Source organism: Scomber scombrus, chromosome 11 (assembly GCF_963691925.1).
Source record: "Scomber scombrus chromosome 11, fScoSco1.1, whole genome shotgun sequence".
NCBI lineage: Eukaryota > Metazoa > Chordata > Actinopteri > Scombriformes > Scombridae > Scomber > Scomber scombrus.
In genome coordinates this window covers 29,690,550-29,761,915 of record NC_084980.1, presented here as the reverse complement: position 1 = coordinate 29,761,915, position 71,366 = coordinate 29,690,550, and the positions used below count along the sequence as shown (strand labels likewise).

At 39.2% G+C, this 71,366-nt stretch overlaps 5 protein-coding genes and 1 pseudogene across 5 annotated transcripts in view; 4 read left to right on the top strand and 2 right to left on the bottom strand.

Annotated features, from left to right (window-relative positions):
* crfb16 (cytokine receptor family member B16) overlaps positions 1-7,156 on the top strand; it is a 7,334-nt gene extending 178 nt beyond the window's left edge. The window contains exons 2-7 of the mRNA XM_062428307.1: positions 670-796; positions 2,986-3,176; positions 4,119-4,243; positions 4,725-4,872; positions 5,959-6,104; positions 7,028-7,156. Coding sequence (XP_062284291.1) covers positions 670-796; positions 2,986-3,176; positions 4,119-4,243; positions 4,725-4,872; positions 5,959-6,104; positions 7,028-7,156 — 866 coding nt within the window. The remainder of the gene's footprint in view (positions 1-669; positions 797-2,985; positions 3,177-4,118; positions 4,244-4,724; positions 4,873-5,958; positions 6,105-7,027) is intronic.
* Positions 7,157-11,554: 4,398 nt separating this feature from the next.
* Positions 11,555-13,173, bottom strand: LOC133990132 (uncharacterized; annotated as a pseudogene).
* Positions 13,174-27,557: 14,384 nt separating this feature from the next.
* Positions 27,558-32,587, bottom strand: LOC133990131 (uncharacterized). Its single transcript, XM_062428305.1, has 2 exons — positions 32,415-32,587; positions 27,558-29,295 (listed from the first exon to the last, which is right to left on the bottom strand). The coding sequence occupies exons 1-2, from the start codon at positions 32,585-32,587 to the stop codon at positions 27,558-27,560; spliced, it is 1,911 nt and encodes a 636-aa protein (XP_062284289.1).
* Positions 32,588-48,199: 15,612 nt separating this feature from the next.
* Positions 48,200-51,734, top strand: LOC133990130 (cytolytic toxin-alpha-like). Its single transcript, XM_062428304.1, has 3 exons — positions 48,200-48,299; positions 50,193-51,653; positions 51,700-51,734. The coding sequence occupies exons 1-3, from the start codon at positions 48,200-48,202 to the stop codon at positions 51,732-51,734; spliced, it is 1,596 nt and encodes a 531-aa protein (XP_062284288.1).
* Positions 51,735-51,798: 64 nt separating this feature from the next.
* LOC133990128 (uncharacterized) lies at positions 51,799-53,899 on the top strand. Its single transcript, XM_062428303.1, has one exon. The coding sequence runs from the start codon at positions 51,824-51,826 to the stop codon at positions 53,897-53,899; it is 2,076 nt and encodes a 691-aa protein (XP_062284287.1). The 5' UTR covers positions 51,799-51,823.
* Positions 53,900-57,017: 3,118 nt separating this feature from the next.
* znf622 (zinc finger protein 622) lies at positions 57,018-64,918 on the top strand. Its single transcript, XM_062429593.1, has 7 exons — positions 57,018-57,122; positions 58,425-59,007; positions 60,896-61,189; positions 62,556-62,718; positions 62,822-62,940; positions 63,463-63,606; positions 64,347-64,918. Exons 2-7 carry the CDS (start codon positions 58,431-58,433, stop codon positions 64,478-64,480), a joined length of 1,431 nt encoding a protein of 476 aa, XP_062285577.1. The 5' UTR covers positions 57,018-57,122; positions 58,425-58,430; the 3' UTR covers positions 64,481-64,918.
* The last annotated feature ends 6,448 nt before the right edge of the window (positions 64,919-71,366 follow it).

The following is a 71,366-nucleotide window of genomic DNA, read 5'->3' as shown; positions in this document are numbered from 1 at the left end:
ATAACTGAACTTCAAGATGAGATATCTTGGTGGAAAACTACATTTAAAACATTGTCACTGAACTTTATTTCACTCGTACGTTTACAGTATCAACAGTTTGCCAGATAATTAACAACATTTTCTCACCATGTTGACAGAAAACTGATTTGTAAAACTGGTTTGAACTGCTGTATTATCTCCTTGCATATAGGTGAAACGTGTTAGCAACAGATATGAATCAGATCTAGGATTACGTATGATAAATTCCTAGATCTGATATGGGAAAAAATCAGGTTTGGTTTGTTCACGCTTCTGTGACGAAATCTGATCTAAAGCAAAACAGAAAATCAGATATGGACCACTTCAGCATGTAATGTGAATGTAGCTATAGCTAGTTTTAACCCAAACATTACAGAATATTATTACTTAAAATAAGCAAACCACAAATCATCTTTAAAGAAAACTGCTCTCTTTTGCACCTAACTAAGTAGCTTCTTTCCCTGATGTTGATTGTATTAGGTCATGGTTTTCAAATGTTACTAGTAAAGCAGAAGATGGTCAAAACATCATAATATCAGAGAAATGTTGAGCACAAGCCATTAAAATCTAATAAAATCAGATGCAAACACAAACAAACACACAACCTCGGCTCTGTCTGTCAGTTGATGTTTGACCTCACTGTGTCAACAGATGTTTGGATGCTGCCGGCGCCCAGCAGAGTTTCCATTGAGTCTGTTGACATGAGACACACACTGAGGTGGCTTCCCCTGCAGCCTCACTGCAACTCCACAGTCCTCTACTCCGTCCAGTTCCAGGGGTGAGTTAGACTGCTGGTCGTTCTCCAAACCATCCATCAGGTTTTACATTTCTTTACTTTCTTCCTGCTGTTAGAGAGACTCACCAAGGCGCCGAATGTGGATTCATGCACAGCTAAAAGAAATGTCCTCCAGTTTGTTTGCTATAGAGTTTTTACAAGTGAAACTACACATCTGTGAGGTCTTGTGTGTCTTCAGCAAGTATGGTGGTTGTTTTACCAGGTTCCTACCCCACTTGGGCAATGTTCATGTGACAGACCTTATGCTCAATTAAGATTTATTTAGTCAGATTCACCTTTGTGTGTTGATGATTCATTCACACTTCCCTAGGTCCCTAAACTGCCACACATGAGCAGATTTGACTGAAATGTGAGCTGCATGCGTACAAGAATAACACCCATAAAGTCTCATCATACTCATGGATGATGTCACTCTACAGCATAAGGTTATGATAAGTTGCTTCCTGTTTGTATGGAATAGCTTCTCTATAGAAGTCCAACAAATGTGAAACTTCCTCGTCTCTTCGTACATTATTTACTCTATTTCTATAATAAACTGGCAACTAAGTGTACTTAAAAGCAGCTTTAAAAAAGTTTTGAGAGCAATATAAAGTTTGAACAGGCACAGATTGACAGTGCAGAGAAATATGTGAACTATGCAGCTGATAATTGTGTAATGACACTCAGAGCTGCAGGTGTTTCTAGACTAAAACTGTGTCATAGCAGCTGTCAATCAGAGCAGAAGACATCAGCCACTTTCCTGCGGCTGTTGTGAAGTCTGAACAGTGTGCAGAGTTCAACTCATGGTGTTTTTTCAAAGCTCGTATTTGTATCTTTAACCTCTTAAAGTTGTTGCTTTTTACACCTGAAAGCGACTATAATGGATATGTTTGGTACCTTTGAGAACTAGAATTTAAAGTAAAGTTTGGGTTTGAACAAAAACCTGCAATAAGCTGTTTGATCTGTCTTGTTTACATAACGTCTGATAAATGTAACCTAACAGGTATACAGGCTTCCTCTGTCATTTAATTTTCACTGAGCTTCAGTAAACAGACCTCGAGTGGCATGCATGGCAGGCATGGACTTACCTGTCCACATCTGTGCTACCAAACTCTACGCCAACTATGTCAGTGGTAAGGGTTACGCAGTGATGGCAAGTGTTGCAGCCTTCCTCAATTAACTTAGTTACTACTTTTTTCTCATTGAAACATACATGGCAAAGTAAATACAGCTTCTGCAAACAGTTTATACAGTATTTGTCACAAATCCCTAAACAGTAAACCCTGTTGCATAACATCTTGTTGTTGCAATGCAAAATTCAGAAAGATCCTTATTGGCTGCCTCACACAGTTTGTTGTACCCAGACATCCAGACAATGTGCACATCAATGATTAACTTATCATAGGAGAAAGTGTACAGGAGCCCAGGATGGATCTTACTCTGTTTAGTGAAGCTTGGCCAAGGAGAATGGAGGAATTATCAGTACACTCTTTGGTGTTTGATACCATCTTTTTACAGATAGTGTCACAAATACTCGATGCACGTAAATGGTCAAACTCAATGCATCTACAGCAAATGGAAGTACCCTATTGGTTTGTTATTCTACAAACAAGGAAATTTAGTTATCCATCTTAGTTTATGTCATATTAAATGGTGTTTACAATCAGCACACTCTACTGCTATCTGATTCCCGTCAATGGCTTCAACACAGTCACTGATTTCTGGTCTATAGAGCCAGACAGCCAGTGTCTCTCTCTGCCCCTTAATGTGACCTCAAGGCTCATGATTGATGCTGTATATCCCAGCATGTGGTATATGGAAAATTCCCAAACAGTAAGGAGTGGATGTAAGTTAGTTTTGGAGTCTCACTTGAGCCTCTAGCAGTGTTAGAAGTTGGGTATAGTTGCTTTAAATCATAGACCTGAACGCTTGGATACACTGACATCTACTGGCAGTTAGGTGGCTACTGCAGGACACAACTGTTATTTTCTTCTTTTATCTATATGTATTTTCTTTATATTGGCTTGATAAATGATAGCTAAAAAAAAACATGCCAAGAAAACAATGTAAACAATGTTCGAGACACACTGGTGAGAAAGCAGATGGTCTCCTGCAGCTGCAACACCAACAGATGCTGCCGCGATAATTTCTGCCTCAACATGAAGCTCTCTGTGTGTCTCTGTGTTCTTCAGGGAGTTTGAGCTGATGTTTCTGAACGGCAGCTGGGTGGACGCTCTTGAGTGCCAGATGATCCACCACACTTACTGCGACTTAACCTTTGACTTGGGCTCCGACTCCGACTACAACCTGCGCGTCAGAGGGCAATGCAGCTCGCAGCCGTCGCACTGGACCCAACTCAGCCGACCCTTCAACCGCAGAGAGAGTAAGGCCCAAATATTTTATCGGATGTGCCTTTCGTTTAAACGGTGCCGCCGTTTTTGAGGCTTAAAAACGCAAAAAAGTGAAACCACCCTGCAGAGTGGAAATCTTAAAAACACTCCACCGCCTAACCTTAAATGTAGAGGAGTTTTTGCTGCGGTCTGAAGCTGTAACCTAGGTGACAGACGCTCTTCCATGTGACGTACCTATCCTTCTGCTGATACCTGTCTGCTGCAGCGGGGCCGACAATGACCGAGGAGAGAGGGAGAGAAGTGTAGTCCGAGTTCATCTCGTGAATCGCCATGGCCGTATCTTGACAAGTTTCTGTTTCTAATCAAGTCCGCAGAGGACAATCACACGTTCCGATGCTTAGACTCTGCAACCCAAAAACGTAGTTAAGCTCCTCTCAACGAGCAATAACTCCACCTCCTCCTCTGTCCAGACAAAATGGTCAGTTTTTGTTCGCTTCTTAGCCATGTTTTGGTTTCGGTTTTCCATTTTGCGCTACTAGGGAGAGAAGTAGAGGGAAGGTTCTACACAGGCGCGCAGACTTTGTGGTGTTGTGTGCATACAACATTGAATTCCACAAACGTTTGCGTCACCGTATGCACGCAGATTTCCCCCAAAAAACGCTCATCTAAATAAAAAGTGAGAACGCAATGTCACTTTTGCGTTTTCTGTTCAGATCGATCCCGTGTAAACATAGCCTTAGACAAGTGCTCAGATATTATATTGTTACTGTTGTAGCAGCTGGAGGTGGAGTTTTAACTACTTTATAGAAGGGAGTTTAGTCCAGTGGTTCCCAACCAAAGGGTTTAGCAGAGATACAGAGAACTAACATTTACATTAGTTGATGTAGAGGAGACATGTTGCATCTAATCTAGTCGTCTCCTCGTGGTCTTTCTGAGCAGTTTTTGTAAAAGATAATTGAATATTGTGCTTGCAGCGGTCCTGACAGTGCCAAAGATGTCGGTGAAAGTAGTGGGCGATGCTCTTCAGGTGTCTGTTGAGAAGCTTCCTCTCACCGCCGTCGTCAAGGTGATGGTGTGGAAGAAAGGCGAAGAGCTTCAGGTCAGAGTTTAACTTTTACTGTCTTCAGAGACTTTAATATTTACTGTTCTTCCTTTCTCTATGTCTCTTCTTATATTTGGATTTCCTTGTTTTTTTCTTTTTCCATGTTTCTTTCCTTCTTTCTTCACTTTTTTATTGAGTTCAATCCTTTCTTTTGTTATTTCTTTGCCATATGTTTCTTCTTATCTTTCTTTGTGTGCATTACGCCCCTTTTTTTGTTAGTCTCTCAACCTTTCTTTCTGTCCTTTTCCCTTCATTCATGTCCTTTTATTTCTCCCCAATGTATGTTATTTCTCCTTTTACAATCTGCCATTTGTAAATTTTACATTTTGTCTTGCATGACCTGTTTTTATTAGTTAACCCATCATGACATGAAACTTTCTAAGCTGTAGATATTTCGCAGAATATATTTATTTTCTTGTCTTATTATAAAAACTTGTTGGGACGTAGTTGAATGTTTCCTCCTCTCTCTGTTCATCAGCCTGATGTCTACATGACACCAGCTGAGCAGATGCCGCTGGTTGTCGCCGCCCTGCAGGAGGGAGCTGAGTACTGCGTCAGAGCTCAGACTGTCCTGGGCACGCAGCTCCACAGCAGCAGCACTGACCCTCACTGTGTGTTAATCGCAGGTACAACGCAGGCAAACACACACTAAGATGTTCTCACTGTCCATGTTCAGACTTCTACATTCACACAATGTTCAAAACTTTTCCATAATGCTCCCACAAGTTATCCTTAAATGTAATTTTAGTTCATCTTATTAAGAAAATAGAAGAGAGAGAAAGATGGGAATCAACATGCAACAGATTCCCAGGTGGATGTTGCTGTTTATGATCAGGCTCCAAAGTTTGTAAAATGTCCCGTTTACAAAATAACTTCACACTGGAAAATGTCCTCACTATCTCACTCTACAAAAATGCCCTTATTTTCCAAGAATGTCCATGGTGTTTTATGGTGTTTCCATAAAAAACCCTTGACTTTCCATAGTCTGACTTGGCAAAAATCTCCATAAATTGTCCCATCCTGTGTTAGTTTGTGTTTTATTTTGGAAAGTTGTTCTACCCTTGTGTATTTTGTTAGTTTTACTTCCTGTGTTTCCCCTTCCTTGGTTGATTGCCTCATGTGTTTCACTTGTCTTGTTTCTCGCACCTGTGTCCTGTTAGTTATTTTCCCCATGTCTATATAGGTTTTGGTTTCTTGTTCAGTCTTTGTCTGAGTCTCTGTGTTTGTACTGTGGAGTTTTTGCCAGTGTTCATTCGGCCTGTGTTTTTCTGTGAAGTGTTTATTCCTGGTTTGGCCGATAAAGTGCCTGTTAACCGAGACTGTCTGCATTTTTGGGTCCATCTGCGCTACACTCCGTGACATAAATGTCCCTTTTTAATATTCATACTTTCAATTTACACACTTTTACTTCTCTCGTACATTTCCAAAGACATCCCCACTTTTTAAAATGTTTTGGGAGCATGTAATGATTGTATTGGAGAGCTGATAGTAGAAAGGTGACAGGAAATGAGGAGAGAAGGAGAAAGATGAGGCTAGATGGACACAAACAGATGTTATTCATGATCAGGCTGCAGGGGCGCTACAAAACATCCTCACGTCAATGTGTGGAAATTGAAAAAAAGCAGTTCAGTGAACAAATAAACCAGAGAGAGAGAGAAGGATGCTGCGCTGCTGGCACTCAGATTTAACATAAGATCTCTCTGCAGGTCCAGATGCTTTGTGGAAGCAGCCAATCACTGTGGCCGTCACTGTCATCATCATGGCTGGTCTCCTGTTTGCTGTGTTCTGGTCCATCATTCACTGCCGGCCAGACGCCTGCCAGACATACTTCCAAAAAGAGCCGCTGCCTCTCTCCCTGGTCAGTCCCACACCCTGTAAATACATCAGTACAAAGTCAATCAGATCTGTAGAAGTAGAAATGCAAATGTGTCATAAGTAAAGGAAATATAAATACAGTATAACACAACAGCTTTTGACCAGTTTGAAAACTTTTTTAAACTTGGAAGCAAGAATCAGTTAGAATTTATTTTTGGTTTTATATCATTTTTTACCAAAAGTAAGACTGAATGCTCCTGAAAATGTCAAATGGTGTAACCACAAAAGAATGATAAATATTACATATTGTATCACCTACAGTGTATTTAAGTGGACTTATACTAATAATGACTTCATTTAAAACATGTAAATGTTTCCTGATCTCCATGGTTACCAGAGTAAATGTAATATTTAGAACACTTGTATTCCATTACCTTTATTTAATATAAAGTTATAATGTAAGATCATGCCAAACTAGTTGATATGGTGTTTTATTGACAATTTACTGTTTTTAAGCAAGTTGAATTATTTGGTACAAAGTTTTTATGGTTACACCACTTAGACATTTTTGCCATAATCCTCTAATATATTCTCTCAAAATGGATTAAAAGCAGAAATTTGATGCTGGGTCCACAAAAAAAGAATGTGTGCAAGTTATTCATACGTTTATTTTCACATTTTAACCCCTTTAAATTTAAACTAAACCACATGGACTCAAAGAAAAACATCATATTCATAATTTTGAGATCCTAAATCTGAAATACCACACCTTACTTAATGAACCTTTGTATATTTTAGGATTTAAATATAGTAAAACAATAATATAAACACACATACTGTACATATTTCAGGACATTTTTAACATAACATAACCATCATAACAGTATGTGTGATGCAACCTTCAGTTTTAATTTGAAAAAGTAAATCTACTGTCCAGTTGAATCAGCTCTTCTGTTTCCTCTGCAGCGATCTGATTGGGACGTTCAGATCCAGATCAGCGTTGAGGAGGAGGAGCTTTGTAAGCAGATCCACGTGGTTCCAGCACATCTGGAAGACCAAAGTAATGAACTGAACATTGTGAATTTTGTGGAATAAATGTTTCTCTCCTTGGAGTTTTGGTTCAAATCTGAAGTCAACGAGAGAAAAGGAAACAGCAGAAACACATAGTGAGATGACTGAGCTGCTTAGTTTGAGGGTCAGATCAGAATTTGTGGCACGTTTATAAAGAAGCTTGGAAACATAGCGAGTTGTGACGTTGCCCATCAGATTAATTGGAGCCGGTTTGAACCATGGATGTATGAAGGAAGACTGAATACAGACATCCGTCCACAGCATTTTTAGCTCATTACTGCAAATACCTGTTAACATTTAAAATCAGGAGCAGTTGATTTGTTTCTCCTACTGGGCATGTGTGGAGAACAGATGAGCAAGTCAACCACAGAAAAACAGGTGAAGCAGAAATTGTACACTGTCTAAGGAGACAATAAAGAAAACAATAACAACTCACACGAAGCCATCCACGTGTTTATTCCTCTTCTTCTTCCAATTAAACACCACACTGCTGCCACCATCTGTTTTCTCAGTGACATGACAGCGTTTCTATGAAGCTCCTTTCCCCCCGAACACACTACAACAGTAGACAGCTGGGGTTTTCACTTTAACCTTTGTGTCATCCTCCCGGGTCAAATTGACCCTGTCTGTTCCTTCCTTCTTTCCTTTCCTCCCTCCCTCCTTCTGTTTCTTTCCTCCCCCCTACCTTCCTACATTCCTCCCTTCCTTTCTTCTTTCCTTCCTTCATACCTTCCTTACTTCCTTCCTTCCCTCCTTCCTCTCTCCCTCCTTTTCCTTCCTTCTTCCTCCCTTCCATCATTCCTTCCTTCTTCCTCCCTTCCATCCTTCCTTCTTCCTTCCTTCCTAACTTCCTTACTTCCTTCCCTCCTTCCTCTCTCCCTCCTTTTCCTTCCTCCTTTCCTCCCTTCCTTCCTCATTTCCTTCCTCCCTTCCTTCCTACCTTCCTCCCTTCCTTCCGTCCCTCCTTCCTCTCTCCCTCCTTTCCTTCCTTCCTTCCTTCCTTCCTTCCTTCCTTCCTTCCTTGACTCGAGGACAACAGAAGGGTTAACACACTCTGGAGGATGTTCTGTAAAAACACTGTTTTAGTGTTGACTGAGGGACTAAACAGAGGGAAGAAGAGAAGAGTGTTTAGAAACGCATCCAGCTTAGAGTGGACATGGTTTAGTCCAGTGGTTGTTTCTTGTTTCTTCTCTCATTTAACACTCCTGTTTTCTTCGACTCAAGGAAGGAAGGGAGGATGAAGGAAGGTAGGAAGGAAAGATGGAAGGGAGGAAGAAGGAAGGAGGGAAGAAAGAAGGAAGGAGGGAGGGAGGAAGGAAGGAAAGAAGGACAGAGGAAAGAAGGAAGGACAGAAAGAAGGAAGAAAGGGGGATGGAGGAAGGAATGAAGGAAGGGAGGAAGGAAAGAAAGGGAGAATGAGGGAGGGAGGAAGGACAGATGGAAGGAAGGAAGGAAGGAAAGAAGAAGGAAGGAAGGACAGAAGGAAGGAAGAAAGGGGATGGAGGAATGAAAGAAGGAAGGGAGGAAGAAAAAGAAAGAGAGAATGAGGGAGGGAGGAAGGACAGATGAAAGGAAGGAAGGAAGGAGGGAGGGAGGAAGGAAGGAAGAAAGGGGGATTGAGGGATGAAAGAAGGAAGGGAGGAAAGAGGTAGAAGGGAGAAAGGCAGGACAGAAGGAGGGAAGAAAGGGGATTGAGGAATGAAAGAAGGAATGGAAGAAAGAGAGAGGAAGGGAGGAAAGCACGAAGGTTAATTGAATAGTTGTTTCAATGACGAAGTGTTTGTTTGTTTGTTTGTTTATGCTGTATTCATGTTGTACTGTTGTGTGTGTGTGTGTGTGTGTGTGTGTGTGTGTGTGTGTGTGTGTGTGTGTGTGTGTGTGTGTGTGTGTATCATCTTGTTTTTCTATCCTGGTGGGGTCCATGACTTGACGCTTATGACCAAGCTTTGTATGTATATAAAATATATATTCAAATTAAAAATGAAATACTCTAAATGTTCAGGATTAATGGTTCAAACCTAAATACTGAAGATAAGCGTCATACTGGCCTCAATCAAACTGCTGTCTTATTATGTTCGGTCAGTCACATGATGCAAGATTAAGCCTGAATTAAATTAATATAATTGGTGACTGTGTTATAAAGTGAGTAATTTGAATGGGTTGTACCAGCTGATATGCTCATGTCTGTAGGTTGAAGTTGCTAAATGGCTTTAAACACACCACCAATAGGAATTTCAGTTTGTCAAAGTTGAAACAATTTACTGTGTTTTACCTTAAAAAGAGATTTGAAATTTGAATATTTAATTCTTTGTTGGAGATTTTTAAAAATCATTTATAGGTTGAGCCTTGTAAGATAATAGTTTTTCTTTCATGACCAACAGATTTAGAAATTCCATAGTTTTACAGTCCAGCTCAGTCTGATTAAAGCCAATGCTGTGCTGCCATCTAGTGGACAAAGTTTGAACTGTGAGGACTCTTGTAGTGGATTCAAATAGATGCTAATAATCATAACAAGTAGTAACAAGTAGTGACATTCATAGGATAAAACTGATCACTCACAACAGCTTTGTATTGATTTGCAGTGACTCTTCCCTCTAAGGGGACAAGTGGACCCAAACTATGCCATTAAAATTATTAAATATATTGTGTACATATGGTCAACTCCATTGTTTACCTCTTTGTTTTAACTTGTAATAATTAATTTACTGCTTGGTCTAAAATTGCAGCCTAAATGATTTTGGACTATTTCTGAAAAACAAACAATGACAACAGACAACACTTAAGGCGGTATATGAAGTTTTATTTATTGTTTATAATGTAATCATTTCTCCCTTATTTAGTAGGGCCCAATATATAACTAAAGACAACAAAAGCAATTCAATACACATCAATGTCATAAGTCATTAACAGCAGAGTCATGTTTTTCAAATTTCAGAGAAAACTAAAATGAAAAATATAGAGGAAAAAATTATGCAAACTGTGTTCACAGTAAGATATAAACTATCTAAAATAATAATAATAATCAAACAAAAAATAATGAAAAAACTTAATATTCTTAGGTTTCTGGAGTTATTAGAGCTGCTGACTTACTTTGACATTATTTTTCAGTTTTTGGCTCCAGCACTAAATGGTCACATTCAGACATCTGTCACCAGACACGACTGCTTTGTCTTTACCATCAAATGACCTTTTAGTAAACAGCACATGCAATTAACTCCTCTTTGAATACATTTGTAAAAATAATAATTGTAAGCAGTTTCAGTATGAATTTTGTGCATATTTGTGCTTGAGCTTCCATAGTAATTTAAGTCTTGGTCTCTCAGTATTGAGACTTTCTGATTTCATCATTCTTGTTCCGGTTTGATTCTTTGTTTACTATCTGAGACAAGACAAAGCACAACTTAAACATTAAACATAAAAAAACATTAAAAAGCATCTGCTCACAGTGTCGACACATTAGGCATGATTACAATTAAGAGAATAGAAAAATAAACATGAGTTAAAAATGAATAAGATAAATCAAATACATGAACAAAAGTTAAATTAATTCAAACCAAAACAAGTCTTCAGCCTTGATTTATAGAACTGAGAGATGTTCTCTGGGAGTTGTAAGCATCAAAACAAAAACATTCATCATAAAAATAATCTTGATATGACAAAAAAATATAACTGTCCAAAAGAAATTATGTTTCGAATTTAGCTTGAAATAAATGATCATTTCTATTTTTTAATAATAATGTCCTGACTGCTTTGATGGAGATAAGGACTCCAATGATTACACCATATGAACTTAGAATTGGTGTGAGCAGAAAAGCTCAGAATGTTAGGGACCTTCCTTACATCTTGATGCCATTTTAAAAAGATATAAACAATCACAGAAGTTACAGGTGCAGTGCCATTTATCTGTAAATTATTCACAGGGTTAGGATTAGGTATTTAACTAATAAAAAGGATCCTTACATTCTAAAAGGAGAACATCAGCTATTATTTTCCGGCAAAATGTTCAGACATGTGGATGACTTGATTGTATTAGTAAGTTGATAACCAACATAGTCTTTGCACTTTCATTCGTGATAAAAAAAGAAAAGAAAATCTTGCTCAGTATACCCGCCAATGTAGAAGCAGGGTCGTTCAGAGCCTCATAACCCCCCAAAAGAGTGCAACTCCCAAAAAAAGAAAACACAAAATCTGCATTGTACTTTTGTCTCTGGAACAAAAGTAGCACCTTAGGTCTTGTTCTTGGCAGGTTTTAGTCTTGCCTTGTTTGGTCTTGTTTTGGTCTTTGTTGGTATAGGTCTCTTTATTCATTATAGAATCTCTGTCAGAACCAGGTTTAGCCTTGTCTCGGTAGGTGTCAGTGTCCACTGTAGCCATGGTCTCTGCTTTTTCTCTCATGTCAATCAGGGCCTGAACTCGTTTATATCATCCCTCTTTGCCCTCAGATTTCTCTCCCTCAATAAGCATGTCAATGTACTCTGGAGTGGAGAGAGGATTTGGCTTCAGTGCTATCTCTCTGAGTCTGTTTAGACACTTTGCAGACCTCTCCATCAATTTCTTCACCTCGACCTGACCGTCATCATATTCAGCCTTCAGTTTTTCAATCAAATCCCTAACAGTCATCTTAGCCTTTGAGGCTTTTTGGTACTTTTCTTGCAGCTCTTTCACTGTTCGCTTTTCTTTAACCTCCTTATAGTCCCATCTGTACTTCTGATTAAAATGTAGAGACCAAATACATTTGCCAGGACACTGTTTACAGCGTCCACCTGGTCCCATTGCAACACAGCGTATTTTATCTGCATCTGGAAGGCCACAAGGATAGTGGCAGGTATTGTGACACTGCTGACAGTTGGTGATGTAGTTTCCAGAACCAGAAATGTCTTCTTGAACAGGCTTTGTGACGGTGACTTCAAACTCAAAATTCTCATTCCTGCTGATCTCTGCCTCATGCTCTTTCAGTAATTCAGACGTCTCTTTTATCTCCTCAAGCTTGGCTAACCCAACTTTAACCTGCTTCTGCAAATTTTCAACTGAAACCTCGAGCTGCTGTCTTTCTCTGAGGACTTCCTTCGTCATTGTCAAGCTTTTTGTTTTTATCTCATTCACAGCAACAAAAAACTTCTTCATACTTTTTGTCCCCGTGTTCCAAAACATCTCATCAAAGCCTTCATCTTCATCATCATCATCTGTGCTGTTTGCTGCAGATGATTTGTTGTCTGCAGATGATTTGTTGTGTGCAAATAACGCTGAGTTATTGAATTTGAAGTGAACTGGCAGCCCAGCTGTTTTAGGACATGGGACACCTGAAGCGTTGATTGCCTCTAGAACTGGTGGACGTTTACCGTCGGCAAATGTCACCAGAACTCTGATGTTTTCTGCCACATCTTTACCAAAGATTGAAAGCACAGAATCAAACACGTACTTCTGTGTTGGTGTGAGTCGTGCTAATGAAGCTTGAGCTATAAAACATACAGTATAGCATCAATTTCACTGACACCAAGCTTAGCAGTGAAGAGCTTATGTATCTGCTCTGTGATCATTCTGTCTCTTTCTATTCCTCTTGTATCTCCAAAGCCTGGAGTGTCCACAATAGTCAGAGAGTGCTCGATGTTAAAGCCTTTCTGGTGGTTGATTTTGTATGCTGTGACTTCAGCAGTCTGACTGTGAACTTGTGATTTCGACTCACCCTCATCAACTAACTTAAACCGAAATGAATCCTCCCATTCAACACCTAAAATGTAATTGATCATTCCATTGATCAGAGTTGACTTCCCAGCGCCAGTTGCTCCGAGAACCATGATGGTACGATTAAGTTTAGTGGAGTCTTTCCCAAAACTGAATCGCTTGCACCCAGGAACATTGATTTGTTTCTCTTTGAGGGGAATTGCATAAACAGTCAGAGTCCCTGTCTGTGGGAGCAGTGTGCTTTTATCTCTAATTGCATCAGCGAGCCGTTTATTTTGTGGTTTTGGTCTGAATAAAGATGAAACTTTGTCCTTAAGTTCTTTTCCTTTCCCCAAAAAATCACCAAAAATATTTGCCATCATGGTGAAAGAAAGCAATTATGCTTTTAGCATCAGATAAATATTTACAATATTTTGTTGGTAACAGGATCAGCCCTTTGGAGAGGTAAGTTACTTCATATGAGAAAATGGAAATACACTGTTGTCAGTTCCTCCATCTTGTTGGTAAGTATTGCCTCTGTTTTTGTGATGTTCTCTTTTCTCTGAATCTGTATAAAATGAAATATAAAATAAACAATATTAACAATATCAATAAAAACCCACAATAGCTTTTCTGCTAAATTGTCCTTCTGATCTATCTTACAAACATGAACACACACATTTCTTCTATTTTAATGAGAAAAAGAAAATTACTAACACTAAAATAAATATGTAATGACATTACTCGGGATGTCTAAGTGGGAGTTTAGTTGAACATTTGGAGACAATTTAGCCAAGAGTCTCAGAGAGCACTGCAGTAATAAATATGCTAGATTTTCATGCAAAGTTTTCTGATAGGATCAGATTTGGATCAGTTTAGCAGCTAGAGTGAAGAATTGTGTTCCTGATTACAGCTGCTAATCATTCTAGTAAAAATACTAATATCACATCATCTAAACAGCTGCTGGAGATGAATTAAAACAACAAACCTCTGCTGGCTGTTCTCAGTCCAGTCGTCTGGCTCAGGATCCAACAGCTGTTGGGATTTCAAAATGCTGCTCAGGTTTTAAACTGTTATCTCCAAAACTCCTACAAAGAAAATGAATGAAGTGTTTTAGAAAAACAATACTGATGGTCAGTAATTCTATTTCAAAACTTTAGTTGTCTTTATGACTATTATACAGATCATGAATATATAGAAAACATGAAACCATTTGTCATTTACCTTATATGTGATGTGTCATAGTCACTGCAGAGGAACGAAGATTCATTCTATTTGGTGTAAACAGCAAAAACCTACAAACACAGCAGAGGATCATATCATCTCTCATTTACATGTTTTTTGTAAATTAATTCTTTGATAAAAACATTAATGTATCATAGAGTTAAGATGCCTTTTAATCAGAGCTGGTTTTAAATTGTCAAAAATTGAGATGTCTTTTTTGTCTGCCTCTGCTTAAAATTGTCTCAAAAGTTACCAATGATGATTTAATGATCTAGTGTTACATTTCCTGTTATGATCAGTGAACACTACACATGTGCTGTGCTGGAATGGAAAGCTTGACATGAAATAGCATCAGTAACAAAGAGGAGTGGAAAACCTGCCTGATGATATGAAGAGCTGCATCTCTATCGGCCTTTAACATGACAGGTTTGTTAAAAGCTGCTCAGCTCTGTACTCACTGACTCTGACACAACTTTTCGTACATAATCCTACAAATATATACAGTAACTCAAGCGACCAGTGCAACTGCGCACCCATTCTCACAGCAGTTCATAAAATAGCCACAAAATTTAATCCATTGATAAGCTGACCTGTAGAGAATTGACAGTTGTTAAAAATCTTGTAAGATGAAAATGATTTATATTATTTTTTAATATTACTGTCGTTATATGTGTGGATTACAGAATTTGACAAAAATTCTATAAAATGTAACTGGTACAAAATTGTTTTATCCTAGATAAAAACATGTGAAATACAAATTTATATTGGATGTAGAAACAACATCGTAGAAAAGCGGGTCAAAACTTGTTATGTAGCTGGATTTTATCCATTTTGTGAGATAAAAAAATATTTAAACAAAACTCAAATTGGGAGCGATATTCAATGGCTGAATGTGACAAGACTATATCTGTTAAACAAGTCTGACACAGACTACACAAACTACTAGAATTTTCTGGAAAGGCAATGTGTGTCTCTTTCTATTTTATAAATGTTTGCTCACTCACTCTGTCTGTGCATCTTTCCCAAATTAGGTTGCAATTGGATGGATTTGGATTGGATTTATTCAAGACTTATGTCAGTTATACAACCATATACTGTATATGAAGCTTCTTTGAGATTTTTGAAAAGCTATTATTATTATTGTTATTATTATTATTATTAGTAGTAGTTGTAGTAGTATTATGTCATGCCTACAGATGCTATGGTAACCAGTATAGAAAAATAGGAGATATTCAAAAACTAGTACTTGCAGCAATCAGATGAATAAACAAAAACAAAAATTCTAAAACTAAATCATGCCATTATGTTCATGTAATTAATATCATCTTAACAGTGAAACAATATAAAATATATTATTATTATTATTATTATTATTATTATTATTATATATTATTATTATAATATATTATATTATTATTATTATTATTATTATTATTATTATTATTATTAATATAAAATATACACAGAGTGGACCAATAGTTCAGTGTGTTCAGAAACTCATCGCTCAGATGAGTTTCAGGGGCACCCTGATCAGGAAGGATGAGTTTGGCTCCAGTTCTCTCTGCTGCACCTGTATTTATACACACACACACACACACACACACACACACACACACACACACTCACTCACTCACTCACTCACTCACTCACTCACTCACTCACTCACTCACTCACTCACTCACTCACTCACTCACTCACTCTCTCTAGTGACCATGACACAACGATAAACATACAGTATGTAAGTTGTAAGCATGTTATGCACAGCTCTGTAATGAACTAATGCTTAGTTGATGTTGAAAATTGTTAACAGAAAGTTAACAGAAAATCCAAAATTTGAATAGTTGATGTTGTTCTGCTCCCTCTTTTTGCTTCAGAAATACAAGAGGAAGAAACCAGACCCTGCAAGCCTCAAAGTGAAAGTAAAAATAACTATGACACAAGATAAAAGTGATAAGATGAGATAAAACTGCATTGTCTGTTCACACGCAAATATGTCTGGCATCACAACTTTTATCAATCATCAGTGTAAGATAATACAGCATAAAAGAACAACATGACCTTTAGCATGTGGTTAGGGTTAGGACAGAAATACAATGTGTATTTTCCAACCAGTTTACTATGATGTGAACACACTGTGGTAAAGGTCTGGTTAGATTGAGGCCAGGCGGGGAGTTCTGGTCCTCTGAAATGATGCGAACACGGAAGTAACTTAAAACTGCATTCTATCAAAAGGCCACCAGGGGGCGACCGTTTTGGTGTCAAAAGGACTTCCGTCTCTATACAAGTCAATGGAGAATTCACCAACTTCTCACTTGATTTCTAACCTCAGTAAACGTTTTCAAAATGTGTTTATGGTCTCAATCGCTAGTTTAAAGCCTTCTTCAATGCAGTATGATGTTCATTTGGGACATTTTGGCCTCCCTGATTTTATATGTGACGATAAAGCAGGGTATGCATTAGGGCGTGGCTACGTCGTGATTGACAGGTTGATTGGTTCACAGGTTCAGGAGGGCGCCTCATGCTCCTCCTGATGCCCATATAAGTAGAATCCCTGTTTTTATTTTACCCGGCATGCACCGGAAATTTTTGAAGATGGCGCTGCTCAGATCCGATACTATTCGCTTCCAAGCAGCAGTCCACAAACCAATGGGTGACGTCACGGATGTTACGTCCATTTTATATACAGTCTATGATTGAGGCACAAAACCCCTCTTTTATGGTGAGCGTAAGATCATGGTTTGTGTTAAAATCAGGTGAAACGTGGTTAGTACTTCTTTAAAGTTAGGCAGCCGTTGTTGTCATGGTAACAGTACACCAGATTGTAGTCCCCTGTTCCTTTTTCACTTTTTGTCCAGTTTCTGTCGTTATCAAGGAAGCTACCTTATACTGACATCATCTGAAATGCATCACTTCTAAATTATTATGGCTGCTACATGGGTTTTGTCACTAAAACATAACTATAGGTGATTTTTAGCTATTGACCTTACAACCTATGGTGTCATTTTTCTTGAGTGGACAGGCTCCAACTAACATGTTGTTTCCCCTAGATAAGATTTGGAGATAGATCCTAAGGCCAGCAGTAGAAAAGAGTTGGCAGCCTTGTAGCCTCTATACATATTATTCTCTATCAGCTGCTCCTCTGCTTTAAAATCACATAATTTTCCATCATAAGTTAAGTTTTGTGTAATGGTTTTGCATAGCATTAAATCATATTAATGATGTTGTGAAAATCTGAACTGACCAAGTCATTACAAGAAGCTCCAACAATCATCAAAGAGACATAATACAAAAAAACAAAAAAAACATGACCTTTATTTTATGTTAATATGCGATTCCAACACAGACTGAGACTGGGTTTATAATTTTACCAGAGACCAAATTTCCCAGGAACCAGACCCTGCAAACCTGAAAGTGAAAGTCAAAATAACTATGACACAAGATAAAAGTGATAAGATGAGATAAAACCTGCATTGTCTTTTCACACGCAAATATGTCTGGCATCACAACTTTTATCAATCATCAGTGTAAGATAATACAGCATAAAAGAACAACATGACCTTTAGCATGTGCTTAGGGTTAGGACAGAAATACAATGTGTATATACCCAAACTGTTTACTATACAAAGAAACGTTTTCCTTTATTTTAATCCAGCTTCCTGTTAAACAGTTCAGGAAGTTATTCTGGATAAATCGCAGAAAACATTGTGAAGAATTTTTTTTTTATATTATCTGTTTTTATTGTGATCCGTTCAAATCATATTCGAACATTTTTAAGTGAAAACTGTTGATTAGAAATTTGAGAATTTGAATTTTCTGTTTGTTTAAACTGGTTTGTTGCAGCACTAAAGAAAACAATAATTCATAGAAAAGATTTAAAGATAACATTCAAAAGTTTACTTTCCATAACAAAGAAAATTTGTTTTGATAGTATGTCATTGGGTTTGGCAACAAGAGATGAATTAGTCCTCAAACTTGAAGAATACAAACAACTTAAATCAGCATTATTAGGTTTTCACATTTTATTTTACTCCTGACTTCAGTGGAGCTTGTCTTTGTTGCAGAAACAAAATGTGACAGATGTCATATGTTCCTGTCACACATCACTGTTAAAAACAATGATGTTATATGATGTGAACACACTGTGGTAAAGGTCTGGTTAGATTGAGGCACAAAACCCCTCTTTTATGGTGAAGGTAAGATCATGGTTTGTGTTAAAATCAAGTGAAACGTGGTTAGTACTTCTTTAAAGTAAGGCAGCCTTTGTCGTCATGTTAACAGTACACACCAGATTATGGTCCCCTGTTCCTTTTTCACTTTTTGTCCAGTTTTTGTCGTTATCAAGGAAGCTACCTTATACTGACATCATCTGAAATGCATCACTTCTAAATTATTATGGCTGCTACATGGGTTTTGTCACTAAAACATAACTATAGGTGATTTTTAGCTATTGACCTTACAACCTAAGGTGTCATTTTTCTTGACTGGACAGGCTCCAACTAACATATTGTTTCCACTAGTTAAGATAATAGCGATACGATGAGATAAAACCTTCATTGTCCGGTCACACGAAAATATGTCCGGCATCACATTTTTGATCTATCAAGGACATGATCATGTTTTTCTGTGTTGCTGAATGATAAATATCATTCAAAGAAAACCTCAAATGGAAGAAAGTTGACAACATTTGGGCAGTGAGTCTTCTGGTCTGCTCACAGGAATTAGGAATCGTGACACCCCTACCACCAGACCATTTGGTATAGTTAGCATGAGCATTCCTCAGGACACACAGACCTATAGGATCAAAGCTGTGGTCACATATTCACCCATGCATCTTGCTTAACATAGACCAGGGAAAGGAAGTAGCAATACACTTCTTAACAATAGCAATGAACACATTCCACAAAACAGCACAGTTAATCAAGCATTACAAATGAAAAACTCTTGTTGCTTCTTTACTTTTACAACTGGATTTCCTAAAGACGATATAATTGCGAATGTGTTCGAATGAACTCGAGTATGAATCTGAATTGGGGGAAGATGGGTTGAGGATTGCCAAATTAATTGGTCTCGCTCCTTCTAAGGAAGAAGATGAGTGTTGTGATAGTCAGAGATGTTGGAAGAGGTAGTGTTACGTGATGGATCGTAGATGGAAAAGAAGTTGTGCATTAAGAGCCGAAAAGGTCAGGCGTACTGCAAAACAGTAAGCGCCCTTTCAGAAAACGCCAGAGAGACGCGCTAGTGATTTAAGTTATACATAATCAGGCTCCTTGGCATAATACAGCTTGATGAGATTATGAGGATGATCTTCCAGGCGTGAGCCCTGCCGCTGATGGAGCAGGTGTGGAGGAAACGACAACTTGAAGTGCTGCAGCACAGGTTACTGCAGTTATTGCTGACCATTCTCCCATCCTGGTAGAGCACTGATCTACCTCTTTTGTCCATACCTTTAAGAAAGGGGCAGGGTGTGGTCAGCTGGGTGTTAGCTAGTGTAGGGGGAACAGATGCAGGGGGCTGTAGGCAAGCTATAAAAATAAAAACAATAAAAAATGGTGGGCCTTTGTCTCTGTGAAGCTAGAGTGCGAGGCAAAGGAGTGGCAAGTGTGCATGCTGTAGCAGAAAGCCCTGTTCAAGTCCAGCCAAGTCCAATTTTTGATTGGATTGATTGGTCTGGGCTTTGACTCGGCCACTGCAGAACATTCACCTTGTAGTCACAGATGTCTTGGTGGCCTCCCTCACCAGTGTCTTTCTTGCACTGTCACTCAGTTTGTGAGGATGGCTCTAGGCAGACTGACACACGTGCCATACTCCTTCCATTTCTTAATGATGGATTTAACTGAACTCTAGGTGATGTTCAGTGACTTAGAATTTTTTTGTATCCACCCCCTCACTTATACTTTTCAATAACCTTTTCTTGGAGTTGTGGTGTAAGAGTGGTGTAATTGTAGCCAGGAATACTGATTAACCAGTGAGTGGGCCTTCCAGACATAGGTGTCTTTATAATACAATAACTTGTGACACATTCACTGCACTCAGGTGACCTCCATTTCACTATTTGTGAAAATACTAGCACCAATTTGTTGGACCTCTACTGAATTAGGTCTTTAAGGGGGGTAAATATTTATGTAATCACCTATTGTACATTTTTTATTTTTCATTAATTGCCATTACTTTGTAGAAATCTGTTTTCACATTAAAGAGTTGTTTTTTGTAAATATTTTTTTTAAATGGTCAAATTATATTGACCATGATTCAATTTATAAAAGCAATAAAAGGGGAAAACATCCAAGGGGTGAATACTTTTTATAGGCACTGTACATGGAGCAGGGAAAAATGACAACAGAAAGACATGTACAGCATGTGAGGAGGAGCTGAGGTGGATGTGGGAAGCGGCTTGTGAAGGAAGCAGAGGTGTAGGTAGACTGAAGCAGCTTAAATAAGGCCCCCTGTATGAGATTTGCCATTTGAATGCATAGAAGGCGATCAGCTGAGCCGTCAGGTGATGTGATCTGGGTTTGTGAGCTGAGCTTGACTTTGTGACCTACCTGAACTAACACTGAGCTCAGATTGTATCTAAAAGACTTTATCAAATCTTACTGTCATGCAATAAAAAACAGTTTAACTTATTCTCTTCTTTTTTGCAGGCACGACACTCTGGGACCACAATGATCTGGAAAAAAGTATTAGAGAAAGACCAAAACACAACAGTGAGTTTGATATAGTTGCATTTGATTCAATTGAGAACAAATCTTCAGTGCTAAAGGTTGAAGCATCTCTAAAAACAAGTTTCTTGGTTGGACTGGTAGAGGTTGAAGGATCGGCTAATTACCTGAATGATCATAAGACATCCAAATATCAGGCCAGACTAACACTGAATTACAAAACAACCACAAAGTTCCTAGAATTGTCAATGAGACATCTTGGAAGAGGTAATGTGAAGCATCCAGATGTCTTTGATAAAGGAATAGCAACACATGTAGTCACAGGAATCCTTCATGGAGCACAAGCCTTCTTTGTCTTTGACCGTGAGGTTTCTGATGAAGAAAGTCATCAAGACATTCAGGGAAACATGAAGGTGATGATCAAAAAAATCCCTCTTATCACAATAGAGGGGGAAGGTTCCTTGAAAATGGAAGATGTGTTTTGTTTTCACCTCACTGGAACGTGCTGAACCGTACCTCTCAGCTTTATCAAACTACTTAAAACAAAAATTAAAACCAGGCGACCCTCAAGATCCACGTTGTCATGACATAGAGAAGGAACAATGGTACGCCTCTAAAGAAGTATCAGAAGCAATGAGGAACAAAGCAAAGCTGTTCAGTGATTTTGCAGAGGCCAATAAAGAGAATAAGAACATAAAGTTCCTGACAGTGGGTTTAACAAATGAGACACAGAAAGGTTCAAGCATCTACGTTTATAAAGACGGCTTTCCTGTCAGTGAGAACTTTGTGCCGCCTTCAAAGCCTGAAACAGTGACAGCAGGTGATGTAACCCACAACAGTGTGACACTGAAGATCTCTACACCAAGATTTGGAGCGGAGAACATCACCTCCTACTGTGTAGAGTACTGTGTCAGTGGAGAGGATGGATGGAAACAAACAACAGCAGCAAAAGCTGAAGAAGTCACAGTGAGTGGTCTGACTCCTAACACAGAGTATATGTTCAGATGCAGAGCAGTGACCTCAGTAGGTGTTGGACCAGCTGGTGAAGTCAGTGGTCCCATTAAAACTTTACCTTGCAGCCCTCCTGGAAAACCTCAAGTTGGTACAAACTCAGGTGAGATATCAGTTAGCTGGGAGAAACCTGCAGAGATTGGACAAGATGCCCACATTGTGAGCTACATCGTGGAGTACGCCCAAACAGAGAAAGAGGTGAAAGAAGAAGATCTCCAGTGGAACCAAACGGTGTCAAGAGCTGAAAAGGGGATCATTTCAGAGCTTCAGTCAGGGACTGAATATGCTGTCAGGGTCAGGTGTGATTGTGGTGAAGCTGGTAGAAGCAAAGAAAGCATCACTGTGAATGTCTGCACAACAAAGATGAATTTGCACATCTCGCTGAATACCTAAAACATATTAGCAAGAGAATAAATTCTGGATCTCCCTCAATTTACAAACTGCCTCTGAAAGAATAAGACATGGACATAGATGGTTGCCAGAGGTATAACTTTGGCAACGAAACAGGAGACAAAATCGTACCATAATGCTTCTTGGAGCAACCGGATCAGGAAAGTCCACTCTCATCAATGGAATGATCAACTACATTGTTGGTGTAGAGTGGAAGGATGATTTCAGATTTAAATTAGTTGATGAGGATCAGTCCAAATCACAAGCTGAAAGCCAGACCCCTGAAGTCACTGTGTACAAAATCAACCACCAAGACGGGTTTCAAACCCCCTTCTCTCTGACCATTGTGGACACTCCAGGGTTTGGAGATACAAGAGGAGTTGGAAGAGACAAAGAAATCACAGAGCAAATCGAGATTGTGAGATTGATGCAGTGTGTTTTGTTACTCAGGCCTCTCTTGCACGACTAACAGCAACACAGCGATATGTGTTCGACTCAGTGCTCTCCATTTTTGGCAAAGATGTGACAGAGAACATTCAGATGCACGTGACTTTCGCAGATGGTAAGCAGCCACCGGTTCTTGAGGCAATAAACGTCTCTGCGGTTCCATGCCCAAAAAATGACATAGGGCTTCCAGTTCACTTCAAATTCAACAACTCTGCATTGTTTGCAGACAACAGATGCAGCATTGACAAGACCTGTGATGAAGATTATGATGAGGATGATGACAAGTTTGATGAAATGTTTTGGAACATAGGTGCCAAAAGTATGGAGAAGTTCTTCACTGCTTTGGGTCAAATAAAAACCAAAAGCTTGCTGACGACCCAGGAGGTTCTGAAAGAACGAAAGCACCTTGAAACAGCTGTTGAAGGTTTGCAACCGCAAGTTAAAGCTGGATAAGCAAAGCTTCAAGAAATTAAGACAACAAAAGAAAAAATTAAAGAGCGTGAAATAGTCATGACCTCAAATGAAAACTTCGAGATTGAGGTAGATGTTATTAAGGCAGTCCAAAATACAGCTCACAAAGAAAGGAGAGTTCATCACCAACTGCCAGAAATGTTCAGTGACATGCCACTACCCATGTGCAATAGCAAATGATCATGAAAAACATGGCTGTGCATCAATGGATGGAACAGAGAAGTGCACTGTCTGCCCTGGAAAATGCCTTTGGAGTGTGCATTTCAACCAGACATACAGGTGGGAGTATGTTTCAGCAAAAGAGAAGAGGACAGTGAAGGAGTTAAAAGACAGGTATGAAAATGCTATGAAAGAAAAGCTGACGATTCAAGAACTGATTGAGAGGCAAGAAGAAGAGGTGGTTCACCTTCAACAGATGATTGTGTCCCTCATAGATCAGTCAGCTCACTCTATAACTCGTCTACAAGAGATCGCCCTCAGGCCTAACCCTCTGACCACTCCAGAGTACATTGACATGCTGATTGAAGGAGAAAAGTCAGAGGCCAAAGAGGGTTACAAGGCCCAAATTCAGTCTTTGGAGGCCATGAAGGACAAAGCTAAAATCATCTCCAAAATACCCAAACGAGATAAGCTTACAAAAACAGAGGAGGAATAGTCTGAAGAAAAAACAGAAGAAACAAGAAAAGAAAACTTTCCTGACTAAAGTTGGAATTTTTTTGGGATATTAAGAAAGAACAACACAACAGGTCTGCAACCATTCTGGCAGCATTGTGAGGTTGTACTTCCTGTTACAACCAGCACAACACTGATGGGTGGATGAAAAAATCAAGTCAAATCAAGTTATCATGCAAAAGTTAGCATGATATCTTACACGTTGATGATAGGTTTATCATTTAAGACATTGTTTTGGTTAAAAAAAGGTTAGAGATGTCAATAAAGTGGTATATTTACAGAGTTAGAGCTAAAATTAAATCAGCTTCAGCCTGCTGATTTCAGCTCGGGTAGGAACGAAATGCATTGTGGGTTATTGTGTAGTTTACTACAGTGTAAACGGTCCACTTACTATCTGGGGGGTTTTCCAGAAAGCGGGTTATGTGAAAACTCAGAGTAAGTTAACCCTGAGATGAGGGAAACTCTGAGTTATCCGTTCCAGAAAGAGAGGTAACTGAAACTTTGAGTCAGTCACCATGGTAACTGGAACTCTGAGTCAGTCACCATGGTAACTGGAACTCTGAGTCAGTCACCATGGTAACTGACTCTGTGAACATAACCTGCTCGCTGGCAGGTTTTCTTTAGGAAACCCGGAGTTTCTACCTGTCTCCTCCCACCTGAAGCAAGCTGCCACACATGGATGGTCCGTTTCTCGCAATCCGATTTCGAGGCAGAATTAATTCGCAATGCCTTATGTCGGGAGATGTATTCAGGGCTCACTTGGATGTGCTTTCATTCAGAGATGAATATCTGTTAAAATGGTTTCACTGTTCATTACACTCAATCATTTCTTAACATTCTCCGGCCATATCTGCCTTCTTGTACACATCGACACATTTTATTCTTAAAATCAATGACTCCAATATGTATAATAAGTAAAATTGTGTTAAATATTAGTGTTAAAATAGTGTAAAATGTTAATCTACTAAGCAGGATATTAGATGAGAGGACAGTGTGTTAAACAGCTTTCTGTTGGGGGTTTAAATTACTACATGTTGAAATAGCCACTGAATTACTATTGACTTTGTTTAATAGCCTACATCTATTATGAATAAAATCAAAGCGAGGTACAATCATAGCCCAGAAAAATGTGCCTTACTTTTCTGAATTATGTTTTTTTATTTCATTTTTAGCTGCTTCCAAATACGTTACACCACTTTTTCACCTGTATGCAACAATTTTAAGTGAGGTAAGTTAAGTCAGTGGAGTGGTGCATTGAGTCAGGCAGCAGTTTTCTCCCATGCCGCTTCTCTCTCCTTAGCGTCTGCAGCGGTGTTACTTTTTGCGAAATATATGATCATATTCGACACAGGCCTGCAGGGGGAGCTCCAGTTACAGTGAGGTGACGTAACTCGGGGGCTCCATTGATGATGACTTTTTATAGCGGTCGCGCACACGCCAAACTCAAGGTTAACATACTCAGAGTTGATTTACCTAATTCAGATCAGCTGTTCTGGAACCGGATACTCAGAGTTTCCCATCTCAGAGTAAGTCAACTCAGAGTTCAGGGTTAGACTCAGAGTTTGTTGAACCTCCTACCTGGAATACCCCCCTGGTTGTTTAGTGTGTAGGATGGAAGTATGTAGTATGCGGTTTCGAACACAGCCAAGGTTAATACTCCTAAAGAATCCGAAAGCAACCACATTATGATCAGTGGTCATTTGTTATGATATTTTATGGCATTTTATTTCTAACAGATCTGTCTCTTCTCTTGCTCAGTTTGTACATTCAGTGTTTATATGTATGATGAGCTGCAGGTGGTGTCCTGTGATTGGATCATTTGAAGGAACAGCTGACATTAACTTTTCCTTCCACTCTTCCACTTCAACAATGAAGGCTGTTCCTCTGCTGTTTGGATTTGTGTGTTTATTGATTGATTGTAAGTAGAACCAGCATGTGTTCATACTATCAGAGCTTCTTGTAGATTTATGTCTTCTTTTCATATAAAATATGAAAATAATAAATGTCATGGACACATTCATTTTAAAATGTAAATATTTAAAACTAGTAGTAGCAGTTGGTGGGAGTGAGAAGCCCTTTTATTTTATAATCGTTTTCTCCTGTTTTCAGTTAGGAGGTTAGTTCAGAGCTTTGTCATTTATTTCAGTTTTGGTTTTTGTAAGGAAGTTTAAGGTTTGGGCTTAGTAATGTTTTGTTTGTTGTTTTGAGCGTTTCTCATCTCTGAAGTTTTGTTAAAATACATAAACTGCTACTATGCTATGAAAGATTTTATGATTGTATTTTAACCCATGACATATTTTGCAGTATTTGTCTCCTTTTATTGCCTTTTGTCTCCCAAATGAACCTTCAATACAAGAGATGACATACAAATAATCATATTGAAATTTGACTTTCTTTTTTTTTGCCTGGCCCTAATACTCCATCATACTTTCCTGTATAGTTTATTTTAAACGACTCTGCATTCAGTTATATGTTTGTAAGATTCATTTTATAAGCTGTAAAATGAAAAAAGATAAAAAAGACAACAAATTATTCATACTCAGACTTGACAAATCCTATTTAAAGTGTTTTTTTTTTAAGAAAACAGGGTCTGTAGAGACAGAGGTTGGACATGCAACTTCTCTAATCAGTTTCTTTGAAGGTGATAGAAGCTTTACATAATTAAAACATCTCATCATGTAACCCTAACCCTCACTGTGACATTTTTATATGTTTATTTCTTTCACCGACACATTTAGTTTTCTTGCTTTGACTCATTTCTATAAAACACTTCTGCAGCTCTGCTCTGTTGTTACTTTAGTGACGTAGAAATAAAATTTACCAAGAAAGTCAAACTTCTTTATGCATCACATTTATTGTTTCACAAAACATTCAAGCTTCATACATGAAGACAGTCATATGTTACATGGTGACAAATTGTAATTAAGCACATTAACCACAAAGAAAACAAAGCTAATGAAATATACAGGAGAAAAAAATATAGAAAGTCTCCTTTAAAAATATATAAACACTTTAATCTAAACACACTTGTTTCCAAACTGTCTGGTTACATTTTAAGAAAATAAGTTTAAAATAATGAAAAAGACATCTAAACCTTTTCTAGAGTCAGTGTAAACATTGACATTTTAACAATATAAAGTCAATGTAAATGTGCTCAATAGTTAATTTGCACCTGCAGTCCTGACACGACTAAAACGAGACAAACAGATAAAACACTTCATACATAATAGAGCTGCAATCAATATAAGAGGAAAAGAACAACTGGAGAAAATGTATCACAACTCTTTGTCCTTAAACAATCTTCAACAATCAATACAATCAAACAGGAATAAAACTGAGAGTCAATCTATACACGTTCTTCTTCTATACTAAACAAGAGAGTCAATCTATTCATCAATAACATAACTCCACTGTAAGTAGATGACATTTTAATCTATAATTGGTTTAATTAGATACTAAAACAGTGTATAAAAAGCTAAAAACATTATTAAAAGCACAACAATGATGATGATTTAGGGATTATTATCTGAAATACAAACTGTATCATTTTTGATTCAAACATTTTCAACATTATAGCAGAACAAAATAAATCACTCAATGTTTGTATGTTGCTTCAATCCAGCAAATGCTCATGAGTAACAATAAAAAATAATAAAAAGAGTAGTTTGGTAAGTAATGTGATGCAGCTGAGAGGCAGCCATCTTGAATTTGGTAAATAAGGGACCTCTGCTTCCTCCATTGCTCTGATGATCCACTAGAGGGCAGCTAACATGAACCTGATTGGATACAATACGTCTGTCAGGTCCTCATTGGTCTTGTTGATGATGTAGAGGTTTATCAAATATGATACAAAGTATGTTTTAGGTTTAATTGTCTGATGCGAAGATTATTTATTTTTTCAGGACTTTCTCTCCTCTGTCTACTTTAGCCATGGTTTCGGCTTTTCCTCTCGTTTCCTTCAGGTCCTGAACTCGTTTCTTCCATCCCTCTTTGCCCTGAGATTTCTCGTCCTCAATAAGCATGTCAATGTAATCTGGAGCAGAGAGAGGATTTGGCTTCAGTGCTATCTCTTTGAGTCTGCTTAAACAGTTTACAGACCTCTTTGTCAAATTCTCCACTTCTGCCTGCACACGGTCATATTCAGCCTTTAGTTTATCAATCAAAGCCTGAACAGGTGCCTTAGCCTCTGAGGCATTTAGGTACTTTTCTTTCAGCTCTTTCACAGTTCGCTTTTCTTTAACCTCCTTATAGTCCCATCTGTACTTCTGATTAAAATGTACAGACCAATGACATTTGCCAGGACACTGAGTACAGTTTCCATCTGCTCCCATTACAGTGCATTTATATTTATCTGCATCATTTCCACGGGTACAACTTTTGTGGCAGGTAAAGTGACACTGCTGACAGTTGGTGATGTAGTTTCCAGAACCAGAATTATCTACTTGAACGGGCTTTTTGATGGTGACTTCAAACTCAAAATCCTTATTTCTACTGATCTCTGCCTCATGCTTTTTCAGTATTTCAGTTGTCTCTTTTATCTCCTCAAGCTTGGCTGACCCAACTTTAACCTGCTTCTCCAAATTTTCAACTGAATTCTCGAGCTGCTGTCTTTCTCTGAGGACTTCCTGTGTCATTGTCAAGCTTTTGGTTTTTATCTCATTCACAGCAACAAAAAACCTTTTCATACTTTTTGTCCCCATGTCCCAAAACATCTTATCAAAGTCTCCATCTTCATCATCTTCATCTGTGCTGTTTGCTGCAGATGATTTGCTGTCTGCAAATAACGCTGAGTTATTGAATTTGAAGTGAACTGGCAGCCCATGTTTTGTTTTAGGACATGGGACGTCTGCTTTCTTGATTGCCTCTAGAACTGATGGAGGTTTGTTGTCTGCAAATGTCACCAGAACTCTGATGTTTTCTGCCACATCTTTACCAAAGATTGAAAGCACAGAATCAAACACATACTTCTGTGTTGCTGTGAGTCGTGCTAACGAAGCTTGAGCTACAAAACACACAGCATCAATTTCTTTGACAGCATTTGGATCAGTGAAGAGATTACGTATCTGCTCTGTGATCTCTTTGTCTCTTTTTATTCCTCGTGTATCTCCAAAGCCTGGAGTGTCCACAATAGTCAGAGAGTGCTCGATTTTAAAGCCTTCCTGGTGGTTGATTTTGTACACAGTGACTTCAGAAGTCTGGCTTTCAGCTTGTGATTTCGACTGACCCTCATCAACTAACTTAAACCGAAATGAATCCTTCCATTCAACACCTAAAATGTAATTGATCATTCCATTGATCAGAGTTGACTTCCCAGCCCCAGTTGCTCCGAGAACCATGATGGTACGATTAGGTTTAGTGGATTCTTTCCCAAAAGTGAAACGCTTGCACCCAGGAACATTGATTTGTTCCTCTTTGAGGCGAATTGTATAAACAAAGAGAGAGTTTGTCTGTGGTTTCAGCAGTTTGCTTTTTTTTCTAACAGCATCAGCGAGCCGTGTCTTGCATTTGGGATTATCTGATTGTGAATTGGGTGGACTGCATTTGGGATTATCTGATTGTGAATTGGGTGGATTTGAATTAGACCATGTCTCTCTGGGCTCTATTTCTCCAGCAACATCTGATTCTGATCTACAACATGAAAACAAAAAACCCATCATGGTGAAGCTAAGCAGTTATTCCTTTAGTATTACAATATTCAGTTGGTAACAGGATCAGCCTTTGGTAAACTATTTCACTTAATAAAATGGAAACACACTGATGTCAGAGAAGTTCATCCTCCTCATTGGTGAGTGTGGCCTCTGTTGTTGTGATGTTGTCTCTGCTCTGAATCTGTCAAATTAAATATAAAAAGAGAACAGAATACATTATTCAACCCAAAGATGTAGCTATCATGACAGTGATACAACATAATTAACTGCCAGATGATAGATGGAGCATTTCAACACTGTAATAAACATGCAATTCTCAGTGTTGAATCATCTTTAAAAAAATGTTAATAACTCATAGCTGATTTCTCTCTTATCTTTAAAGTTCAAATTAAATGCATGATGTGATCATTAGCATAATCTACACCCATAAAATTGCCATATTAGGCTCCGTGTTCTGCTCCCTTTGTGAACAAGTTTCATTCATAAAAAAAGTTCCTAAAGAATAAAACCAGCACACAGCTTCAAGTCTGCTTTCAGTAATCAGTAGATACAAGGAGTCTCACAACGAGCCCAAAACAATATAAATAAAATATAAAATATGAATCCAGCCACCAACGATGTCATCAGAGCAGTTCAGCACTGTGACAGAAATAGAGTGAGAATGATTTGACACATGAGACTAAAAAACATCTTTCTAAAGCAAACTGATCAGTGATGGGAGGCGTCATGTGACAGTCAGAGATATTAGAGGAGAGAATATTATAGTGTACAGGTGATGTTACACTGTCAGCTGTAACACATCATGATACTGGACAGAGAGCTGCAGACACACTGAGGCAGCTGTCAGAGTGACAGAAGTTTCCTGAAATGTAGAAGCTGCTGCACCAAAATATGCATAGCTGGGTTCATTCCAGCATAACAGGACTCCTTTCACACATATCAAAGACATACAAAGGTGTGGATTAATCTTTCAACCAACAAACTCAGTCACCAGCACACATAGAAACTCTCCCCTCCTCTGGACTCCCAAATAGCAGAATGAACTAGAACCCTGCCATAAATCACGACACACGTCTTCCTCTGTTGGTGCAACATATTTCTAAATGTTTCTAGAAGTGTTAATAATGTTAAAATATGTACTTTATCTGTCCCATAACACAGTCCCAGATAATTCAGTACCATTCCCGACTTTAGACCTTAAGAAAGTTGAAACCTGAAAGTTATAAGGTCTAGATACAAATATCACACACACACACATATATATTTAATCCACTGTCTGTATCGATATACCTTGAGAATTGGGATGTCATATTTACCTGTGTAGTAATAATCAGTCATCCAATTATAGGGGTAGAATAGGGATTCTCTTTGTTTAATAATGTTAATTGTTCATGTAATGTTGAGTTTTACTGAATAAGACCTGAATATGACATCCACGTCTGAGTAATACATACTGTGTTCTGTGCTCTTTATTCAGTTATGAAATAATGTTGTTAAATGCCCTGACGGGACCATGGTGGTAAGTGTAGGTGCGACCTCTGTGCGGTACAAGAAACTAGAAATTCAATAATTCCAGATGAATTTTGATATTAAAGCGTTATCAGTGATACAAAAGAGAGAAAGATTTATTTTCGGGCTTTTTTGCCTTCATTGTGATAGTAGGTGGCACAGAGGCTAACAGGAAACAGGGAGAGAGAGGGGAATGACCTGCAGCAAAGCTCCCTTGCTTTAAAGCTGCAGTCTGTAACTATTTTTGTGTTATATTTGCTAAAATTGTCATTATGATTTGACAGTAGAATAAGATACAGATAAGCTGTAGCAAAATCCACTGTCTCTGGGTCCACCCAGTGGTCGTAAAATTATTTGCAATGATCAACCCCTCCCAAATCAAAACAACCAATCATAGCGCAGAGGAGTGTCAATGACGCTATTCACACGCTGCTGGCAGCCCCCCTCCCCCGCAACATATGTGCAGCGTGCATGGTTCCCCTGTGGGGAGGGGCTTTGAAGGCAGGACTGCAGCGCAGCAGAGAGGAAGAAGTCTCAGATTGTCTCAACTTTTGTGTCTCTTTTTGATCTCAGGCAGAGAGGTCTATTTATGAAATCAATCTACTCTCATCCCAGTCTCCTCAATTCATGCATCTCTGGTTGACCTCAGAGCAAATAAAGAACTCTCTGCAAGTGCTCACTAAAGTCTCATCCAGACTTAAAATGTTAGACATTTTCCTAACATGCATACCAGTGGATCCCCACTCTATGGATGCATTATTCAGGTCTGCCATGTTCTCCTGCATGTGTAGCCTATTTTGTATCATTGAAACCTTGTTTCATAGACCACAAAACAAACCCTTTAAAACTGTTGTGTATTAGGTCTATTTTACACTGTCAAATCAAACTATTGGTGGCTGGAGGGCTATAAAGATACTATATCAACTCAGTGTAATATCAAAATAAAACCCTTATATATTTTCATCTCCTGATGACTTTGACTTTGTTTCTGACACTCATCACAACAAACATAAGAGTTGATGTGGTCAAGAATATTGAAGAGGGTGGGTTAAATGCTATAGATTTTTCGGTTATGAATGGTGTGCTAAAATTAAAATGGCTCAATTCATTTTTAATGCACAAAGACTCCTTTTGGTTTAGCATCCCCAGTGCAATTTTTCGACAAGTGGGAAGCATTGATTTTCTGTTGCGATGTGACTATGATATATGTAAACTGCCTGTGAAATTATCAGACTATCACCAGCAAGTTCTCCTTTACTGGAACCTGGTATATAAACACAATTTTACTCCTCACAACTCACCCTTGTGGAATAATATGGAGTTTATTCCCTATCTTAATTCAAGAACATGTTAAATGGATTTGAGAGCAGTATTTATTGATTTAATGCTCAGATTTTGTGATTTTTTCTCTCAAAACTCTGCTCTCACGCTCAAATTTGCTCTGCGCATGCTCGCACTTTGTCCTCGCACTCGGTTACAACGCTGCTCGTGCAGATTTCCTGCGCTCACACTCGAGTTCTTCCTCTTGTGCTCACGGAGCTTGTGCTCGCGGATCTCTGCCCTGCTCTCAGATTTTTTGTGGATCAAAACTGTAAACGGGTGCGTTCGCTGCTCTTCGAGGAGCGTTGCATACGGGCGGGCACTCTTTCAACCGGGTTTATCCACTCCTGACCTCCGGTGCTGTAATAAATGTGGTAACTGGATGTGTGACTCCAGTCCTTCACCGTGTGTATTTTGGTCTCCATGGCAACAATGGAGACCATGTGACTTATTGTGACATTTTTACTGCAGCACTACAGTTCTTTCCTCCTTTCTTGTGTCCTTTGTGCCTGTGTTTTAAAAGAAAAGTGTTGATATTTGTTTTGGATTATTTGCAGGGGTTGTGAATGTATTTTGTTTTGTTTTGTTTTGTTTTATATAAGTATTTATGTAAATTTATGTTAAATCGAAAAATAAGTTTTGTTTTTGAGTATTTATTTGATTTTTGTTGTTTTTTATGAAAAGGACACTTTGTTTTGTTGTTAAAATTAAAAATACATTTTATAGTATTATAGTATATTCTATTTTTCTACTATACACCACTGTATTGTTAAGTTGGTTGGTGGTGGATACATTGATTTGTTGTGGCTTAACCGACTAATAAACAGACCTTTGACTCATTGAAAAAAAATTTTGTGGACCTTTAATATTTGTATTTGAGGAACACTGCAGTAGAGCATATTTCCTTTGAATGTGATCATGTTGGGGAATTTTGGTCTTCATTTCAAAACTCGTTGTTAACTAAACAAATAACAGTGCACCCGTTGAACTGGATGTCTATTAAGGTTGGAGTACAGTTAAAGCTGCAGTTGGTAAGTCTTATAAAAGTAACTTTTTGTCATACTTGCTAAGACTGTCACTATGTAAAGAAAGCATTACATGAAACTAGTAATCTGTAAAAACAACCAGGCTCATTTAGCCCCATCTACTGCTCCTACTGTAAATTGGCAAATTGCCAGAATCCACCGACCGGACAAAAAAAAAAATTAGATCTAGGATGGTGTCGGATGGAGTGTCTGACAGCTGTCAATCACTGCTCACACACACAGCCCCCTCCCCCTTCCTCCTCAGCTCGGTCAAGCTCATATCTCCGAGAGGAGCGTAGAGAAAGTAATGGCGCAGCAACAACAATCAGCGAGGACAAAACTACCGATACCTCCGTTACCAACAACAGCATACACGTCAGCCTCCTCTGGGGGAGGGACTTTGGAGGCAGAGCAGGAGTGCAGCGGAGAGGGAGGGGGAGGGATCTGAAAGTTGTACTTCTTCAAATTTGACGCTAAATCCTCTCTCTCCTCAAAGTTACCAACTGCAGCTTTAAAGGAGAAGAACTTGGACTTTTTGGTGAACAATCTAATATCACTTGGGAAGCATGTTATTCACAAATGTACTCAAGCTATACAAGAAATCCTTGTACTACATGACCAACAATAAGGCCCAGAAACTATTTTCTTTATTGGACTTATTTGCCCTTCTAGAATGAGACCCTTGCATTGTTATTTATTTTTTATTTTGTATTTTGTTTGATTGTATTGGCTTCTCTTCATATCTTACAAGCTGATTCAAAATCTTCAATTATGGTATCACAAAATGTGCCTTAAATGTTTGTATTGTTATAATACTGGAATTAAAAAAACATACAAAAAAACTCATCACAACAAACATGGCGCAAAAAGAAGTGACCTGTGAACCCTGGATGATGTGCGCACATGTCAGCATTAGAAAATCTCATTGGACAGCAGCGTTGTCCATAACACACACTGCATCGTGATTGGTTGATTTTGAAGACTCACTGTCTACTGAAAGACAGCTGGGAGCGAAAGGTGGACCTGGAAAAAGAAGGAAAGCTACATCATTGTTAGTTGTAATTTGAATGAATTATTAGGGCAAGTGTTCATGTTGCTTCTGATTCCCTCGGAAGAATCTGGTACGCATATTGTAACGTTAGCTAGTTAGCGTGTTAGCTAATGATAGCATCAAACCACCTTATGACTATAAACGTGTTAGCATTAGCAGTATTAGCTATAGTAGTCTCGTTATAGGGGGGAAATTAACTTAATCACTTGAAACTCGCTTGGAATCCAGCGACCTCGGCCGAAATATGTAACATTAAATTATATGAGACGGTGTGTAGAGGGCTCAGTTTTAAAGCTAATGTTGTAGCTGACCCTGTCTGCAGCTAACTCTGCCTGCAGCTAACGTGTTTGTAGCTGTAGTGAAAACTGGTTTTATTTTAAACTACACAACCTAAGGTAACATTGGTACAAGCAGGCCATCCTAGGATGTGGGCAAGGGGGGTAAAATAATGCTCTAAAATTAGGTTAAATTTTTCTGTGGGGAAAAACTGTCCATTTTCAAAGGAGTCTCTGGGTGTAACTGTATGAAAATAGATGCTATGAGTACCCGCAGGTCTCCCCTTTGCAGACATGCCCACTTTATGTTAAAGTCATGCAATTTGGAGTAGAAAACATGTGGTCTTTTGCATGCAGTTGTAACAGGGTTGTTATAGATTAATGATGTTTGTCAAAATATATTTTTATATTCCTTCAATATTTATTTTATCTTGAAAGCAATGTATTTTGTTGTTTTCAGTTATCATTATTTTTCTTGTGAAATAAGTTAATATTTCTTGTGTTTATCTATGCAAGGCTCCTTTTATTTGTTGTCATTAATTACAATCTGCAACAGTGTCAGTTTGTCCCTGTTGCCATTGACGACCGCAGCTGTGGTATGATATTAATTGATGGAACTGCCTTTATATACGTTTAAGTTCATGTTATGTTATTTGAGTTGTCCTGTCATGTTTTTTTGACTATCACTGTGTCACTGTTTTATTGTTTATATTCTTTGAGTGAAGCTGCGCTAGCTTGTTCCGTTAGTCATGTGAACCGTTGAGCCTCGAGCAGTATTGAATGAGATGTAAAATGTAACTCATGTAATATGGCGACTGTTACAGTGTGTTTATTTTATTCATTTTTAATGTGTAGGGTAAGGAGCTGTACAGCAGATCACCAACAGCTACGTTATTGGGTTTTTATTATTCAACAGATGTGCTGCGCTGCTAAATAAATCTGCTGTAAACCCAAGGAACAGTCATTGAGTAGTCTCTTCAGTCTGCTGAGCTTGTCGCGAGTTAGAAACGTGTCCGTGAAAAATAGAAATGCTGCGAATTGATAGCGCTGCGGCGCGGAGAGCCGCTGCTGGGACGTTGCTGACACGCTCCCTGTGGAAATACTCTCATTGATTATAGTGTTACCTATCAGCTCCGGTGACCGCGGCACAGCTGTAACGTGCCGCTGACGGACCCAGTGGAAATTGGCCTTTAGTCTTGCATCTTTGGTACCTTCAACCATCGGTTTGACTGTGGAGAAGTCCAAATTTTCTCTTTGATAATGTTTTGAGAGAAGGACAACATACATTTGTACATGGGCCACAGTTGAACTATCTGATAGTAGACCTTTGACTGTTGGAGGTTGCCATGTGCTCCAGGGCTTTTTCAGGGATTTGTGATCTACACACAACTGGCTCAGCGTTGTGAATTGACAGCCACCTCACTCTATGTGGCTGGGTGAACTTCAGTTGGGGCTTGTTCCTTCTGAGAGCAGAATTACTGAAAAACACAAAAATGTATTTGTTGGCTTCAAAATTACTAGAGTAAGTGTTTGTGGAGTTTTGCACGCACGTGGCTGACAAGAAACAAAAAGATTACAAAGACTAAGTAAGAGTAAAGATTGGGTTCACAAAACACAAGAAGCAAACAAAACAAAAAATGTGAGTGCCCAGAGGAAAAATTTGTGGAGCTGTAAAGGAGCTCAATGAGAGTTCTCATTTCAGTCTCGTTGTAGTCTATATACACAAAATACCTATTTCTCTAAAATATTGTTCACAAATCTGACTAAATCTGTGTTAGTGAGCACTTCTCCTTTGCCAAGATAGTCCATCCCACCTCAAAGGTGTGGCATAACAGTATCGGAAATGCCTCTGATACTGCCGAAAATGCTGGCATCGGTATCGGCGAATACTGGAGTCCAGGCACCGATCCGATACCACGTGATTTATTAGAAATATGAATCTATTTACTGGTTAGCTCCGTTAGCTCTGACACAGTTCTTCTTCGCCGCTCTTAAAACAGTTGCGCTGTGCTGCAAACCGGCATCTGCTGTTTTAGAGGGGCGAAGAAGAATTGATCACCTGACGCCTGAAACAAGGAGCTAACGTTAGCGCATCATGTCGGCGGTTTGGCAGTACTTCACAGTGGATGTTCCCACCAGTAATGTTGTGACTATATGTCTATCTTAAAGAATGAGGTACACAGTTGTTTCATGAGCATCGGTCACGCCGTCCGGTTTAATTACCTTCCGCTCTGCACACACTACAGTCAAGGTACTTCCTACTCTAGTTCTCTCCAGTTCCTGTCTAGGTGCATTTCAAAGTAAAGGTCCTGCTGTAGCAGTACTAGTATAAAATATTACAAGTAAGACGGCAAATAATTATTCCTATATTTATTTAGTTAAGTTGCTGTTGCACTACTGTTTTATACTGTTCTATTTCAAAATAAATGGCTTCCATTTGCTGTATTCATTCCTGTTTTACAAAGGGTTTAACCTGAGCCAGGCCTTACCACAATGATAATCATATCACAGTCATGCAGGCGTAGTATGATTATTATTATTTTTTTAACAAAGTGGTATCGGTATCTGTACTCGGTATCGGCCGATACCCACAGCACAAGTATCGGAATCGGTATCGGGAGGGAAAAAATTGTATCGGAACATCTCTAATAACAAGATGCTGATTAGACAGCATGAATATTGCACAGGTGTGCCTTAGGCTGGCCACAATAAAAGGCCACTCTGAAATGTGCAGTTTTGCTTTATTGAGGGGGTCTGGGGGGGGGGTCAGAAAACCAGTTAGTATCTGGTGTGATCACCATTTGCCTAACCCTAACCTAACCCATCTCCTTCGCATAGAGTTGATCAGGTTGATGATTGTGGCCTGTGGAATGATGGTACACTCCTCTTCAATGGCTGTGCTAAGTTGCTGGATATTGGCAGGAACAGGCCACAATATTCATGCTGTCTAATCAGCATCTTGATATGCCACACCTGTGAGGTGGGATGGATTATCTCCCACCTTCAGGGTTGTTAATGGGCTTACTATAAATGACTACTACTGAGAGCTAAGATCACCATAAGTCAATAATATGATGTTCTTTGGATCCACCACAGTCACAGCTTTCTGTTCATACCCAGTTTATGCAACACACAAACTGTTTAAGGTACACAGTATGCAAAAATAGTCAAATGCCTCATTTAAGGAACAGTGGAAATTACAATTGTACTGTGTTACCTCGTCTATTCGGCTCAACCTCAACAGAGCAGATTGCACCAGACAGGAAGTCAGACACAGAATCGGCATAATAAAACTTCCGTCCCCTTACAAAATAAAACACAATGCGCAGATCACAACCTCACATCCACATTACGTCATAACCGGTGGCCCCAGGTCAGCAGTCAATCGATCAGAGGGTCTCGGAGAATTAAAAAACAGATAAATATAGAAACTGACTATCAAACTTACCCATGGTAGAAGCAGAAAATTGAGGAAAGATGACAAGATGAACTTCTTTCACGTCCGAGAAGCAAAGTAACCAGTTGTTTCTTGTTGTTGACTTTATACACGATTATCGCGGGATCTTGCACGAATACTGCTGGCTCGCAAGGCACCGCTCCGCTGCTGTAACGCTCCAGGTGTGAGTTGACGCTGAGCAGAGGACAGAGCTAAACTGTGGTGCAGCTGTAACGTGCCGCTGACGGACCCAGTGGAAATCCGGCGTAAGTCCACCCTAGCCCTGCAGAAGAAGAAATCTTCAGCACTCTTCATTGTAACAACTTTAAAGGCAACAAGTTTTTTTACTTCCATACTCAAAAGCCAGCCTTTTGAAGACATGAAGACCAGGTATGTAGGATCTTTGATAGATGAAACTGACAGAAGGTTTCCTGCTGACACAATGGATATTCTGTCATGGTTCACTGTTTTAGTACCAGAAAAGCCATTGAAACTTTAACTTGAAACTTGAAAACCTACTGACACACTTCTTGTGTATTGTGAATGTGGAGGATCAGAGTTTGCAATGCTGAAGCAAGTAATGGTTTACACTTAACTGTGCGCTTCATTTTCCTTTCAGCAGTTTGCAGAGACTATGTTGCAGGAACATACTGGTGTACTCACTGAAATGGGGAAACTTGAACACAACTTTTTTTGGAGTAGAGGATGGAGATCTATGGAATCGTAAGTCACCGTTTCTAATTTGAGACTAAATTAATAATAATTATCATCATAGTAATTAATTTTTTCCTAATTAGGAAGTGGTGCCCCTTCAATGGGTGCTTATGAATAAGATCTAAATCTAAAACAGATTTTCTTAAATCAGTCATACATGCATCATAAGAACAAATATGTTTGTAGGAGAGGTTCTTACGTGAGGCCTAATATGTTTTCATACAGCCAATCAACATAAAGTAATAAGATGACATTCTATCATAGGCAAATAAAACATCACACTGAGCCTGATAGCATCCAGACACACAACAAAAAGCTACAGACTCTTCAAACAACAACAATAATGATCCACCCATGTTTTCTTTCTGACTGCAGCTGCTAATTCTAGTAAAATGATAATATTACATTTCTTAAAAAGCTGCTGGAGATTAATTAAAACAATAAACCTCTGTTGGCTGTTCAAAATACTGCTTAAGTTTTAAACCATTATTTCCAAAACTCCTACAATGCAGAATGGATTAAGTGTTTTAGAAAAGCAAGAAAATCTTACGGCCATTGTACAGATCATGAATATATAGAAAACATGAATTTTTGTCATTCAATTTTGTCATTTAACTTACATATTATTGTCAAAGTGTTGTGTGATGTTGTGTGTCCAAAATATGTTGTTTCTTGCAAAAGCCTGTCTGTGGAGTCACATTTGTTCAGTCTTAAAACAGGGCAAGGCATCTCATCATTTCTGTTTAGCACGTTATGTTTTCTTTTTAATTTTTCTATGAAAAAAATACATTGTTCTTAAAATAATGAATTCTTCATTGAAATACAGTTATGTATTTGTATTTTGTTTTGAGATGTAAGGGTTCATATACTTCAGTATTTGTTTATTTTATTTTTTTTGATAGTTAGGGTTAGTGCTGGGGCTGCCCAGCAGCCAGTCAGCCCAGCACAGGTGCTGGCAATGAGGACGACGAGCAGCCCAGCTGCTCCACATCATCTACGCTGCCTGAGTATAAGAGGAGGCTGAGAGGAGGCGCCCGCCGCTTGAACGTTGACTATTGTGGTCAGTTTAGCCGGCTGTGTCCTAGCAGCATTTTCAGCGCTCGTGAAAGACTGTGTAGTGTATTCTTTGCTAACCCTGTTCTCTTTTGTGTTTGTTCCAGGCTCCCTCCGCAAACCCAGTGTCTCCTCGCTCCATCCACGCCTTCCAAGCCCCTCACCTTCACCCCCACCAAACCACCACGTGGACCCTCCACCCTCTCACCTCTCCCAGGATACCCCCCTCTCTCCCTCCTCGGCCCAGCTCCACTCCGACGTAACGCCCCTTTAATAAATCTGTTAAACTTGCACCACGATTCTGTGTCTTTGTCTCTGGGGTACCTGGCACATTTGGCTACTGTGACTTTAGAACATAACAGGTTAGGTTCTTAAAATTCTGACTGTCTTTGCATTGGAGGGCTGACACTGGCTAGCACAGTGAGTGAGTAAGCGAGCAGCACAATTAATGAAAAATATATGAAATCTGAAAATATATTTTTAAAAGAAAACGTTATGCTCAGCCCTAAATGGCATTGCGATTAACGCTGACAGCCCTAGTTTTTCTTAGTCGTAATCATAGTTTCATATAGTTATTCTTTTACATGTAGTAGTCACACAAAAATAGTTTTTAATCTGCTGAAGGTTTGTCCAAAATTTACATTCAATTTGTCCATTCATTTGCACAAAATTTGCCAGAAATCATCATTTAACATTGCTAGGTTAATTTTGACCGTTTTAAACTTAATAGAGCTGATAATGTGATAAAACTTTTGAAACAATAGCGCAGTAACTTTTTGCCAATAATGTAATAAGTTAATTTGATAAGTTATTACGTTATCAGCTTGATGAGCAAACGTTTTATTATTATTATTTTTATATCAAAACTCAAGTTAGGAGCCAAATTCAGTGACTGAATGTGACTAGACTACATCAATTTATATTGACAAGCCTGACACAGACTACACAAACAACTAGAATATGCATTTCCTGGAAAAACACACACGCACACACACACACATATTATTGCTAAAAGCTATTATTTAAATTATTCTGAATTTAATCAAGTAAATATGTTAATGCAAATAATATCTGCAACATCACAGTGAAAGTATAAACAGAGTGGACAAACAGTTCAATGTGTTGAGAAACTTACCACTCAGTTTGACTGTGATCACGAAGGGAAGGCAAGTTTGTGCTTCAGGTTGTTCTGCTGCTCCTGTATTTATAGACTCTACACAAACACACACACATACACACACACATACACACACACAAACACACACACACGTTTGACTCAGTGAATGTATGAAGAATATGTATCAAGATATTCATGGATGAACAGGCATGCACTGAGATATGTCATGTGATTTGAGGTAGTGCATATGACAAAAACAAGGTTTTAAGCAGAACTCTGCTATCATATTATACTCAATAATATACCCAAGAACTGTACTTCAGTGCAGTTTTGAGGTACTTGTACTTTACTGTAGTACAGTTTGAGGTACTTGTACTTTACTGTAGTACAGTTAGAGGTACTTGTACTTTACTGTAGTACAGTTTGAAGTACTTGTACTTTACTGCAGTACAGTTTGAGGTACTTGTACTTTACTGTAGTACAGTTTGAAGTACTTGTACTTTACTGCAGTACAGTTTGAGGTACTTGTACTTTACTGCAGTACAGTTTGAGGTACTTGTACTTTACTGCAGTACAGTTTGAGGTACTTGTACTTTACTGCAGTACAGTTTGAGGTACTTGTACTTTACTGTAGTACAGTTTGAGGTACTTGTACTTTACTGTAGTACAGTTTGAGGTACTTGTACTTTACTGCAGTACAGTTTGAGGTACTTGTACTTTACTGCAGTACAGTTTGAGGTACTTGTACTTTACTGCAGTACAGTTTGAGGTACTTGTACTTTACTGCAGTACAGTTTGAGGTACTTGTACTTTACTGTAGTACAGTTAGAGGTACTTGTACTTTACTGTAGTACAGTTTGAAGTACTTGTACTTTACTGCAGTACAGTTTGAGGTACTTGTACTTTACTGCAGTACAGTTTGAGGTACTTGTACTTTACTGCAGTACAGTTTGAGGTACTTGTACTTTACTGTAGTACAGTTAGAGGTACTTGTACTTTACTGCAGTATTTCCATGTGATGCTACTTTCTACATCTCAGAGGGAAATATTGTACTTTCTACTCCACTACATTTATTTGACAGCTTTAGTTACTTTTCAGATGCAGATTTGACACAATGGATAATATAACAAGCTTTATAAATACAACACATTGTTAAAGATGAAACCAACGGTTTCCAACCTTTATCCTTACATTTCTACCCTAAAAATTACTGGGTCAAAATGTACCCAGTTTGGGTCAATATTAGCTGATTAGCATATTTTTAGTTTGTGTGTACACATAGACAATTGTTGATTTTGACAGTTACAAAAATGTCACTGCCAACATTGAAACCAGGCCTACACCCTCTGCTTTACAAAATGCATTTTCAAATAATGCCACCAAGGCTGCTTGGGTGGATTCCTTGAACATGAATCACTTCTCAAACATTACTTTTGTTTTACTTGGAAACAGAAGTCCTGTCTAAACATGTTGTTGCCTGCTGATAAATGAGATGTATTTTTTGATTTATGTTTTAAAGGTTTAATTCTAATTTGGTGTTAATTTTTTCCCTGAATGTGATTTTAAACATTTGTTAATTTCCGTGGTTGTTACAGTTTATTTTTGTTGTATAAAACACTGTGGATGTTTATTGTGGATCAGAACGTACACATGTTGGGCCTTTAATAACCTGTGAGGTGTATTTCTTCTGAGGTAAATGTGCAGCTCTTGTTCTGTTGGTATATGAACTGACTCTTTCACTTTTTGATTTATCATAAATTTATACCGGCCAGGCTCTTGGTTTGTTTGTTGTTATCTTGTTTACTGTAAGCCATTTCCTTGTGCTTTGGGGAGTTTGCCAGAATGAACTTGTTCTTCTACATACCTGCCCCTGTGCTTTATTTTCAGCAATACAGACTTCCTTGTTGGGTTCAACATCTCTGAAAGTGTGTAGTCTCTAACTGATAGATTCATCCAGTTTGTCTGTTGTGAGGGTTAGGTAAAATCAGCCATTACATCAAATTTAGTTTAGCCTAATTGTTTATTATGAATATGTTAAAATAAAATATAATATATACGCAGCAAAACAAAACAAATACAAAATAACTGCAAGTTTTTGGTAAACTTTTTAAACTTCCCTAGTCCTACTACTTTTTCATACTCTATCAATCAAATCAAAGCCAAAACATTTAAAACAATACAAGAGAATAAAGACAACTAGCATAGAAACAATAACAGTTTAACAGCTTGAGGAAGTTATTCTAGATAATCTGCATAAAACAATGTTTTATTGAAACTTTCTTTTACTGAGGAAATAGACCTTTCATATCTGTTTTTTTATTGTATCCACTGACATTTATCATTATCACAGAGGTGGAGTACAACAGACAATTTTTCCACCCTGAACATTCAGCCTGTCTTCAGTACTGCCTCCTACTCATGAATAAAGATCAGGGGGTGTTTCTCTCTCAGAGAGGAAATAAAGACTGAAACTGCAGGACTGCCTCAGAGGATCACACACATCTCTACTGTGAGTACACTGATGTTCTTTTTCTTCATGTATAAACTCTGCTGTGTATCTTTAGATGTGTCATCCTAGTCCTGCAGTTTCTGGGTGTTACACCAAATACTGTGTTCACTTTAAAAGTAAACAGTATCAAAATGATGAATGGTGTGTCTAACTGAATATCCTGTAAATACCAATTTAATCAAGCCTATCAAAAAATATACAGATAGTAAATAAAAGTAGAATCGTTTTATAAATGAAAAAGAATCCCGGAGTTATAGAAGTTTAGAAGGCCACCTTTTGATTTTTAGAAAACATTTGACTGTACTGACAGAAGTTTTCACTGAGTATGGGAGTAAAATAGTGCTACATTAGCACTGTTTATCTTCATATCAGTGTTGGTTAGTCAGTCAGTCAGTCAGAAATATATCAACAAATACTGAATGTGGCACAGCAGTGCTGTGAGCTGACTGCAAAGGTCAGCATGCTAACATGACCAATGTCAGTTTTAACTTGTTGATGTTTATCAGATAAAATATTTGCCATCATATTTCATCATGTCAACATGCTAATCTTTACTAATTTAAAACAAAGTGCAGCTGAGGCTGATGGAAATGCCAGTTGTACATGTATTTGTAGGGAGGGATGAAGGGATGAGGGTTAGGCCCTAGGGTAAGAAATGAAAGAATAGGTCAATCAGGGTTCTGCTTGGATGGATGGAGGCGCAGAATGCTGAACCGATCTTATGATAGCTGTAGCGAGGGAACCAGAGTCGGGTGAGACTCTGGGTAGGGGAACTGTCTCTTCTTCCTGTCCTGGATCGAGCCCCCAAAAATATCTTCAGAAGGAAAGGATCATGTGGGCATTTCTGATGTTGTAAGTATTGTGGTGAATGTGTGAAGGGAACACAAGGTATTCCAGATATTAGAGGTATTTGGCAAAAGTGGAGGGAAACCAAAAGCACGTAGCTTCTTGGATGTACGTGGGTCTTGGGGAAGCGTGACTGTGTTGTGGAATTGTTACTAAAACACTGGACGCAGACACAAAAAGAAAAAAACAGACACTGATTTATCTGAAGAGTAAGTGAAATTATTATTGATCAATAAGGAGTTCACACAAAGCAAAGTATCTTTCTGTCTCACTATACAGAGCCAAACTAACCTCTTTTATAATGCTTTTAAGACAAAGAAACAATTTATGATTGGTCAAACCTATCACCTTACATGACTACAGCCAATGGCAAATAGCCACAAACAAATACATTTGCATATATGCACACTTATTACCCAAAGTCATGTCACACAAGGGTCACACATCCCCTGGATATAGGAAATGGCACCTTCAACCATAAATGTCTACGCTCACTTACTGTAAACACACCCTTTCCAAGACCCCAAACCTTTACCTTATCTAAACACAGGTTAAGAACATGATGCCCCCAAAGTCACGTCCCGCAGGCGAGTCTAGAGGGAAAAAACACACGTGTTGAAATGCAACGAGTAAACATTACCTCCTCTAACCTACAGCCGGTAAAATACACCATGGCAACCGCTGATAGAGGACACACATCAACCAAACTCGAACTGGTTGTCGGTCCGGTGGGGGGGGGTAGGTCTAATAAGCAGCAACACAGAGCTATAAGGACGCTGTGCTCTCACACGCTGCATTGATAGTCACACAAACACACGCAAGCGCAGACTCTCTAGCGCGCGCTCTTGCTCGCTCGCTGCAGAGTCTGGGAGATTGTATATAATTTGTGGCCGTCAGGGAGCCGCTATCAATATGCGGGAGAGTTGGGATGTCTGCACTAAAGCAATAACTAGCACTATGGGGGTATTTGTAGCACCAGAAATGCTACTGTTAGGATACAGTTAGGACAATGTTAGGACTGTTAACACACTTAATTGTTAAGTGATGTTCATGGACATTAGGCTGTTTTAATTTAGTTTTTGTTTTATTGTGAACTTGAATATCATCTAATATGAAGAGTGAACACTGCAGTTACAAAAGGGTCACTACATGATTCTTTTGTTTACAGTAAGTTTTCAATTGACTGCTTAAAGAAGCTATTGTTACATTATATTGCTAATAAATTATTTAATTTTGACAGTAGGGCCTTAGCGTGGTACATTACAAACAACTGATGGAGATTATATCACTCATGATTATTCTAAAAATGGCATAGGCATCTGTGCTAAAAAGATTTTAAAAAAGGGATTGAGAATCGAATTGAATCGAATCGAATCGTGACCTTTAAATCGAAATAAAAATGAATCGAGGATTTGGAGAATCGTGACACCCCTACGACCAGACCATTTGGTATAGTTAGCATGAGCATTCCTCAGGACACACAGACCTATAGGATCAAAGCTGTGGTCACATATTCACCCATGCATCTTGCTTAACATAGACCAGGGCAAGGAAGTAGCAATACACTTCTTAACAATAGCAATGAACACATTCCACAAAACAGCACAGTTAATCAACCATTACAAATGAAAAACTCTTGTTGCTTCTTTACTTTTACAACTGGATTTCCTAAAGTGGATATAATTGCGAATGTGTTCGAATGAACTCGAGTATGAATCTGAATGGGGAGAAGATGGGTTTGAATTGCCAAATTAATTGGTCTCGCTCCTTCGAAGGAAGAAGATGAGTGTTATGATAGTCAGAGATATTGGAAGAGGTAGTGTTACCTGATGGATTGAAAAAATGGATGGAAAAGAAGTTGGGAATTAAGAGCAGTGTAAGAAATGGAAGAATGCATGTAAAACATGAAATTCCAAATCCAGCGAAAGGGGATAGATAACCTATGTGGAGGAATATGATACGATGGGCGAGGGGATCAGAGATGAGAGGTGAATGTTTTGGCAGGGGATGTGGTTCAGCTTTACAGAGTCCTTTGATTAACATACTGATGAGAGTAGAACAAACTTGGACGTAGCGGAAGGATAGAGTGGGCGTATGTGATGAAGCTAGGGATGGTCAGAACGTCGAATGATGGAAACGAGGCTGTAGAAGGTGTAGGAGGCCTTGAAACAGTTACACCCGGTCAGTAGAGCGATAGGGTTCATGGAGTGAGGCCGTGGGGATAAAATCTTATGAGGCGATAGCTAGGTATTCTAGTTATGGGTTTAGTTGGAGATGGTGGCTGAAAAACCGTGTGAGTAAGGAGATAGTCAGCGGCTGGTGCCGATCTGAATTTTTCTGAAATGAAAAACGAGAGTGAATCGGCCATGACATTTTTTGTAGTAGGTATGGGATATGCTTGAATCATGAATTGTTGCTACATTGAGCTTTTGCATGAATGGCATGATATCTGATTTACATAACTGCTCTTCTTCCATTTCTTACACTGCTCTTAATTTCCAACTTTTCCATCTACGATCCATCACGTAACACTACCTCTTCCAACATCTCTGACTATCACAACACTCATCTTTTTCCTTAGAAGGAGCGAGACCAATTAATTTGGCCATCCTCAACCCATCTTCCCCCCATTCAGATTCATACTTGAGTATGTTGAGGATATCTAATACTGCACTCTTATCGGGTCAGATGGGAGTGTTTGTCTTGGACCACTCATGCCCCCAAAGAATGGCTGTGATGATTAGGGGGTACATTTGTTTGATAGGGGAAGATGGAGTGAGGGATGAGAATTCATTGCTTTGGACAAGAAGTGGTATTGTAGGGATGCTTTTGCATCGAAAAGGTCAGGCGTACTGCAAAACAGTAAGTGCCCTTTCAGAAAACGCCAGAGAGACGCGCTAGTGATTTAAGCTATACATAATCAGGCTCCTTGGCATAATACAGCTTGATAAGATTGTGAGGATGATCTTCCAGGCATGAGCCCTGCCGCTGATGGAGCAGGTTTTGAGGAAGCGACAACTTGAAGTGCTGCAGCCGAGGTAACTGCAGTTATTGCAGACCATTCTCCTACCCTGGTAGAGCACCGATCTACCTCTTTTGTCCATACCTTTAAGAAAGGGGCAGGGTGTGGTCGGCTGGGTGTTAGCTAGTGTAGGGGGAACAGATGGAGGTGGCTGTAGGCAAGCTATAAAAATAAAAACAATAAAAAATGGAAGGCCTTTGTGTCTGTGAAGCTAGAGTGCGAGGCAAAGGAGTGGCAAGTGTGCATGCTGTAGCAAGATGGGACAGTGCGCCGCACGAGTCACAGTTTAGCGGTCCACGGACATGTGGCAGTACAGGTTGGGAACTGAAATACCCCAGTATGCCCCCTAATTGAATCGTTGAAGTCTTCCGGCAGCTTGGGACGTAAAGAGAATGTGTCAGGTATAAAGAAAACCGTTGCCAACGAATTCCAAAGCTAAATCCAGGATTATGGATAGGTGATCTCTGACCTTATGTCTGGGAAAACAGAATTGATGGCATCGCGAATAACGAGAAGGAGAAAGGGAAGTCAGCTGGTGTAAGTTCCTTTGAGCGGGTAGAAAGTGGCTGTCTAAGGTGTGGTGTTTTTCTGCAGTCCATGCAAAGTTGGAAGAGTGTGGACTTTTCTGTCCGAGTGGTGAAAATTGAAGTCAAACAGGTTGAGCGCGTGCTTCGGATGGGCGATGGCCCGGCCGGATATCTTCGGAGAGACTTCGAGGTGATTGCCTGATAAGGTGTGACTTAAGTAGTTCTTGTGCAGAAATGAGGGGGTATGAGGCATAGTCTTTGTTCCTGAACTTAGTTATAAAACTTCATATATCTTCAAAACACTCATCCCCCATAACAACTTATATGGTGATAATATGTCAATGTTTTGTTTACAGCTTGACAATGACACATTACCTGTGAAGCCTGATATTTTACTTTATTTATCTTGACAGATGACTACCAGTTTGGATATCAGCAGAGTCACAGGAGTGAACTAACAGACTGTTTTAGACCTTGAGATGGATTCTGAAGCCAGCAGAACAATAGAGATGGCAGCACTCGGCCGGCCGTTCGGCCTCGGGATGCTGTATGACTGCCGCAGAGACTCACTCATCCCTGGTAAGAGTTCACATGTAAAGCATGTAGGTCACAAAGTCAAGCTCAGCTCACAATCTATGCATTCAAATGGCAAATCTCATACAGGGTGCCTTATTTAAGCTGCTTCAGTCTACCTACACCTCTGCTTCCTTCACAAGCCGCTTCCCACATCCACCTCAGCTCCTCCTCACATGCTGTACATGTCTTTCTGTTGTCATTTTCCCTGCTCCATGTACAGTGCCTATAAAAAGTATTCAACCCCTTGGATGTTTTCCCCTTTTATTGCTTTTATAAATTGATCAAGGTCAATATAATTTGGCTTTAAAAAAATAATTTACAAAAAACACCTCTTTAATGCCAAAGTGAAAAGAGATTTCTACAAAGTAATGCCAATGAATAAAAAAATATAAAATGTAAAATAGGTTATTGCATTTATATTCACCCCCTTCAGTATCTAGTAAATGCTAGTAAATCCTTTGGCCGTAATTACAGCACTGAGTCTGTGTGGATGGGTCTCAGTCAGGCTTGCACATCTGAACACTGCAACTTTACTCCATTCTTCTTTGCAAAACTGCTCAAACTCTGTCAATTGCAGGAGGATCAGACATGACTAGCCCTTTTCAAGTCCAGCCAAGTCCAATTATTTATTGGATTGATTGGTCTGGGCTTTGACTCAGCCACTCCAGAACATTCACCTTGTTGTCATTAAACTTTCTATGTAGCTTTCACTGCATGCTTCAGGTCATTGTCTTGCTGGAAAATAAATCTTCTCCAATGCCGCAGTTCTCTTGCAGAATGAATCAGATTGTCCTTCAGGATTTCCCTATATTTTACTGTATTCATTTTACCCTCTACCTTTACAAGCCTTCCAGGGCCTGTTGCAAAGAAGCATCCCCTTCTTGCAGTTGACCTTAGAGTCTCCCACATGCCTTTGGGTGAACTGTAGTCAAGATTTAATAGGAGTTTTCTTCAACAGTTTTTTTCTCCTTGCTACTCTTTCATAAAACTCCTTCAGAGTAGTCATAGATGTCTTGGTGGCCTCCCTCACCAGTCTCCTTCTTGCACTGTCACTCAGTTTGTGAGGATGGCTCTAGGCAGACTGACACACGTGCCATACTCCTTCCATTTCTTAATGATGGATTTAACTGAACTCCAGGGGATGTTCAGTGACTTAGAATTTTTTTGTATCCACCCCCTCACTTATACTTTTCAATAACCTTTTCTTGGAGTTGTGGTGTAAGAGTGGTGTAATTGTAGCCAGGAATACTGATTAACCAGTGAGTGGGCCTTCCAGACATAGGTGTCTTTATAATACAATAACTTGTGACACATTCACTGCACTCAGGTGACCTCCATTTCACTATTTGTGAAACTACTAGCAACAATTTGTTGGACCTCTACTGAATTAGGTCTTTATGGGGGGTAAATATTTATGTAATCACCTATTGTACATTTTTTATTTTTCATTAATTGCCATTACTTTGTAGAAATCTGTTTTCACATTAAAGAGTTGTTTTTTGTAAATATTTGTTTAAATGGTCAAATTATATTGACCATGATTCAATTTATAAAAGCAATAAAAGGGGAAAACATCCAAGGGGTGAATACTTTTTATAGGCACTGTACATGGAGCAGGGAAAAATGACAACAGAAAGACAAGTACAGCATGTGAGGAGGAGCTGAGGTGGATGTGGGAAGCGGCTTGTGAAGGAAGCAGAGGTGTAGGTAGACTGAAGCAGCTTAAATAAGGCCCCCTGTATGAGATTTGCCATTTGAATGCATAGATTGTGAGCTTAGCCTGACTTTGTGACCTACCTGAACTAACACTGAGCTCAGATTGTATCTAAAAGACTTTATCAAATCTTACTGTCATGCAATAAAAAACAGTTTAACTTATACTCTTCTTTTTTGCAGGCATGACACTATGGGACCACAATGATCTGGAAAAAAGTATTAGAGAAAGACCAAAACATAACAGTGAGTTTGAGATAGTTGCATTTGATTCAATTGAGAAAAAATCTTCAGTGCTAAAGGTTGAAGCATCTCTAAAAACAAGTTTCTTGGTTGGACTGGTAGAGGTTGAAGGATCGGCTAATTACCTGAATGATCATAAAACATCCAAAAATCAGGCCAGACTAACACTGAATTACAAAACAACCACAAAGTTCCAAGAATTGTCAATGAGCCATCTTGGAAGAGGTAATGTGAAACATCCAGATGTCTTTGATAAAGGAATAGCAACACATGTAGTCACAGGAATCCTTCATGGAGCACAAGCCTTCTTTGTCTTTGACCGTGAGGTTTCTGATAAAGAAAGTCATCAAGACATTCAGGGCAACATGAACGTGATGATCCAAAAAATCCCTCTCATCACAATAGAGGGGGAAGGTTCCTTGAAAATGGAAGATGAGGACATTGAAAAGGTTGAGAAATTCTCCTGTAAATTCCATGGAGACTTTTTACTCAAAAAACCACCGACAACCTTTCAGGATGCTGTACAAGTCTACCAAAGCCTGCCACAACTGCTGGGAACCAATGGAGAAAATGCTGTACCAATGAAGGTCTGGCTGCTGCCACTTGTGATTTTAGATTCTAAAGCTGCTAAACTCGTCCGTCAGATAAGTATAAGATTAGTGCAGGAATCCCAGAGTGTCCTGGAGGACTTCACTGAGCTGGAAATGAGATGCAATGATGCAATAAGAACCACCACTGCACAGCAGTTCCCACAGATTGGTAAAAAACTTAAAACTTTTAGAGAATTTTTCTCTGAGTTCAAACTAGACTTCCAACGAACCTTGGCAAAGAAACTTCCATCAATCAGGGGAGGAGGGGAAGAGGAGGCTGTGCTGGCAGAGATCCTGAAGAAGAGACAATCTTCTCCTTTTAACAACACAAGCCTGAACGAGTGGATGGACTGTAAAGAGAAGGAAATCTGCACCTTAAAATCTTACACCAAAACGATGAAAAACACCCAGATCGTCCAGTCTAAAAATGATCTTAATGAGGAAACCCTGAATGCAGAACATGCTGTGTGTTTTGTTTTCACCTCACTGGGAAGTGCTGAACCGTACCTCTCAGCTTTATCAAACTACTTAAAACAAAAATTAAAACCAGACGACCCTCAAGATCCACGTTGTCATGACATAGAGAAGGAACAATGGTACACCTCAAAAGAAGTATCAGAAGCAATGAGGAACAAAGCAAAGCTGTTCAGTGATTTTGCAGAGGCCAACAAAGAGAATACGAACATAAAGTTCCTGACAGTGGGTTTAACAATTGAGACACAGAAAGGTTCAAGCATCTGTCTTCATAAAGACGGCTTAACTGTCAGTGAGAACTTTGAGCCGCCTTCAAAGCCTGAAACAGTGACAGCAGGTGATGTAACCCACAACAGTGTGACACTGAAGATCTCTACACCAAGATTTGGAGCAGAGAACATCACCTCCTACTGTGTAGAGTACTGTGTCAGTGGAGAGGATGGATGGAAACAAACAACAGCAGCAAAAGCTGAAGAAGTGAGCGGTCTGACTCCTAACACAGAGTATATGTTCAGATGCAGAGCAGTGACCTCAGTAGGTGTTGGACCAGCTGGTGAAGTCAGTGGTCACATTAAAACTTTACCTTGCAGCCCTCCTGGAAAACCTCAAGTTGAAACAAACTCAAGTGAGATAACAGTTAGCTGGGAGAAACCTGCAGAGATTGGACAAGATGTCCACATTTTGAGCTACATCGTGGAGTATGCCCAAACAGACAAAGAGGTGAAAGAAGAAAATCTCCAGTGGAACCAAATGGTGTCAAGAACTGAAAAGGGGATAATTTCAGGTCTTCAGTCAGAGACAGAATATGCTGTCAGGGTCAGATGTGACTGTGGTGTAGCTGGTAGAAGCAAAGAAAGCATCACTGTGAATGTCTGCACAAAAAAATGTGAATTTGCACGTCTCGCTGAATTCATGAAACATATTAGCAAGAGAATAAATTGTGGATCCCCCTCAATTTACAAACTGCCTCTGAAAGAAGAAGACATGAACATAGATGGTTGCCGGACATATAACTTTGGCAAAGAAAACAGGAGACAAAATCGTACCATAATGCTTCTTGGAGCAACTGGATCAGGAAAGTCCACTCTCATCAATGGAATGATCAACTACATTGTTGGTGTAGATCGGAAGGATGATTTCAGATTTAAATTAGTTGATGAGGATCAGTCCAAATCACAAGCTGAAAGCCAGATCTCTGAAGTGAATGTGTACAAAATCAACCACCAAGACGGGTTTCAAACCCCCTTCTCTCTGACCATTGTGGACACTCCAGGCTTTGGCGATACAAGAGGAATTGGAAGAGACAAAGAAATCACAGAGCAAATCCGGAGGCTTTTCACCTCTAAGAATGGAGTCAGTGAGATTGATGCAGTGTGCTTTGTTACTCAGGCCTCTCTTGCACGACTAACAGCAACACAGCGATATGTGTTCGACTCAGTGCTCTCCATTTTTGGCAAAGATGTGGCAGAGAACATTCAGATGCTGGTGACTTTCGCAGATGGTAAGCAGCCACCGGTTCTTAAGGCAATAAACGTCTCTGGGGTTCCATGCCCCAAAAAAGACTCAGGGCTTCCAGTTCACTTCAAATTCAACAACTCTGCATTGTTTGCAGACAACAGATGCAGCAGTGACAGGACCTGTGAGGAAGATTCTGATGAGGATGATGAGAAGTTTGATGAAATGTTTTGGAACATGGGTGCCAAAAGTATGCAGAAGTTCTTCACTGTTTTGGGTCAAATGAAAACCAAAAGCTTACTCATGACCCAGGAGGTTCTGAAAGAACGAAAGCACCTCGAAGCAGCTGTTGAAGGTTTGCAACCGCAAGTTAAAGCTGGATTAGCAAAACTTGAAGAAATTAAGACAACAAAAGAAAAAATGAAAGAGCATGAAACAGTCATGATTTCAAATGAAAACTTTGAGATTGAGGTGGATATTATTAAGCCAGTCCAAATACAGCTCACAAACAAAGGAGAGTTCATTACCAACTGCCAGAAATGTTCAGTGACATGCCACTACCCATGTGGAATAGCCAATGATCTTGCAAAACGTGGCTGTGCATCAATGGATGGAACAGGAATGTGCACTGTCTGCCCTGGAAAATGCGTTTGGAGTGTGCATTTCAACCAGACATACAGGTGGGAGTATGTTTCAGTAAAAGAGAAGAGGACAGTGAAGGAGTTAAAAGACAGGTATGAAAATGCTACGAAAGAAAAGCTGACGATTCAAGAACTGATTGAGAGGCAAGAAGAAGAGATTGTTCACCTTCAACAGATGATAGTGTCCCTCATGGATCAGTCAGCTCACTCTATAACTCGTCTACAAGAGATCGCCCTCAGGCCTAACCCTCTGACCACTCCAGAGTACATTGACATGCTGATTGAAGGAGAAAAGTCAGAGGCCAAAGAGGGTTACAAGGCCCGAATTCAGTCTCTGGAGGCCATGAAGGACAAAGCTAAAATCATCTCCAAAATACCCAAACGAGATAAGCTTACAAAAACAGAGGAGGAGTTATCAGAAGAAAAAATGAAGAAAGACGAAAAGAAAGGTTTAATGACGAAATTTCGAAATTTCTTTGGACTTTAGGGAAGAACAGGACAATATGCAACCATTCTGGCAGCATTGTGAGGTTGTAATTCCTGTTACCAGAACAAAACTGATGAGTGGATGAAAAATTCAATTTAAAATCAAGTTATCATGCAAAAGTTAGCGTGATATCTTACACGTTACCACTAACACTTCAGGTTAGTATGGTAACTGGAAATCTGTCTTAACTTCTTGACATTAACAAGCTCTGTTGGCTAATTGGAAATGTTGACTAGCTGGTGGAAGTTAAATTAATTATTTAGGGATCATGAAGGTACCAAATCTCATGGCCATCCATCCAACAGTTTTATAATTGGACAAGAAACACACTGACCTGATGTTGTGTAAGCATTACCTTATCTATGTTTGTTTATTCAGTTCATTTAATATAGTCCATCAGCAGGAGCATTGGTGCCATCAGTTGTTGACACACAGATGTTTGGAGCGAAATAACAGTGAAACTAGAATATGCTTATACAAATTGGCACCATTCATGTTTATGTTTATCATTTAAGACATTGTTTTGAGTTTTGTAGTCTCTGTAACTTTTTTCATTTTTATGATGTTAGTACATACAAATACTTGCTGCTTATTTTACATGAATAATTTCTTGATTTGGTTTAATTTGATCAAACTGCAGAAAAGATGACAGAGGTTTGCACTTTATGAAGTTTCATTGCTGTGTTTATATTAGATCTCTCTCTTCTCTCTTGTTCAGTGTGTACATTCAGTGTTTATATGTGTGATGAGCTGCAGGTGGTGTCCTGTGATTGGATCATTTGAAGGGACAGCTGACATTAGCTTTTCCTTCCACTCTTCCACCTCAACAATGGAGGCTGTTCCTCTGCTGTTTAGATTTGTGTGTTTATTGATTGATTGTAAGTAGAACCAGCATGTGTTCATACTATCAGAGCTTCTTGTAGATTTATGTGAAGTCTTCTTTTCATCTAAAATATGAAAATAATAACATATAAAAAACGTGGACACATTCATTTTAAAATGTAAATATTTAAAACTAGCAGTAGCAGATGGTAGGAGTGAGAAGCCCTTTTCTTTTATAATCGTTTTCTCCTGTTTTCAGTTAGGAGGTTAGGTAAGAGCTTTGTCATTTATTTCATTTTTTGTTTTTGTAAGGAAGTTTAAGGTTTGGGTTTAGTAACGTTTTGTTTGTTGTTTTGAGCGTTTCTCATCTCTGAAGCTTTGTTAAAATACATAAACTGCTACTATGCTATGAAATATTTTATGATTGTATTTCAACTATGAAATTTTTTGCGGTATTTGTCTCCTTTTATTGCCTTTTCTTGCCCAATTGAACCTTCAATACAAGAGATGACATACAAATAATCATATTGAAATTTAAACTGAAAATATTCTGTGACTGAGATGTAATAATAAATCAGTTCTGTTGGATATGGGTTGTTTGCTCTCCTTTTTCTTATTGGCTCACACTGTTTACTGCAGGTAATGTTGAGATTTTCAGGTCATGTAAAGGTTTCATATGAGTTTAGGTTTCACATAGCACAGGTGCAACCATTAAGGCCTTCTGTAGAATATTATTATTGCTATTTATGTTATATGTTAATATTTAGGTTCTTGCCTGTATAGTTTGTTTTAAATGACTGCATTCAGTTATATGTTTACAAACTTAGTGTTATAAGATGTAAAATAGCAACAACAAAAAAAGATAATGAATGGGTGTTTGTGTGTCTTCATACTCAGACTTGATAATTCCTACTTACTGTAAAGTGTTTTTTTAAGAAAACCGTCTGTAGAGACAGATGTTGGACATTCAACTCTAATCAGCTTCTTTGAAGGTGATATAAGCTTTACATAATTATGTCTCCGTACTGTGATTTGCAAGTTACTGTAATTATCAGTTTTCAACTTGTAGCATTCAGATCAACCTCCAGCAAGATTATTGGATCCACATTTGATGAAATTTAACTTGTGCACAGTACTTCTAACCTCACATGACTAACTTTGCATTCATAACTGTCTTGAGTTGTCTTATAATATGAGAAATATGTAATAACTCTACCATCCATATAAGCAGCATGGCCTCAAGTAACAAAGCAGACTACCAGACACAACATTGACTTTTCAAAGCAAATATGTCATGGAAACTTTCCACAACATTTAAACACTTTAATCAGAGAGCTGTTGGGCTGGTTTTGAACACAGTCTCTGCCATAGTATTTGGAGAATCTTTATTAAAAAGTGATCAGTTTTATAGCGTAGACCATATTGAAGAGAGTACTTCTTATGAAAGTGATCATGGTCTCAGATCTAAGCCATCCATACAAAGTAATACCAAAAGTTGCCCAGCAGATGTCGCCATCTAATAAACAAATACTTTTCTGCATCAAATACTTTCAAAACTGAATATTGGTCACTGCTTCAGAAAATACACTTTTATATTAAAACGCTTTTACTTGTTGTACTTTTACACTGTTGTTGGTACTTTAACTGAAGTAAAACAGGCGACTTCCTGTTCATTACTGAAGGGAACTAAATGTGTTTTAAAGACTTCTAAGAGTTAACTTACAGATGCTTTCTCAACAGCTGTCCATCTGGCTCAATAATTAAAGCATCTGCAGCACAATAATATAGTTTTCAAGCTGTTGTCTCTTATTTCCTCAGTAAAACAAAGATAGTCAAAAATAGTGACACTCCTCACTCTGATTTAAGGACAGATACTAAGTAGTAACTATAGGATGGATTCACAATTTTTCATTAAGATAACAGTCAAAATCTACAGTCCTCCGTCTATATAGAAATGTATTATTGTGCATTTTGCATTTAGGGTTAGTGGAAGGTAGATGTTGCTGCAGTGCGCCATTTACGGCAGCAGATGGCGGTAGTGAGCCACATTTTAGTAAACGGTCTTAAAACTTTTAGAGTTAGTGGAAAGTAGATTTAACTGCTAATATTTATGCACACTTACTTAAGTATGATTTACACCGCTGTATTAGTAAAAGGTCTTAATACGTCTTGTGTATTTTTAGAATTAGTGGAAAGTAGATGTTGCTGCGTTGCACCACTTGGAGCAGCAGATGGCGGTAGTGAGCAAACTTTAGCAAACACATCAAGAAGAAGAAGAAGAAGAAGAAGTGTAAAGGTCACCAGGAAGCTTCCCTCGTGTTAGACAACAGCACATTTTTACAAACAGTTACCTTAAAAACACATCTGTTCTTTAATCAGGAGGAGTCCGCTGGAAGAAGAGGTAAGTTAACCTGATATTATCTGTATTATTATGAATGTTTATAGTTAAATACGTAAAGACGGTTTCTGGTTAATGTTAACATGGTGAGTTCATATTTACCCTGTTTATACTAATTAATTATATTATTATGACATTATAGCTTTTCATGTTGTTACCCAACCAACAATATTAGATGATACACAAGTTTAATTAATATTATATAAACCCGAATTAGTTAAAATGTTAACGGAGAGTGGTGGAAGATGTATTGTTTGTTGTTTCTTTAAGTAAAAGTATTAAGACAGCTATTTAAAAATACTCAATCTCAAGTAAAAATGTATGATTATAGTATAAGTGCTGCAGTATTATGAGTGATGTAGTATGCGGTATTACAGTAAAAGTACTGCAGTATTATGAATGATGTAGTATGCAGTATTACAGTAAAAGTACTGCAGTATTATGAGCGATGTAGTATGCAGTATTACAGTAAAAGTACTGCAGTATTATGAGCGATGTAGTATGCAGTATTACAGTAAAGTACTGCAGTATTATGAGTGATGTAGTATGCAGTATAACAGTAAAAGTACTGCAGTATTATGAGTGATGTAGTATGCAGTATTACAGTAAAAGTACTGCAGTATTATGAATGATGTAGTATGCAGTATTACAGTAAAAGTACTGCAGTATTATGAGCGATGTAGTATGCAGTATTACAGTAAAAGTACTGCAGTATTATGAGTGATGTAGTATGCAGTATTACAGTAAAAGTACTGCAGTATTATGAGTGATGTAGTATGCTGTATTACAGTAAAAGTAGTGGTTTGGTCCCTCTGACTGATATATTATTATATATGACATCATTAGATTATTAATAGTGGAGCATCAGTGTTTAAGGCAGCTTTATTTATATAGTGCATTTCATACACAAGGGAAACTCAATGTGCTTTACATAAAAACAAAAAGAAAGAACCCATATACAATGAGAATTAAAAAAACTACAGAAAAGTAGAAAGAGATAAAGAGAACAAAAAGCTAGACTAAAATAAAGCATAAAATAATGAGGCTCAGCAGATAATCTTAATATATTTTGGTTCAAACTTCTCAAGTGTGACTATTTTCTGGTCTTCTATGACAGTAAACTGTAAAGTCGTTGGTTTGTGGACAAAACAAAACATTTGAAACCTTCATCTTGGGAAACGGTGATCAACAGTTTTCACCAAAGCAACTAATCAATCAGTCAAGAAAACAATCCTCAGATGAATCATGAACATAGTATTTAGTTGCTGCCTTAATCTTAACCTGACTCTCCTCTCTTATCTTCAGGTCACCATGGCTTCCTACACCTGCATCAGCTGCCGAGTGGCTTTCGCAGACGGCGAGATCCAGCGAGCGCATTACAAAACCGACTGGCACCGCTACAACCTGAAGCGCAAGGTGGCCGACATGCCACCCGTCACCGCCGAAAACTTCCAGGAGCGCGTCATGGCGCAGCGGGTTGCCGCAGAACAGCAGCTGAGCGATGCGGCGGTGGGTGAAGGCTGCGCCGTCTGCAGCAAGAAGTTCTCCAGCGCCAACGCCTACCAGAACCACCTGCAGTCCCACAAACACCAGCAGGCGGAGAAGCAGGCCGTGCTCGCCGCCCAGAGGAAAGTGGACAAGATGAACGAGAAGAATTTGGAGAAGGGGCTCGGTGACGAGAAGCCGGACCACGACGCCAGGAACGAGGCGCTGCAGCAGGCCCTGAAGGAACAGCAGAGGTCGACCCCGGCCAAACAAGAGAAGCCTCAGACGTCAGAGGGAGAGAAGAGGCCCGGGGCGGAGAAGCCGGAGAAACCTCCCAGGATGATGTGGCTGGAGGAGCAAGCCAAGAGGAGAGAGAAAGAAGAAGGAGCCACAGTGGAGGAAGGTGAGGAGGTGAAATAAAACCATAAAGAACATCACTGATATACTTCTTCATGTTGTGACTAAGGTTGTGCATGAGGTGGGTAAAACCGACGAATAACCGAAGATTCGCTGCATGCAGACATTCACTAGACCTCAATAAATAATGCATCAAAAACTAACTACTAACACAAACTCATTAATTAAAAGGAAGAATCTTACAGGTTTATGGCAATTTTCCACTATACAGTTCTAGCTCTACTCGACTCGGTTTGGTACCAGGAACCTTTTCCATTACTGTAGTACCTCCTCAACGTGAGCGGGGTCATCATAGCACGGCTCCGCGAGACTGCCGTGACTTCATTTTATACCCAACACAAACACATAAACAATGGAGGACATGGAGGCGATGGTGTACTTGCTGCTGTATGAGGCTTTCGGTCTCACACAAAGCAAGAGAAGAGAAACTAATCGCTGTAACTATTGTTGCCGGTATTTAAAAATGCCGGGTTTGATTCTTGTTTCGGCTTAGAGGCCGGCAGTCTGTTGACGTCACATTTAGTATCGGCTCGGTTCGCTTGGTACCTCAGCATAGCATATACTAAACAAGTACCAGGTACCAGGTACTATCCCTGATGGAGACGCAAAATAAACCGAGTCGAGCAGAGTAGTGCTAGAACTGTATAGTGGAAAAGCGCCATTACAGACCCCTAAAAATATAACAGCCTGGATTGTTTTTTTCTCCCCGTCATAAACAACGCTGAGCATTTCCTTCACAATCATGTTAGCAATGAGAGACGTAACCTTAGTTTTCTCTCTGAGACTTTTCTCACACTTTCGAGGAGCTGTTCCAAATGTTATAGACAGATAGATATTTATTGTCATTGCATATAAAAACACAATGAAATTTCGTTTGCAGCACCAAAAATCTGCATAAATATAGGTTAAAGTAATAAATAATGCTCAGGTAAATTGCACTTGTCCTTCTAACTGTATTGCACTTGTACTGTTCATCAGGTGAGTGTATGTGTGTTTTTGTTGACGTACTAGTTTGGTGATTAGCGTCAGGTCCGGTTAAGCCAGGTTCCTGCTGTTGCTCACACTAAATACTTTAGCCACTTTAGCCTTTAGAAGCTGTCTTCTTTTCTATTTTCTTCTGTTTGTTACTTTCTGGTTGTATTCTAATAAAAGAGACTGATTTAATAATTATATACGGTCTTTATAACATTGCTAAAACAACAAATCTAATGGTGGCTTTAGACTTTTGCACAGTGCTGTATGTCAGAGGACGACTGAATTAATATCCCAGTATTTGTTAAAAGTCACATAAAACAATCAAATATATGTGGATACACAGGAAATATTTGTTAGTGTGATCACTTCACTGTTTTTAATGGGATTTATCAACTTTTCCTTTAAACAGAACTCTTCACATTTGTCAAACTCAACATCCAGAAAATCTCTTTCATTCAGTTTCTAACTACAACTTTCTCTGGTTTGTTAATTTCTACAACAGACATTTAGAAAAAACAAGATAATCAGCTACAAAATATGATATATGATCAATTTTGAAGATTTTCAGGATCTCCTCCAGACACAAAAATGATCCGCTTTTATTAATATTAGTGTCAAACTAGTTGTGATGACTGAAATCCTGCCTGTAGATACTTGTTGTAAAACTGAGATTTAAGGTGAAAGCAGATGAATGTGAAGGAAGAAGAAGGTAAACGTGTGTTTGAGTGGAGTTTTTTTGGTGCAACGAGACTGTGAATTACATTTAAAATATTTAAATTAGGTTAAAAACTTCCCATTATTTGTAAAATAAATATATGTAGCTCTTGTAGCTTTATTTTTCAGGTACACTTTCAGTTATTAGTTTTTGCTGACATCATGTTCCTGTGCTAATCTTCCAGAAGATTGGGAGGATGTTGAGGGGGAAGTGGAGGAGGATGAAGACGATGACGAGATGGAGGACGATGAAGACGAAGAGGAGACGATGGATCAGGAGGAAGGAGGAGACTCGGCGGCTCTGTCGGACGCTCATCCCGCCGCTCTGCCGGGATCCATCGCCATCACAGACTGCCTGTTCTGCTCTCATCACTCCAAGTCGCTGATGAAGAACGTCGCCCACATGACCAAAGCCCACAGCTTCTTCATTCCCGATGTGGAGTTCCTCATCGACCTCAGAGGCCTCGTCCGTTACCTGGGTGAGTTGGGAGCTGAGGAACGATGCGTTAATGTGCATGAGGACAACATCTGCTCAGTGTGAAGCTTCAGTCGACTGTAAACTCCAACGTTTCGTTGTGTTGTGAGACTTCAGTCGTTTTTCTGAGAGTAAATAAACTTTGTCAGAATGTTGTGATCTTCTGGCCCTTAAGATTTACTGGACTTTAAGTCAAATTTGTTTTTATTGGAGGACAGATTCAATTCATGTTTGTGTTAAAGCAGCTGCCAGGTCTCTGTAATCATTCCTCCTGTTCATACTGACTATTAAAACCTTCAAATGTGCTTTCAATGTAAAGTGATGGAGGACAAAATCCAAGGTGTTTCCACACAGTCATTTAAAGTAGATGATCAGATTCTATTGAGCTTCATCAGTCTGAGTTAGTGATGGGAAAATACAAATGTCTTATTCATTTTATGTTCCTATAACCAGTAATACTAATGTCTTATATTCACTGATTGTACTTTTATATTATTAGAGTATGTGTTAGAATGGTTAGCGTATAAATGTCTTATTCATTTTATGTTCCTATAAGTTAGTCATATCAAGTGATATCTGACACATTTACTGAGTGGGAAACTACATGTAGTAGTAGTAGTAATAGTAGCAGTAGAAGTAGTATGTTTTGTAGTAGTAGTAGAAGCAGAAATAGCATTAGTAAAGGTGGTACTTTTTGTAGTAGTACTAGTGACAGTAGTAATAGAAATGTTTACAGTAGTAGTAGTAATTATAACGGTAGAAGTAGTACTTTTTGTAGTAGTAGTAGAAGAAGTAGTACTTTTGTAGTAGTAGTACTTTATGTAGTATCAGTCTTTTTAGCATCAGATTCCCTCTTAGTGTTTCCTGTTGAGCTGTGGTGGAAGTAAAGTAACACAAAGACTTTGCTACTAAAAACACTGTAACGTTGAAACTTAGAAGATGAAGATTTGACTCATTCAGACGACTGAAGCTTCATATTAGCTTCAGATCAACTTTTAAATCCATGTTTCCACAGAAGGAGGACTGTGGATTTAGTCCTCCATCACTTCCATTGTAAACATTATGAAGGGATCTTCTAATGGTCAGTATGAACAAGAGGAATCATTACAGCAAGTTAAAGTTTTTCCTGTTACAGGTTGCATCAAACCTAACATAAATCTGCAGTAGAGAAGATTATAAACACAAAGCTATTGTAATTATATTTGAAAGAAAATATACTAAGTAGTTGTTATGTCTATGGAAAATAAGACATCGCCTTACTTTTGGTATTAGAAGTATTTGTTGTAATCTGCTGTCCACTAAAGATGATTCCTGTTATTTCTGTTGTTACATAAAACTCAAACTAATGTTGTTTTTTTCTTGTTTCTCAGGGGAGAAAGTCGGTGCTGGGAACGTTTGTTTGTGGTGTAACGAGAAGGGCCGTTCGTTTTACTCGGCAGAAGCGGTACAGAGTCACATGATCGACAAAAGCCACTGTAAGCTCTTCACAGACGCCGACGCTGCGCTGGAGTTCGCTGACTTCTACGATTTCAGGTAGCGCGTTGTTTTATTCTAACTCTGGGAATGAATGAATGAAATCTCCTCTCACAGTTCCAGCAGATATTTACGCTGCATCTTTGTGATTGTGGTCCAACAGGAGCAGCTATCCAGACAAGAAGGAGGGAGACGATGCTGAGATGGACGAAGATGAAGAGCTGCCTGACGATAAGAGTCTGGAGTACGACGACGAAACGCTGGAGCTGACTCTGCCTTCAGGTGACTTTATTTTCCTTCCTCCCTCCCTTCCTCTTTTCCTTTCTCCCTCCCTCCTACCTTCCTTCCTTCTTTCCTCCGCCCTTCCTTCCTTTCCTTCCTCCCTTCCTTCTTTCATTTCCTCCCTCCTTTCCTTCCTCCTTCCTTCCTTCTTCCCTCCCTCCCTCGCTCCTTCTCTCTTTCTTTCCTCCCCCTACCTTCTTTCCTCTGTCCTTCTTTCCTTCCCCACTCCCTTCCTCTTTTCCTTTCTCCCTACCTCCTACCTTCCTTCTTTCCTCCGTCCTTCCTTCCTTTCCTTCCTCCTTTCCTTCTTTCCTCCCTCCTTTCCTTCCTTCCTTCCTCCCTTCCTTCCTTGAGTCGAGGACAACAGGAGGGTTAAGTGTTAATACTTTATATTTCCTTGAACACAGAGATGACTTCAGTTAGATTCTCAGTATAAATAAAATATTGTCTGCAGAGATATTTGTGTCTTCAAAGCTTTAGTAGACGTGTTGAGGCTGTAACATGTGACAAACGTCTCCTCAGGCGCAACGATCGGACATCGCTCGCTCATGAGATACTACAAGCAGCGGTTCGGCCACCAGAGGGCGCTGACTCTGTCCCACAACAAGAACGCTGTCGGCAGAGTGCTGAGGCAATACAAAGCCCTCGGCTGGGGAGGAGACACAGGTAAGAGTCAACCACATATTTAATCTATCTATCTATCATGCTTTATTTGTATAGCAGTTTCATAAATAGTGTAAAAGCTATCATAACTCATGTTTTAAATCCCTGCAATAGAATATTAAAAGCATAGACTGTATATAAAATGGACGTAACATCCGTGACGTCACCCATTGGTTTGTGGACTGCTGCTCGGAGGCCAATAGTATCAGATCTGAGCAGCGCCATCGAGAAAATTTCAGTTGCATGCTGGTAAAAATAATAACAGGGATTCTACTTATATGGGCATCAGGAGGAGCATGAGGCGCCCTCCTGAACCTGTGAACCAATCAACCTGTCAATCACGACGTAGCCACGCCCTAATGCATACCCTGCTTTATCGTCACATATAAAATCAGGGAGGCCAAAATGTCCCAAATGAACATCATACTGCATCGAAGAAGGCTTTAAACTAGCGATTGAGACCATAAACACATTTTGAAAACATTTACTGAGGTTAGAAATCAAGTGAGAAGTTGGTGAATTCTCCATTGACTTGTATAGAGACGGAAGTCCTTTTGACACCAAAACGGTCTCCCCCTGGTGGCCTTTTGATAGAATGCAGTTTTAAGTTACTTCCACGTTGGCCTCAATGCAGAGGACCGGAACTCCCCGCCTGATTAAAAGTAAAGAACACAATGAAATATAAGAACAATAATATTAATAAAAACTTTCTCTCTCTCTCTCTCTCTCTCTCTTTCTCTCAGGCAACGGCTCGTTCTATCAGAAGCCGAAAGACATGCAGTACGTACAGATGATGAAGTCTAAGTGGATGCTGAAGATGGGCGTCAATCACAACACCACCAGGCAGAAACACTTCAGAGCCCAAGTTATGTTCTAAACCCGGACCTGCTGGACCGCCACCTTCATCATCGTCATCATCATTTAGCAACAGACAAGACTTCAAACACAACATCGAGCGCAGCAGCAGAGCGTAAAACATCACTTTATAACTTAAATTCTGTGTTGTGTTTTGAAGTAAATGCAGCCAGCGTTGTTACGTGGAAAGCAACATATTCCATCTTTCGGACATGTGTGTAACGCTGACTGAATGTGTGGACAGCGTAAGGATCAGCGGAGGAGAAAAGAGGCTCAAAGAATCTTTTTATATAACTATTGTGAAGCTACATGGATTGTGTAAAAACTATATATCGATATTAAATAGGAAGTCTCCCTATTTCCCTCTATTCAGTTCCATACCTTAAACCATGTTTTTAATAAACTAATGACAGGATTACATCATTAAACCTGCTGCTAATACTTAAATAAATGTGTTCCATATTTATTGGATGCTTGATGAGTTTCTTTAAGTACTGAATACAAATGCAAAGTGTTTATTTCATTTCAGATGAAGAAAAAAGTCAGTCAGCGCTACGAACTGTAGTACAGTTTGAGGTACTTGTACTTTACTACAGTACAGTTTGAAGTACTTGTACTTTACTGCAGTACAGTTTGAGGTACTTGTACTTTACTGTAGTACAGTTTGAAGTACTTGTACTTTACTGCAGTACAGTTTGAGGTACTTGTACTTTACTGTAGTACAGTTTGAAGTACTTGTACTTTACTTCAGTACAGTTTGAGGTACTTTTACTTTACTATAGTGCAGTTTGAAGTACTTGTACTTAACTGCAGTACAGTTTGAGGTACTTATACTTTACTGTAGTACAGTTGAGGTACGTGTACTTTACTGTAGTACAGTTAGAGGTACTTGTACTTTACTGCAGCACAGTTTGAGGTACTTTTACTTTACTATAGTGCAGTTTGAGGTACTTGTACTTTACTGTAGTACAGTTTGAGGTACTTGTACTTTACTGCAGTACAGTTTGAGGTACTTGTACTTTACTGTAGTACAGTTTGAGGTACTTTTACTTTACTGCAGTACAGTTTGAGGTACTTTTACTTTACTGTAGTACAGTCTGAGGTACTTGTACTTTACTGCAGTACAGTTTGAGGTACTTGTACTTTACTGCAGTACAGTTTGAAGTACTTTTACTTTACTGCAGTACAGTTTGAGGTACTTTTACTTTACTGTAGTACAGTCTGAAGTACTTGTACTTTACTGCAGTATTTCCATGTGATGCTACTTTCTACATCTCAGAGGGAAATATTGTACTTTCTACTCCACTACATTTATTTGACAGCTTTAGTTACTTTTCAGATGCAGATTTGACACAATGGATAATATAACTTAATATATATATTACTTATAAGCTTTGTAAATACAACACATTGTTAAAGATGAAACCAGACAGCAGTGTGTAGTCGGCTCACATTTCAGATGTCTATGAGTTGTTAACAGCTCCACCAAATAGTGATTTTCCCTCTAAACTTCTCACATGCTTTCATTTCAATAAATGTTCAAATGATCCAATATTTCAGCAAAAATCAAAGATTAGAGAAAAAGTCCAAAAACTGAAAACACATTTGTGTATCAGAACTTAGTTTGTTCTTCTTTCCTCTCCCATTAATCATCTCACCACCCCTCACATTTATCTGCTGACCCTTTGGAGGGGCCCCACCCCTAGGTTGGGAACCACTGGACTAAACTAGCTAACTGTATATAAAGTAGTGTAAACTAGCTCCACCTCCAGCAGCTACAACAGTAACATGCTGCTCTAACACTGATGCTAAGCTATTAATAATCTAATGATGGAGATCAAACTCATTTTCATTCAAGGGCCTCATACAACCCAGTATGACGTCATGTGGGCCGGATTATTAAAAAGATAGAAAGAAGGAATGAAGGAAAGAAGAAAAGAAGACAATCAGGAAAGATGGAAGGAAGAAAAGGGAAGAAAGAGGAAGGAAGGAAGGAAAAGAAGACAATCAGGAAGGAGGGAAGGGAAAGCAGATAGGCAGGAAAGATGGAGGGAAGGAAGAGAGGAAGGAAGGAAGGAAGTAAAAGAAGGCAATCAGGAAGGAGGGAAGGAAAAGAAGACAGGCAGGAAAGATGGAGGGAAGGAAGAGAGGAAGGAAGGAAGGAAAAGAAGACAGGCAGGAAAGATGGAGGGAAGGAAGAGAGGAAAGATGGAAGGAAAAAAGGAAGGAGGGAAGAAGGACAGATGGAAGGAAAGATGGAAGGAAGGTTGGAAGAAAGGAAAGAAGGAAAAAAGGAAGACAGGAAGCAAAGTGGGACAGATTGGACCCCTCTGCGGGCCTGTTCTGGCCCACGGACCTCATGTTTGACCCCCCCTGCTCTAATGTTTCTCTTCATACTTTTTATTTTGGACACTTTGAGGTTTTTTCTTGGTGACATTTGTTCACTTCTGCTTTAGGACTGTTTGAGTTTCTCCTCCGTGAAGCTTTTTTCAGGTGCGTCAGATTTATCAATGACTCCGGTCCTTGTGTGGATGATGTCATGGAAAGCTGATCGGTCTCAGGCAGGATGCTGACCCACCACACCGCCCCTTTAATGAGCTCACTCACTCCATTTGTTTGTGGTCCTCCACTTTATCTTTGGCAGGCTCTCCACTTCCTTTAGCAGGCTGGGAGAGTGTTTGCGGCGCGATGGTTTAGGGCACTCTGCCCGAACACTACGCCACTGTTTGACAGAGGAAGAGGAGGAGGAGGAGGAGGAGGATGGGGGGGGGGCTGTAGACAGGCGGACGGCGAGAAGGAGACTAATTGATCAAGACGACGTGAGGAGAGAAACGAGGCCGAAGGCTGAGAGGAATCATCAGAGAGGAGAACAGCTGGACTGATGTTTGTTTCTGAGGGATGATCATCACATACAGCCAGACCATCGATTTAAGGAAGGAAGAAAAGAAAGGAAGAGAAGACAGAAAGGAAGGAGAAAGAAAAAGAAAGAAAGGACAGATGGAGGGAAGGAAGGAAGGAAAAGGGGACATGAAAGAAAGAAAAAGAGACAGGAAGGTAAAAAGAAAAAGAAAGGGAAGATGGAAGGAAGGAAGAGCGGACAAGAAAGAAAGGAAGAGAAGGAATTGAAAGATGGAAGGAAGGGAGGATGGAATAAAAGAGAAAGGGAGAATGGAAAGAAGGAAGGAAGAAATGAAGGAAGGAAGAGTGGACAAGAAATAAAGAGAAAGAAAAACAAAGGGAGAATGGAAATATGGTAGGAAGGATGGAGAAGAAGACAGGAAGCAAAGTGGGCCCGATTGGACCCCCCAGTGGGCCGGTTCTGGCCCACGGGCCTCATGTTTGACCCCCCTGTTTTGGATGATTTACTCCTGAGTAGAAACTTTCCATATCCAGTCAACTTTGGGGCTTTGCCGTTATTCAGTTCTAGCTCTACTCGACTGTTTGTTTGCTTCTCCATCAGGGATAGTAGCTGGTAGCTGGTACTTGTTTGGTATCTGCTCTGACGAGGTTCCAAGTGCACGACGGAGTTTTAGGGCCAGGCAAAAAATAAAATAAATAAAAAGTCCAGCACAAGAAAAAAAAAAGAGAATGAATAGGTTTTACGTTATTGATATGATACATTCATCAGTTACGAATACAGTTGCACCACTTCAGAAAATCACCCTCACACTCCAGCTGCTGGCAGTCAGTCGCTCTACTAACTTTAATTTTTTTGTCTTTTTTGCCAATTTTTTTTTTTGCCAGATTTTTTTTTGCCAATTTTTTTGTGCCTGGCTTCTTTTTTTTTTTTTTTTTTTTGCCTGTTTTTTTTCTTTTTCTTTGCCTTGCCTTAATACTCCGTCATATAAAGCCTGTTCATTCCCTTTTTTTTTTTTTTCTTGTGCTGGACTTTTTTTTCCGCCTCCATGTCCTCCATTGTTTTTGTGTTTGTTTCGTGCAGCCGTGCTATGACGACCCCGCTCACATTGAGGAGGTTCTATGAAGTAATGGAAAACAACTTGGTACCAAAACCCAGTAAAGCCGAGTAGAGCTAGAACTGTATAATGGAAAAGCTCCATTAGAGTAATTAGAGCTCAGAGCCAATCAGGGTCCACTCCAGGTTGGATGGTTTTTCCTTCAGACGCTCCAAAGGTTTAATTTGAGTGTAATACTTTGGTCCAGACTGAAATATCTAAAAAAAAACAACTGGATAGATTGTCATGAAATGTAGTAAAGACGTTTGTGGTCACATGAGGATGAAGCTGATCGGTTTTAGTTTATTTTATTTAGCACAAGTTAAAATTTACACACAAAAAAGAAACCCAAAAGATTTTGATGATCTCCTGATTTTAGTCCTCCAGCCAAATTAAGTTAGAAGAAGAAGCAGTAGAAGTAGAAGGAGAGGTAGAAGTAGAAGAAGTAGAAGAAGAAGAAGTAGAAGTTGAAGAGGTAGAAGAAGAGGTAGAAGAAGAGGTAGAAGAAGTAGTAGAAGAAGAAGAAGTAGAAGAAGTAGAAGTAGAATAGGTAGAAGAAGAAGAAGAAGTAGAGGAAGAGATAGAAGAAGTAGAAGTAGAAGGAGAGGTAGAAGAAGAAGGAGAAGTAGAAGAAGAAGTAGAAGAAGATGTAGAAGATGAAGAAGAAGTAGAAGAAGAAGAGGAAGAAGTAGAAACAGAAACAGAAGAGGTAGAAGAAGAAGAAGAAGAAGAAGAAGAAGAGGTACTGTAGAAGTAGTAGAAGATGAAGAAGAGGTAGAAGAAGAAGAGGAAAAAGTAGAAGAAGAACAAGTAGAAGTGGTAGAAGAAGTAGAAGAGGTAGAAGTAGAAAAGGTAGAAGAGGTAGAAGAAGAAGAAATTAAGTATGTGACGAGATCTCGTGCCGCGAGAATAGCTTTTATTAGTTTAGAGACCGTTATAACTTTTGTGTTGCCAGGTTGTGAAATATCCTCCAGAACATTCACATCATCTTTTGTTTAAAGCTTTTTAAAGACACTGATGATCTTTACATCTTCTTCATGTGTGAAGTAGGCGAGGCTTTCTTTGGAAACCATGTCACTTTTTTTTCTCCTTCAGCATATCAGATTCTAACGAGACATGAATCCAGATGTTATGACCGTTGTGGCATCGATCCCCTCTATGTTGCCTAGCAACTGTCAATCAAATTTGATCTAACTACACCAACATAGTGCTGATGAAGATGATCAGCTGCGTCTTTGATTGGTAACCTGATTTTTACCCCCTAAATTTCAACTTTTATTGGTGCTTATTCATTTTTATAGACTTATGTTGATCAGGAAGACCACAGAAATGGCCTGTTTGACCTTTGACCTTCTGCAAAAGAGCTGCAATGCATCTGAATCAGAAGAACATTTTAGTAATGACTCATCAATCTTAATAACCGCAGACTTATTGGCTTGTTACAAAGACATTACAAAGACACTCACAACCCTTAATTAATAACCATCTGCAGCATTTATGATGCATAATAATAAAAAATAGACCCATTAGCCTGAACTGATGAGGTGTTAATGGAAAAAGCTTTTCTTTTTTTTTTTTTTACAACCACACAAATCCTAATACCGTCTTTCTCAGACAAAGTTTAAACAATGATTCATTAACTACAGTTAATTTGATACAGTATGGTGTACAGGTCAGTGACATTTTATTGTGTCCATGTGGTTTAGTTTAAATTTAAAGACGTTAAAATGTGAAAATAAACGTATGAATAACTTCATATAACCTCGATCCCCCTTTCTTCCTTCTTTGTCCTTCCTTCCTTCTTTCCTTCTCTCCTTCCTCCATCCCTCTTTCTTCGTTCCTTCTGTCCTTCCTTCCTTCTTTCCTTCTCTCCTTCCTCCATCCCTCTTTCTTCGTTCCGTCTGTCCTTCCTTCCTCCCTCCCTCCTTCTTTCCTTCCCTCCGTCCTTCGTTCCTTCCTTCTGTCCTTCCTTCCTCCCTCCCTTCTTCCCTCTTTCCTTCCTTCCTCCCTCCTTTCCTTCCTTCCTTCCTTCCTTCCTTTCCTTCCTCCCTCCTTCCTTCCCTCTTTCCTTCCTCCCTCCTTTCCTTCCTTCTTCCTTCCTCCTTCCTCCCTTCCTCCCTCCTTTCCTTCCTTCATCCTCCCTTCCTACCTTGACTCGAGGACAACAGGAGGGTTAAGACTAGTGATTAAATGAATATTTGATGATAATGTTTTAGTGACGCCCACCAATGTGTGATTTTACTGTAGTCATGTGAGCTCGGTCCTCTCTCCCATTGGCTCCCACGTAACTGGAACCCTTCCTGTAGTAGATAGATTCCCATAATATAATAAATTCCTATAATAAAGTTCCTTTGAAACATTTGTTATGTGGACAGGCACCACGCTGTCAGACAGAAGGTAAAAACCGACAGTGAATTCAGCCACAGTCCATCTCAGTCACCCATCCCTCCTGAACGAAGCGTGTTCAGCAGCAGTCCCCCCCCCACCCACCCCCCCCCCTCTCAGCACGATCCCGATCTCCCTCCGAGCCCTGGGGACCTGGTATTGATCGGTGCCTCGTAGGTACTGATTGGACATGAGTGGATAATTTCCTTTGCTGCATTAGAGTCCATTACTGGCCCGCTCCCCGGAAAGCAATAGACGACATCCTCAAAAGAAAAAAAGAAAAAAAAGAAAGAAAGAAAGAAGAAGAAGAAGAGATTCTTTTGTTGGAAAAGCAGTCTCCTCCGACAAATGATTTGCTGGCCGAGGCTCCTTGAACTTTATTATCGGGTCCATTTGAAGCTTGATAATAAGATCCTGAGCAACAGCGAAGGAGGTCGGCTCAACCAACGAGACCTTTAGTGTCCTTTAAAGCTTTCAGCAGTGGCCGGTTTTAAGGATGCTGTGTAGATTCAGTAATGTTACAATTATTATTAAAAAAGGCTTCATCTGCATTTTGAATCATTTATACCT

What these genes read in the sequence shown, in the direction of transcription:
- LOC133990128 (XM_062428303.1), top strand. Translation starts at nt 51,824, where the DNA reads ATGTTCAGATGCAGAGCAGTGACCTCAGTAGGTGTTGGACCAGCTGGT.
- znf622 (XM_062429593.1), top strand. Translation starts at nt 58,431, where the DNA reads ATGGCTTCCTACACCTGCATCAGCTGCCGAGTGGCTTTCGCAGACGGC. An exon ending in AGGAGCCACAGTGGAGGAAG is followed by an intron (nt 59,008 to 60,895) that starts GTGAGGAGGTGA and finishes CTAATCTTCCAG; the next exon opens with AAGATTGGGAGGATGTTGAG. An exon ending in GCTGACTTCTACGATTTCAG is followed by an intron (nt 62,719 to 62,821) that starts GTAGCGCGTTGT and finishes GTGGTCCAACAG; the next exon opens with GAGCAGCTATCCAGACAAGA.
- LOC133990131 (XM_062428305.1), bottom strand. Translation starts at nt 32,587, where the DNA reads ATGGTCTCCATTGTTGCCATGGAGACCAAAATACACACGGTGAAGGAC. An exon ending in AGCGAACGCACCCGTTTACA is followed by an intron (nt 29,296 to 32,414) that starts GTTTTGATCCAC and finishes TTCATGTTGTAG; the next exon opens with ATCAGAATCAGATGTTGCTG.
- LOC133990130 (XM_062428304.1), top strand. Translation starts at nt 48,200, where the DNA reads ATGGATTCTGAAGCCAGCAGAACAATAGAGATGGCAGCACTCGGCCGG. An exon ending in CAGAGACTCACTCATCCCTG is followed by an intron (nt 48,300 to 50,192) that starts GTAAGAGTTCAC and finishes TCTTTTTTGCAG; the next exon opens with GCATGACACTATGGGACCAC. An exon ending in GCCTGAAACAGTGACAGCAG is followed by an intron (nt 51,654 to 51,699) that starts GTGATGTAACCC and finishes CTCTACACCAAG; the next exon opens with ATTTGGAGCAGAGAACATCA.